This window comes from Phragmites australis, chromosome 12 (assembly GCF_958298935.1).
Source record: "Phragmites australis chromosome 12, lpPhrAust1.1, whole genome shotgun sequence".
NCBI classification, from domain to species: Eukaryota; Viridiplantae; Streptophyta; class Magnoliopsida; order Poales; family Poaceae; genus Phragmites; species Phragmites australis.
In genome coordinates, this window is record NC_084932.1 from 19,119,326 (window position 1) to 19,190,280 (window position 70,955).

Genomic DNA, 70,955 nt, shown 5'->3' on the forward strand with positions numbered 1-70,955 from the left:
ACCAATACCTGACAAGTTTTTGGAGAATATATAAAAACTTCTACACTTAATATTTGTGGAATTCGCACTATTTTCACCTAATATGTCCCCTAAGTATGCATAATTAAAATATTTGCCAGTTCCTCACAGAAAAAAAATCCTGATGGTCAAAATAATTAAGTCAGTGACAAAGTATTTACCAACAAAGTGATATCCTAAATCAGTTAAATAAAAGTTATGTCCAACAAGATTTTGGCGGTACTTGATAACATATTTGAAATCCTTCTATAATTCCATGAATTAATGCATTCCTCAATTGCAGGGGAAAACAACACGAAGATAAACATGATCATATCTTGTTCATCTCTTTACTTTTCTCTTCCCTTCGTCTGCACTCTTTCTAATTGGTCAAGTCTAACATTTTGTCTTTGGGATCTAGAGACTCTGATTGGTCAAGTCTTATATGTATGATTGGCTTCCAAAACCAACAATACGTTTACACGCATTTGGGCATGCAACTTGGACGTCGTCACACGGGCAACTTTTGTCCATGCCTTGCATCAGTTGATACTACCAAATTTTGGTTTTGTCACGTCTAATATATATCTTTCTGTCCAAGTTCATAACTACTGAAATAAGCAAGGTTAATTTGACTTTCAGTGTTTCTTCCTTAATTGAAGCGAGATAGCAACACAGCTTATTATAGTCTTCTTCCTCCTTTCTAGATGACAACAAAAGGGAAAATCAGATGGCATATATGCCCTCAAGACAACATTCATATTTTCGAACCAGTTATTCTGTCTTTAACACTTGAGAGTAACACTCATACCTTCTTCTACTCTAGTATTTGAAGCAACACCACATTTTGTAAAGCATGTTCTAAGTGGTGAGCACCCCCTCAATATTTCTGAAACCTATAAAAAATTGAAACTTGGTTCAGAATTTTTTGAAAATATGGAAACAATTTATAAACCTAGTACAACACTTTTTGAAACTGTCAACAATTCCTGAAAGTTTTTTGAAGATGTGGCAACAGTTTATGAACATAGTATAATAATTTCTGAAACTTGTCAACAATTTCCCAAGACATAGTGCAACAACTTTTGAAAACCTAGCAACAATTTATAAAACATGTCAACAATTCCTAAAACCTAGTTGGACGATCTTAAGAAACATGTCATGCTTTTTATTTCAGTTACCTCGTGAAGGAAGGTTAGCCTAGAAATAGAAAAGTGTTACTTTATATTCACCACATAAGGATGCACTGTTCATTACTTACCAATATTCCTTTCTTTAATCACAAGATAGACAGACGCACACCACCTTGCATGAATAAAACCACCTGCAACAGATGTTGTGAAGGCCAGAATGAGAACCCATGGTCTCAAATGGAGTGTGTGGGCATGTACTTAATTTTCCACTGAGGTGTACCCATATGTGTATCAAAATTAGCACAAGTGTTTGAAACTTGGCCAAATTCGTACGGTCATGGGTTACTTTCGCAGCACTAGACAAGTGTTTTACGGGGCACACTGGTATGCAGGCAATTTGATGTTGTGGTTGCTTAAATAATTTCCACCTTAAGTTCATCAAGCATGCTGATTTGGAGCCTCAAGGTAAAAATGCTGACCTAATTATCAGGCAAATTCTTGCTACTTTTCTTCTTACCATTCTTAATATATTTTACGGGAAACATCAGCTATGTCTAATTCTCTATTCATTTCCATTGGAAGTACGACGAAAACGTGGAATATCTTTGTATGCAATTTATCTTTCGGATGTCTTAGAATCTTTGCGCGGTCTTTACTTTACAGTTCTGACCAGGTAAATTAAATCTCTCTTTCAGTTTCTCCATGGCAACAATTTACCAGAGCTGACCTGATAAATTCAATAAACTATTTTACCAAAATCCCGGACTGATCTCTATCTAGCTTTGGAGCAGTTGGCTTCTTTACTTGTAAGTACGGTGCAGTAGCGATGATCACCGTCATCATACACACCTTACTCCATTAGCTAGTCGCCAGACCTTATCGTAAACACCATAGCTAGCTAGTTGCATTGCATCCACTTTAGTAAGTGCGATAATTGAAGTCCCTCGAGCCTGTCCTTTTCGCATGCACACGAAGTCAAAGATTTGTTCCTCTCACTCTGATTTGTTCCTCTCACGCTGATTTGGATAGCTAGCGTGGGGGAAAAAATTCTCTGCATACGTGCTGCAAACCTCTCCTACTGGGGCACCATGCCCGATTCGCGCCACGTTTCCACGTCAATCGCCAAGCAACCCGCTGCCCGCCAGGTCCAAGCGAACCCGCTGCCGTGGCCACCCCTGCTCTCCGCCGAAGCTTCCTGCCGCATCTCCCTTCCGTGGCTTGCCGAGCTCCCACCTCGTTGGCACCGGGGACCATGGCACCGCCGGAACAGCCACCCTACCACCTCGAGGCTCGAGATCCGGCGCTCCGGAACCCGGCCGACATGGTCAGGTTCTGCTTTGCGAAGTCCAGTGTCAGGCTCTGCGACTATCAGGTTAGCATTGGCTGCGCGACGGGTGCCATCGGGCGGCGGAAGCTGTGTTATTGGACACCTGTGTTTAAAATTTTTTGTCCAATCAGACACTCGTGTATCTGTGTCGAATTCTGACACCCGTATCGAATTCCAAGTGATATTTAACGTGTCCCAAATATTTTTACCAAATCGGATACTCAACACGAGTCGAATTCTGACACCTACACCTATGTCCATGTAACACAGGGCGGAAGCAGAGCAGGAGCAAACTGCAGAGGAGGCGAGGCCGATGGGTGCAAGCGAAACATCATGTACTTGTCTATGGAGACCTTATGTACCTGTCTATGGAGATATCCTGTACTAATCAATGGAGAACACATTCATCTGTTGTGTACTATACATAGCTAGAGCAGGAGGAGCACATCTCGTCAGTGCTATCCACGATGCCAAATCTGGATTTCATGAATGGGGTCGGAAGTCGCGACGAGCTGAAGCCCGGCGGTTCCCTGGCTGCTTGCGCGTGACGGCGTGAGCACCGGTGGCTGGTCAGCGCGACCGACGCAACACCGCCGTTCCTCCAGCTGCCATCCAATCCCACCAGCATCGAGGTCTCCCTTCCGCGACTCTCCACAATGGCTCCGCCACCTGCTGCAGGCCTGCAGCACGCAGCGTCTCGAGGCTCGAGATCCGGCGCTTCCGACCGGAACGAAAGAACTTCGTCAGACTCATGATCATATCTTTTCTTGTCTGATCTGACGGCTGACGTGTATCGCACGAAAAGGCTTTTTAAAAAAATCAGATCTTATAACGTGTATCGCACGAAAAAACGATTCTTTTAAAAGATCAGATATTATAAATATTTCTGCTCTCCCGACCCGGGTACCGCGAGATCCAACGCTCTTGGCCCCTCCCATCACGAGCCAGACTGGGTCATGGCGAGCCGACGATTTTGGACTTCCTTCGAGTGAGATAAGGGGAAAAAATTCTCTGCACGAGGAGGGGTCGATGCTTGGGTTCGCTTGGACCTGACGGGAGTGGGTTGCTTGAGATTGATGTGGACACGTGAGCGACTCGGGCATGGTGCCCCAGGTGGAGGGGTCTAGGGCGTTTTTGATCTTGACCCAACGTGACCAAGCTAATTTTTGGTTTGATCCGGCTATTTTGGCCCTGTTTGGTAAGAGCATTCTAAGGAATTTTTTTACACGGGATTTTCATTTTTCTTAGCGCTTCCCAGTTGCCTGTGTGACGTGGCAGCACGTGATAAGGTACACAGGTTTCAAATTTTCAGGATTAAAAAATTTCAAACCATTTTATTTTCTAAAAAATTTATGATATTTTTGCAGCATAATATTCCTTATAATTAGATCTATAAAATAAGATCTCATATGACTATATTTTGATGAAAAAAATATTAACAATGAGACCCACATGTCATATACGGAGTTTTGTCATGACTTTGGCATGGCTACAATCTAAACATCATTTTTCTCTCTAATTTTGGCACTTATTTTAATTTTAATTTCATTATAAACCTAATGTCATTTTAACGATCAAAATTTAATACTATCCTCATTTAGCTTGGCCTTTTTCCTTACTAAATTTTAGTTTAGTCTATTGAGACCAAGACCCGAACAGACCCTTAGACTTTAGAGCACGTATTCTTTTTTCTAGCGGGGGTAGCGGCAAAAATCCAAAATTAGACAACATATGCGATCGTATTTATCGAAATAGACAATATGTCAGCGTATTTATAATTTTAGCATTCGTATTCGACACACTGTGTGTCGAATATGATACTATAGACTATTTTCGGCACACGGTGTGCCGAAAATGGTACTGTAGCACCGTATTCGGCACACCATGTACCGAATACGGTGCTACGGTACCATTTTCGGCAAACCATACCCTGAAAATGAACAGTACAGCGTGTGAACAGTACAGCAGTGCGTTTGAATTTCGTTTTTCCTCTTTTTCAAAACGGTGGTCTTCTGTTACTCCAAAAATGTTAAAACTTTTTTTTACACTTGAAGCGAACCATTCCACTTTTTTTTACGGTGGTCTTCTGTTACTCCAAAAATGTAAATACGGTCGCGTATGTTGTCTAATTTTGAATTTTTGCCGGGGGTAGCTAGAGGCTGCTTCTCGGTTAACCATTCCACTTGAAGTAGTAAATTATATAAGCCATATGTAACTATCACAAGCATGGGCAGTTAAATTAATTAAAAGCAACATATGTGCATAGCATCCCCAAGTATGTGAGCTATGCAACTTCTAAGATTCTTGGACATGGGTAGATATATAGAATGTTGCATTACAACGGAAGCAAAAAATTATTATGAGATAATATTAATGACTAGGTAAAAACATGTTTGATGAATGAAATTGCAAATGCCACCAAATTGTTATTATCTAAATCGAAATACAATCGGCTGTATAAATTTGTAGTATACATAATCTATTATTATACAAAGCAATAGCAGTCTATAGGAACAAACTGGTAAGAAAACAAATGTAGCGTCACAGTATTGATCCCCAAAAAATAGACTGGACTATTGCCACAACAATATATAGTGCTCTATTCAGAACTTCAACAAGCACATGATTAGGTATACCTTTCACATCAGGACTGCACCAGAACTGAAAGCACCATGTATCACAAGAACAATAAAACCACCCATACAAAACCTCAAGGATGGATGTGTAATTCTCCACCATTCGAAATCAATTTATTGGTGCCAAGCAAAGGTCATAAAACCATAGAAAATACAGGGTCCCAAATGTCACCATAGGTAATGATAATAAGATATGCTACACCCAGCAATCACTGCACTTTTGTTCACCATGGCAAAACCCCAGCTCAAGCTAGGTGCATGTTTTGATAGCATTCCTTCTTGATACACATCGTTTTCAATTTTAGTTTTAAGATACAATGGCTTCCTCCATTTCATGGCATTCTATAGGGAAGTTACTTGGGGCCAATGTCCTTCAGGGCGCAGATCTGCTCCTCCCCCATGGCAAACTGGACAGTCACCACGAGATATTTCCCTTCTGCGAATCCAGTCTTAATCTGTATGACCAAGTAGATTTTGAGTAAAACAGTCTGAATAATCTTATAACAAAGAAAGGTCACTAAGGATAGTATATGTGAAATTGTGAAGGTAGATCAAGAATGCACAAATTATGATGCTTAACAACAGAATTGCAAGGAATCCCACGTCAATACTGCCAATCAAGAGAACATTTTATGTATCCACTTTCCAAATTGATAAGGCGGCCATGAGCGTCGTAGAACTTAAGATGGGCATTCAAGGACTTTGTAAATGACCAGACATATCAACTGAACTTAAGTTCGGCGACAATAGGTAAATGTTCATGTAGTGCATGTTTGTGTACTTGAATACAATAATATGTTGTTGGATCCCTATTACACGTTGGAGATCAATATATGCATCATTCATCTAGTATTCAAGATGGACAAACACAAAAGGAACTGGACATATCAGTTCAATACTAGAAATTTGAAATTGAGGAACTCAAGATACTAGAAATTTGAAATTGAGGAACTCAAGTGAAGTGGGTACCTCGACTACATATGGGAGATTGTTGAGTTAGGACCGCCTGAACATCAAGGGCGGATTGCCTAAAAGAGCTCTGATTGTATTATGTACCCACAGAATTCATGCCTAATAGAACTCCACATGGAGAGGAACATGATTGAATTGCGGAGCCCGAAGCAAACATCGATATGCCTTGAACCAAGAATTTGAAAAGGGGTTAATCTGACAAAAATTGTTTGTACAAACATCGTGATAAAAAACATCAACTCATCGTGTACCAATTGCCCCAAGTAATTGGAAATTGACCGCACAAATTGCATAGTACGCCTACGTCAAAATGCAACAGTATGATTTCATACCTCACTCAAGAAGGTCATTGATGCCCATCTTCCTTCCTCGCTCGACCACTACCACCTTGAACAATATAGGGGTAGCTAAATTATTTGTTCCTTTCTTAGCTGTATCATTCTTTAGGAGAAATTTTGTTTACCTATGCACCGAGAAGCATATTTGGTAGCTGGAAGAGCGGTGTACACAAAGCGATGCGTAGCACTATAGCCACCAAAAGAAAAAAAATGCACCCGCATAAAAGCACATCCTGACCTTAGCCAAAGCGAAATGCAGCGCCATGGACCATGAGCGCTATGCTGCACTCTGCTCTGCAGATTCAAGATATTGTCCAAGCACAACTGTGCAAGCAGCAAAGCACACTCACTTAGCTCCGCTCACTCAGAGGTCCCATAGGACCTACCACTACATCTCCACCTCGCAATTCGTCTTCGCCGTCGTCGATGTCAACCCTAAGCTCACCCATAAACCCAAGACCACCAAACAAATCCCCATCATATCCCCTTCGGAGAAGACTCAGGGGATATCGACAGACACGATGGCGGCCAGCAAAATCCAGGCAGCCTTCCATGGGCACCTGGTCTGTAGGCATGTCGACGCCGTCCGCGCCGCGAACGCTGAGGCGTCACGACTCGAGCGGATGCTCTAGTGGCAGGAGACCATGGACGCCATCCTCGACAACAAGCGCGAGCGCGCGTGGTTCTCGGAGAGGTCGGCAATGTGGAGACCGGGGTGGGCGGTGCAGAGGCTGGCAGTGACGGGGGTGGGGTGCAGCGGCGTGGAGGAGAGGCTGGAGGATGGCATGGAGACGAGGCGTGAGTAGGGCATGAAGGATGGGGTGGGTGGCGTGCAGGCTACTCCTGAGGACTCCATTAACGATGGGCAAGGCAGGTGGTGGTGAAAGGGATTGGGAGGCGCCAGAGGGGAGGTCCAGGTGGGGGTGAGATGGGCACGGGGCGGGTGAGGAAGGGAAGCAGGAAGAACGAGCAATCTGGTTTTTTTGTTTTTAGTTTTGCATGGGTTTTCTTGATTTATCTGGTTTTTTATTAGACTAGGTTTCACTATCAGGCTTTACGCAAGCTAAGCTCCTACCCAGAAGCCCCTTTTGTGCTGACCCGACACACACTGGATAGACTCTAATCAGTATGTCACACCTTATCCATATCAACCTCGTGGTTGAAACGTTACTTCTTGGGTTGTCGCTCCATGAACCGGTCCTTACTTAGGTTACTTGAGCAAATACTAAACCAACATCATAACCATGACAACCATCAAAACCACTTTGCTCAAGGCCTAAGGTTCCATGTTGCTAGATCATGAACATATTAACCATCATTGTTGCATATGTTCATTAGTCAAGATTATGACACTTCTTAATATCCCAAAAGTATGGCTAAGCATTCTACCCATAAAAGACACCTAACCATAAACCATCTAGGTTCCAAGGGATGATAGGGGAAAATCTAGGGAAAACCCTAACATAGGTGACTACCCATCATATTGACAGACATTGCATGTAATTTTGTAAAACAAAATATTTAAAAACATAGGTTCAATATGGTCAAGGACACTTGCCTTCTCCTTGCTGCTGCTCAATGTATTCTTGCTCCTGGTCTTGATGTTCCTCAAATTGATCCGGGATGTTGTCAGCTAATCGCATAATAACCGGCAAACAAACAAACAAGATACACTAAGAACATAGCACAAAACAAAAGAACAACGAGATAAAAGCTGATTAGAAAGAAAGAGCACTAAAAAACGAATCTATCGGAGCAAGAATTGCTTAAAACGGAGCTACGATGAAAAAGTTAGGGCTAAAACAAATCTAGGGTTAAATCAGGAAAGAAAAGGTCTTATTTTGAATTAAACAGAAAGTTTAGGGACCTTTTTGTAAAAATAGGGTACCTAATTGTAATTATGGAAAAGTATAGGGACTTAACTGTAAAAAGATAGGGCTCTTTTGTTATTACAGAAAAGTTTGAGGGTCTTTCTACAAAATTACCAATTTCCAGGAATTATCAAATTTATTTTTATACTAAAAAAGCTTGAAATATTGACTGGGTTGCTTTGGCTAACGTGGCATGGTGACAGGGATGACACATCAGCAGAGAGGGCTAGGTGGTAGCTGAGGTGGCTGGATGACATGGCATGGCTGCTGACTTGTTTAAGTAGCGACACGTGGCATCTTCTGGTTGGTTAGTCGAAGGGGTACGAATAGATCTAATCTGGGCCGTTGAGGATAGATTCGACGGCTGAGCTCAAAGGGGACGGTCGGTGGAGGAGTTCTCGGTGGAGCCGAGCTCGGCACGGCGGTGACACGCCAGAGTAGAGGGAAAAGGGTCGTCGCCAGCCTCAAACTTCGACGACGAGCGGTGGATTAGCTTCAGGAGGGAGAGAGCATCCCGTTTGAGGGCTTACCGAGAGCGATTCGGCACTGGAGAAGCTTGGCGGCGACGAGGGGCGATGGAAGGCTCGGGTCTTCGTCGGAGAGGGCGCTCCGGCAACCAAACGGCGAAGATGACGGCGGCTAGAGCTCCTACGGGCGGCTGTGAAGCTCGGAGGTGGCTAGACCGAGGCTAAGCGGTGCAGCGGCGAGGGCAGCCAAGCGGCAGCGCTAATGGCATCGGGGAGCTCGAATTCGTCGATTTGGCTCGGGTTTCGGCGGTTTTGGCGATGGGAGACCTAAGGGGGACGGCCGGTAGTTATATAGGCGGCAAAAGGGAGGTCGGGCGGGCTGGGACTCTCAAAAGCGGTGGCGATTCGACTCGGATACGGCGGCGGAGTCCGGGTGGAAGACGAGTCCGACACGCGGGCCCCACGTGGCGGCGAATCGGGTGAAGGCGGCTCGGCGCGGGGCGTCTTCGGCGCGGTGGCTGATGGGCCCGCGCTGAATGGGCCGAGGCGACGGCGGGTGCGGCCTAGGCGGGAGGGAGGCGAGGCTGAGAGGCCGGTTGGGCGCACTGGACCAGGGCGAAAGGTGGTTTGGGCCGGGGGAAAAAGAAAAAGGCAGTCCGAGAAGATTATTCTTTTCTTTTCTTTTTTCTAAAATTAAAATCAAATTCAAATTCAAATCAAATTTCAAATCACTTCAAATAAAATCCATCAAAAGCCAAATAAAAATCCTATTTGCCTAATTCATCATGAATGCACAATAATCAATTATATCCTATGGCAAATATATTTTTCTTTTATATAAAATAGGATTTTCCTCTTTTTAATTATTTAAACTCATATTAAATTCTAGCAAATTTTAAGAAATTTCTAAAGGTGGAAAAATTAGGGTGTTACACTAAGGCTGCTCGGGGGTGGTTGGGAGCTCAGACTCAGCACCTTGTCCCGAGCACTCGTCACGCTCCACCACCAGTATCATGCTCACGACCTGAGGAGTAGCTGAGACGTAGAGCAATAAAGGCTCGCCCTCGGAGGGGGCCACCAGTACGTGTGGTGAGGTGAGATACTTCTTCAAGTCCTGGCCTGCTCGGCCTCCGATGTCCAGTTAAAATGACCGGTCTTCTTCATCAGTTTAAAGAGTGGGAGCCCTCGCTCCCCGAGCTTAGAGATGAAGCACCACAGGGCCGTCATGCAGCCAGCAAAATGATGGACCTTCTTGAGCCGGGCTGGGGGACACATTTGCTCGATGGCCCGTATCTTCTCCGGATTGGCCTCGATTCCTCTGCTGGAAACCAAGAAACTGAGGAGCTTGCCCGAGGGTACCCCGAAGACGCACTTCTCGGAGTTGAGCTTCAGGCGGGTGGTGCGGAGACTATTGAAAGTCTTGGCTAAGTCTTCCAGCAGGGTGGCCCGATCTCAGGACTTGACCACGAGTTCGTCGACGTAAGCTTCGACATTGCGGCCAACCTGCGTATCAAGGGTAATGTGCATGGCCCGCTAGAATGACGATCCAGCGTTGCGCAAACCAAAAGGCATTGACGCATAGCAATAGGTCCCCACCGGGGTAGTAAAAGATGTTTTTTCTTCGTCCTGTTTGGCCATGCGGATTTGGTGATAACCCGAATTTGCATCTAAAAACCACAAAAGATCGCATCCTGCAGTGGAATCTACTATCTGGTTTATGCGGGGTAAAGAAAAAGGTTCTTTTGGACAAGCCTTGTTTAAGTCGGTGTAGTCGACACATATCCGCATCTTGCCGTTGGCCTTCGAGACGACGACTGGGTTTGCCAGCCACTCTAGGTGGAGGACCTCTCGGATGAAGCTGGCGTCGAGGAGCTTGCTGACTTGCTCCCTGATGAACTCCTGGCGCTCGGGCGCCTACCGCCGGACCTTCTGCCTCACCGGCCGTGCATCGGGACGCACAACAAGGTGGTACTCGATCACCTCCCTAGGGATCCCGGGCATATCGGACGGCTGCCATGCAAACACGTCGACGTTAGCCCGGAGGAAGGCGACGAGCGTGTTTTCCTATTTGTCACCCAGGTCACCGCTGATCCGGATGACCTAGGACGAGTCTTTGCCCACCACGACCTCTTTCCTGGGGATGGAGGCGTCGGCGACGAGTCGGGGTTTGGATGAAGAGGGTCCCGGGCCCCCTGGGTTTCCTTTAACCTCAGCCCGAGCAGAGACCAAGGCCGAGTATAGCTGCTCGACGCAGCAGACGGTGCTGCCGGTCTCGACGGGCATAGAGATGGGGCCTGCGAGGCCCGACATCTTAACCGTGAGGTAGGCATAGTGTGTCACCACCATGAACCAGGTGAGCGCCGGGCGCCCGAGGATGGCGTTGTAGGGGAGAGGGACTTCCGCGATATCGAAGACGACGTTCTCTGTCCGGAAGTTGTCCCAGCTTTCGAATGTGACGGGCAGCTCAACCTGCCCGAGGGGCAATGTATGCCCCGGTGTCACCCCGTAGAAGGGGAGCGACGACTTTAGGCGCCTTGAAGGCACCTGCAGCTTCTTAAAGGCCTCCTGGGACAGGAGGTTTAGGCCTGCACCCCCATCGATCAGCACTCTACTGACCTTCACATTGCAGATGGTGGGAGACACTACCAGAGGTAGTCGCCCCACGCCTGCAGTACTCACGGGGTGGTCCGCCAGACTGAAGGTGATCGGGGTCTCCGACCACGTCAGAGGCCTTGCGGCCGCAGCGCTCGGGGTAGCCGAGCACACCTCGCGCCGCATTGTCTTGATGCAGCGATGAGAGGAAGGCGTGTAAGCGCCTCCGTCGATGAAAGCGACGGTGTGCTCGGGCTCTTGGAACCCGAGCTCTTGGTTCTCGGGGGCGACTTTGTCATCGCCACCCCTGCGGTGCTCTCGTGCTCCTTCTGGCGCCGCTCGACAAGCCCTTTGACCGACCAGCACTCAGTGAGGTCGTGCCAGTCAGTTTGGTGGATCTCACACCACTTTCTTGGTTTGGGCCTCACGAGAGCGGGAGCCCTCGCGGGAGCGGGCTTCTTGTCGACAGTCGCCCGGCGTGCCGGCCTGTGGGCAGGGCCCTCCGCCAGCACGACGGGGGCAGCGCCGCGCTTCTTTCTCCTTTTCTTTTCCCACCTGTCAGAGCGGGAAGGACCTGCCTTGTCGGCAGTGGGTTGCTCAGGGCGCGGGACATGCCACGCCCGAGTCTCTACCGCCTTGGCGCACTTGTCGGCCAACGCGAAGAGCTCCACGGTGGTTTTGACCTCATGCGTACCTAGCTTTTCAAGCATTCGCTCGTCGTGGATGCCCTACTGGAATGCCACAATGATGGCATGGGGGGTAATCCGCGGGATGGTGTTGTGGACCTGGCTGAAGCGTTGTATGAAGCACCTCAGCGTCTCCCCCTCTTGTTGCTTCATGGCATGGAGGTCGCACTCCAAGCCAGGGCGCGTGAAAGTGCCCTAAAAATTGGCCACAAATTGGTGGCATAGATCATCCCAGGAGCTAATAGATCCTGGGGGTAAGTTCATAAGCCAGAAGCGGTCAGAGCCCTCAAGGCTACATGAAAGTAATTGGCCATAACCTTTTCACTACCGCCCGCCGCCTAGACGGTGGTGGTGTAGATCTGGAGGAACTTCGTGGGCCAGTTGACCCGATGGAGCTCGCTGGTGAATGCGCGGCAGCCTGTGCCACATCCCACGGTGCCAGCAACGCCCTTAGGGGGCGAACGCCAACACGCCGGGAAAATCTGGCGGTCGCGGGCCGGCATAGAGGAAGCCTAGTCCTCTACCTCGACCTCGCGCCAGGACTCCTGGTGGCGCTCAAGGGTGACGCGCGCATCCTCGACAGCCCTCCACTCGTTGAGGTGTAAGCGAAGGTCCTGAGCTCCTGTTGTGGCTAGGGGGGTGGCACTCCGCCTGGAGCCCCCCCGGCCGGTTCTGCTACCACCCAAAGATGGACTGGCTTTGGTTGCGCCGCGGTGGGAGGTGGCACGGGAGCTTTTGGCTAGCACCTGCCGGTGAGCCATGCCCACCAAGGCGGCCATCTCCTGCAGCCAACGGCCTTCTGGGGTTTCCCCCGCTGCCTGGACAGACGGGTTCCTGAGGAGTGCTTGCGCCGCAAGCAAAGCGCTCCCAGGGCTAGCGTCACCGAAGGTGAGCCTGCGCCGTAACGGTTCCCGACGCTGTCCGGACGTGGATCTTGCGGTAGGGGCGTCTGCCATTTGCTGAGGGTTAGGTGGCCGCTTGCGACGGTGGCGGCAGCCCTGCTGGGCCCAGTGCCATTGTCCCCAAGGGAGGGGGGCACCGTACGGGCCAACCGCTGCTGCTGCTGAGGAATAGCAGAAACTGGGGCCTCCTGAGCGATGGGCTCCACCTCTTCTCTTGAGTTGGAGCCGGTGCGTTGGAGACGATGTCCGCCTGCCATTTTTCCTGTAGAAAACAAGGTGGATTCAGGGATGCAACCCCCCTACCTGGCGCGCCAGCTGTCGGAGGATGAACTCCTCAAGCGGGGATCCTGAGGGACCCCCTTTGAGATTCGGTCGGGGGGATGATTCTGAATCTACCTCGTACATGAAATTAATGCGAGTGTATGGGAGATGTAGGTGGGACGAATGATTGGATGCTAGTGAGAGTAAATGCTCGAGGGATTTTTAGACAGGTTCGGGTCGTACGGAGCGTAATACCCTACTCATGTGTGTATGCTATAAATGTTCTGGGAATACCTTTCTCTGGATCTCCCGTGTTACAAGGGTTTTTGTCTAAGTCTAGGGCTTCGGTCTTCAAGTGCCGATCTCTCTGAGCTTTTTCTTGGCTTCGTGCTTCGTATGTCGAGACTTGTTAAATGTCGAACTTCTCTAAGTCTGGGTCCTTCTTCTTCTCCGGGGTGCGCTCCCCCTTTTATATCCCGTCGGGGATGCTTGGCGTGCCTAGAAAGGAGGGTATGAGTCCCCATGAGCCATAAACGGCAAGCAACCATCATGGGGCTGCAGTTTGTTGTTATGAGGGGTTGAAAATGCGTCCCTAACCGGTCCTGTCGTCATCATGCCACCTTTTAGCGGGTGCAGCAAAGGGGGGCCCACTGGGCAGCCACCGAGCAACCCCGCGTGCCCGCTCGGTCAGAGCAGGCCTGACACAGCAGGGCGGTAGGTGATATGCCTCGAGCCCAGCGACGATATCTCCAAGCCGTGCCAGATGATGTGCGACGGGACCCGTCGCATTAAATATCCCCACGCCTCCCTACCAGGCGGTGGCAGGGACTGACAGTAGGCGTGGGGGGAGTGGTTGGAAATGACATGCCATGCTCCCTCTTAAATGCAACATCGGGTCTCTCACCAATTGACACCTCACCGCTGAGCCCTTGTAGGGTCCATCGGTAAGGGGCTTCTCAGGTCCTCGGGGAACTTGGGTACTCAGGGGACCACTGTTCATGGCCTCGAGCGCCCTCTCCTGGAACTGCCTTCTCGGGTCCTCGGGGAACTCGGGTACTCGGGGATCATTGTTCATGGCCCCGAGCACCCCTCCCGGAACTGGGTCTTCTCTGACCTCGGGGAGATAGTCCCCAAGGGAAAGCGCCATGTGGTATTCTGCTGTCCTGGCCTCGAGACTCGGGGACCCCTGGTTCCCATGTCACCGACAGATCTGCTCCTCACTTAGGGTGTTGCGTCGCAATACCTCGGAGACTTTTCGACGATCACGTATCGCTTGCTTTTGTTCATGTGTCTGATTTGCATATCGTGCACATTCTCTCACTCATTTAGCTTCAATTTTCTCGATTGTTAACTCTCCCATCAAATTATTAGGTGGTGGAGTGTGAGTGGCACAATCATCAATGGTTACAATCTTGATGCTATCAGGGTTACATCGTAGCTATATTGGCTCTTCTGGCATGCTAATACGATGCGATGCATTGCGAGCATGCTTATTTCCTAAAATAGGATCACATGCCATCATCAGGAATCTAATATTGTGTGTCGCATTTGTAAGATGCTTCCACATGCAAGAACATGGCATCATCAAGAATGTAATAATGCTCTTCCTAGTAGGTTCAATGTACATGTGATAGGGCAGTTTGGAGTCATTGTGACGTCAATGATGCTTTCGTTTCCATCTACTACTCCAGGTGTACGTATGCATTTTACCTGCAACGAGTTCAACTTTTAATAGCCAATTCAGTTAATATTGAACCAGATATATCATGTTGAAATTTAAATAAAATGAGAAGATAAATATTCACTGTACCTGGCAATTGACCAGAGGTGGTCACAATGTTTTCTTGACCTTGATATGATATAGAAACTTGTTTCCTTTGGTATGCTTCATTTACGTGCAACCAATCAGTACTTTCGACATTTGATGTATATTCCTTGTTGCTAATGCTGGCACCATCTAAAAATATAGAATATGTTTTTAGCTTCTTAAAATTACCCAACATGTACTTAGCTCGCTAAACAATAATGTCAGTTTGCTACTATTCAAAGTACATGAAAATTGAATAGAGTTTTTTGTTGTCTGAGTTTCATGTTGTTCGGCATCTTTCAAATGGGTTTGCGATTTCTTATGATGATATGCTTCACGTTGCTTCTTTAGAATTTCATCCCTTTTCAGCGCATACCGTTCCCTTTCACGTTGCCTCTTGCGTTCTTTAGGATCTTCAGGGTGTGTCAGTAAACTGGATGTCTTTGGTGGATCAACATTGCTATTGGTAACCCTATCTGAAAAGGTTCAACATGTATTTAGTCACGGAGCATCCATTGTTACATTTATAGATAATGAACTCGAAGTAGGCAGAAGTAGTTTTGCAATACTTATGCCGGTAGTGTTGGTTATGTTTCTGAGTGGTGTGCGGCCCCCGGACTTGTTCGAAGACAACATCTGGGAGACAGACTACCAGTGATTATACACTCAGTCAACAAAGTTTCTGAAACCAAGATGCGCTTGCTTTGTTAAGGATAATAGACCAATATCATAAAACTAACATTGACTCAATAATTCGGAAATAAAGCAATAAACAAAAGAACATTCTACTCATATGTAGTGTGGTCAAGCATTGAAGCAGTTTTGAGGTATCTGACGGATTACTTTTCTTCTCGTAAGGCTTTGACTGACAAGTTACTTGATAGAATTAGTACTAAAACTCAACATGTTCCATTTGTTCAGATGCACAAAAACTGAAGAGTGATGACATATTATGTACATACTACTGTTCTCTCAATACATTTTCAAATTTGAAATCATGAGGTCAGAGCATTACGGAACTCAATATTAAAAGATGTGGACTTTTGAAATGATGGAATAACATGGCATCCCAGTAAGTTAGGCCAGCCTGGAACCGCTAAAATCCCATGAACTAAGGTAATGAGCACTTCTTCTTTTTTCAAAGCACAAATTGCTATGACAAGGACTCTTGTAACATTGCATCCCTATTAGGCTTAGATTCGCTTTTGCTGCAAGTGGAGCTGTGCTGGTTATCACTCATCTGAATGAGCATCCTAGGCACAGAACCACCAACAAGGAATGATTGCATAGGCTCCAAGAGAGAAGGATCATGCCAAATTTGAAACCCACAGTTGCCTCAATTGCTCAAAGGCATGCCCTTCAGAAAATTTAGTCATGTCCTAACACAAGCACACCTCCATTTGAGATTGATAAAGTTTACCCAACCATGTCTTTAGTTAATCAACCAGAGAGCGATCTATTGCAAGAAAATGCAACATGCATCAATTCGGCAAGAGGAATTAATGCCAATGGACTATAATGACTGGACAAGATTTAATGAAAAACTATAAACAAAAGACTGGTCAATAAATAGATCTTCGGACTGCAATACAGCTAGTTTCTTATGTATATAGTCTTATGTAGGTTTAGAGAAACTGAATTGCATATCAACATTTGACGCACTGACTCGAATTGCATATCAACATTTCATCAGAGTAAAGGAGAGTGAGATCACCTCAAGGAGAATCAGAAGATAGAGCACCTAAGCAGGAATCATTCTATTGGATGCTATTCTATTTGCGTTTGGCGGTCCTGGATTAATTCTTTGTACTGGAGGGATACATATGGCCAATTGATTTCCACAAAATTGACAGCATGTAGTGCTAAAGCTATTTTAGTTTCAAAAAAAATGCTAAAGCTACATCCAAAGAAGAGAATCGTATGTTGCCTATTTCCTTGATTGATATTGCAGTATATGGTCTTATGTAGGTTTAGAGAAACCGAATTGCATATCAACATTTGACGCACTGACTCGAATTGCATATCAACATTTCACCAGAGTAAAGGAGAGTGAGATCATCTCAAGGAGAATCAGAAGATAGAGCACCTAAGCAAGAATCATTCTCATCGGTATTCAGATGTTAGAAGGAAGAACGAGAGAGGGAAAGTCAGAATCGCATTAAAAAAATGCACGGGAATGAACCAAAAAACTTTGTAGCTCCAAAGTAGATATTGCTTGAATCAAAGTACCAGAAATGGAACGACCTTATCGGCCTGACAACTCGCCGATTCCCCAGACCCATGGCAGCACCGACATGCACACGAACTGCGGGAACGCGGAGGGGACAAGAGAATGAGGGTAGGGCTGCTTACTCTTTAAAGACGGCATTGACGTTGCCGATGAACTCCTTCAGCATTACCGCGGTGACCCGCAGATTAGGCCGCGCGGAGGGTTGGAGGTGGAGGCGTCGCGGTGGAGCCAGACCAGCGGGCGGCGGACCGGCGGTCGGCGTCACGGAGGGGAGGATGTGCAGGCGACGCCGCGGAGGGGACATGAGAATGAGGGCGGGGCTGCTTACTCCTTAATGACGGCTTTGACGTTGCCGACGAACTCCTTCAGTATTACCACGGCGACCCGCAGATTAGGCCGCGCAGAGGGGAGGAGGTGTAGGCGGCGCGGTGGCGGCGGACTGGCGGGTGGCTGCCGACGTCACAGAGGGGAGGAGGTGGAGGCGACGCGTTGGAAGGTTGGTGATTGCGGCAGGGATTGGGGGAGGAGATGGCAAAGGACGACCAGCAGATTAGGCCGTGCGGAGGGGAGGGAGTGGAGGCGGCGCGGTGGCGGCGGACCGGCGGGCGGAGGACCAGCGGCCGGCATCACGGAGGGGAGGAGGTGGAGGCGACACGTTGGAACGTTGGAGATGGCTGTGGGGATTGGGGGAGGAGAGATGTGGGGAAGACGGAAACGCGTAATGCTTAGACGGGGAGGGGAGGGAGACAGAGGAATCTTTCACATGGCAGAGGAATATTTTTGGCAGACCATACATGTACTACTCTTTTTTAAGTAGGGGAGATAGAGGAGGGAACGATACTAGCAGACTAACTCGTGCTTTATATTATAGAAAATATTTCCTATGTTGCTTTTTATTTGACATCAGTCTTCAAGATGTAACTTGCAATTATTTTTTATAGTTTATTATTATCCCTTTAGCCACAGATAAATATCTGTTGAACTTTTGAATCATTAACTGTCAACATACTTTTGAATGTTTATAGTATAAATATGAAAATCATGTGTAAATTAACTGTCTTGAAATCTAATGCCACAAATTTATAATTTTGTTCATTTTTTTAGTATGTTGAAATGAAAAGGTGATCAATTTTATTTTTTCGACCGAAACAATGTCATTGCAAAAAAATTGTGACCGGGAGCGAGAGAGAGTACGAGAAGAAATTAATAAAATTGTAATAGTGACAGATTTTGATGCCTTTTCTGGGCCTCTCCCTAGAAATGTCATCAAAATTAAGCCCAGACATACAATCTAAACGGGCTTTTTATGGCACAGTCCACACGGCGACGGACAGTCCAGATTTCTTTCTATCCAAAAGAAAAGAAAACACACCACGAGCCTCACAGAGTGGGTTGTGGGAGGCGGCGGCAGGGGCGGAGAAGAAGCGGCCATGGCGACGGCGGCCGGCGGCGAGAGCATGATGACGAGGGAGCAGCTGCTCCACCTGTTCGCTCGCTTCTCGTTCCTCACCTCCCTCCCAGGTATCCATGTCGTCGCATTGCTGGTTGTCTGGTTCGCGCCCCTTCCCTCCCCTTTTCCTTAATCTTGGTCTCTCTGCTTCCGCTCCAGAGGTCAAGCAGCGGATCGCCGACGCCGTCAGGGACAAACAGGTGTGATCTTCGGTCGACTTAGCGTCATCTGTAGCTCCCGCGGTGTGTCTTGGGATGGAGTACCGCGGGGGCGGTTCTTGAAATGTTGGGGTTTTGTGCTTGGCTTGATCTTTATCTGGAATCAGTGTTAGTAACACATGGATTAGCTCAGTATTGATAGTTAGGTTAAGGTCATCTCCCATCTCAGTATGGACCTTAAATGTGTGTTTTGCTCTGCCTGTAGGAGGCTGTGGCAGTGACCACTGAGATACAGGAGGAGGTCCTTCGCGAGTTGGGCATAGGTATGCCAATTGCATTCTACCTGAACACCATGTTGCGCTCTATTGTTATCGGTAACCTTTAGGCATGTAGCCTGTAATGATTATGATGCAGATGAGATGAGTAGTAGTGATCAAATTGAGAACAATGAAGCATTCCATTTTGTAAAGCGAAAATAACAGCTTGGAGTCCCTTGACCCTGTTAGCATGTCTACAAACTGTTGATATCATGTCCATATAACATACACCGATGTATGAGCATTTGGTAGGTTGACGGGTAATAGAATTAGCAGTGGTCGTGCATGCCAGTTTGGTTTGCCCGTTGATCTGTCAATTCACGGGGTGGTTTATTTGTTTATCGTGAATTGTAGTTCTTTGGTCGATTATGTCTTTTATTGGTAGTCTGTGGTCGATTATGTCTTTTATTGGTAGTCTGTTTCAAGTAGTATTGCAATAAGTCGATTTATGATGGATTATAGATCTATGGTACACTAGCATTGAAGAAATCTTCAGCTACGTATAATAAAAGAGACAGAAAAATTGGTGCTGGATAAAATAGGGGATTGTTTTTTCATGTCATTTTAAAACCAATTGATTTTTTTTTGGTTTTCTAAACAGAGTTTACTGGTTTGGTCCTGAGTGAAAGCAGTGCAATTATAACAATAGAACTATAAAAGGCAGATAGTGTTAGTGAAAAGCAGAAATCTGAATTATCTATAATTTTTTGCTTCAAGCTGACAAATGTGAAGGCAAAATCATATATGTTTATTGTTGCTACATTATTGTATCAGAAATCATTTGGCATCAGGATGGAACTTTTTAGATATTACCATTTTCTTTCATTTTTAACGAAGCTTCTTTCTTCATGCTTGTTAAATTGATATTTTGGATACCTACGGCACATTAAGGTATGACATTTGAGCTTATGTCTATTCATGTTTAGCTAAGATCCAAATGTTGCAGAATGTAAATACTATTTGTTCTGCCTGGTATCAATTATCCATTTGTTCACTTATAAAACACAATGTTTTAGCTAAGTACTTGGTTTACATCAAGATTCAAGAATGTAGCACTTTCTGAATTTAAATAATCTAGTTTTCTAGTCTTGTACTTTTGCAACAAATATTGCTTATTTTCTACTCAATTTAGAGTTGTTTTGAGTGGGATCGAACTCTTGTTTGCCTTGATATGGATATCAATAATTAGTTTCTGACATGATGCATTTTGACATGTTATTTCTGAACATCAGATCCAAGTTTTGGTATTGGTTGCCTAGGAAAGGTGAACGTTGTCTATGAAAATGACATGGACTTGATGATTGCATTCTATCAATTTGTTGCCAAGTAAGTGCCTTGCTCCAACATGTTGGTCCCAATTCAGTCTAAACTAGTACAATATGAAAGCAAAGGCCAGTATTGACTGTTACAGTCAATAAAGCTTAACATTTTCATTTATTAGCTTACATAATGCTGATGAGCATCTTTCAGTATTCTAGATTGACCAGTGTTGCAGTTACAATCATATATGTTACATTCCGTGGTTGCAGTTAACACCTACTCTATTGCAATAATGACATGTTAGAGTAAATTGGGGCCCAAGACTCATGTTTAGACTTTTTTTTTCCATATAATTTGATAGAGAAGAGATGGCTATTGATGAGGCCGAGCTTGAACCTAGAGAATTCGCTGAAAAGCTACATTCTCAAAAAATATTACAAGAACAGGTGAAGCAAAAACTTTGTTTTTGTCCCTTTTGAAACATTTGTGTTATTTGTAAACAAGCTGCTAATTACATGGTTTGAGTTGTTGCTGCAGCAACTCAACATGCTAGTTGAAATGAGAAACTATAGTCCAGAGAACCAATCTGTCATACTTGGGACTGTATGTGCATCTTACCCCATCCCCTTTTTCCTTCCTTCGGATTTCAGATTGACAAAAGAAACACATGTTTACTTGGCTGTAATCCTTATGCAGTTGCGCAAACAATTGGAGGAAGCTAATTTTGATGTCAATATGTCGATCTTGAGTCCAGAGCAAATTCAAGAGATTGTTCAGAAGTAGATATCGTTTTCCAACATATATGAGATCAGTACCAACCTTGTGTGTTTGAGCTGCTTGTGCGTCTACCTTTCTAATAGCTGGAAATAGTGACCGGTCTTTTCATTTCATATTTGGAACCTTGTAGAACATCCTGATTGATTTTGCAAAGATAGTTTCTCTGGGATGCTTTTTTCTAAGTACCATAAAAGTGTTTATTCTAATTATTTGAGTTATTTAAAATATGAATCTTTTGAATCCATAAGAAGAAAATAATAAATAGCTCGCTTTGTTTTTATTGTATGTGCTTCCTCGTAAGAAGCTTCGTTTTATTGTACGTGCTGCATCGGAAGAAACCTTCAATCGAGAAGATCGATTTGGGATGACACTTAGTTAACGGAAAACGAGTGAAGTATTAATCCTCTAGATTTGATCAATATTACACAATCCATAAGCTTCGATGCCATCATAGCAATCATGTGGTTTGCCTTCTCACAGCTTGGCCAAAATTGGACCGATTAAATCATTTGATCTTAATCCATCTAATGATACAGAGCAATGATTACATCTGACCATTGAGGTTCTGTGCGTACACTCAACATACAGACATTGGCAAATGAATTCTGAGAAAGCCTCAGATTCCTCCCTCAAGATGCGAGAAACAACAAGCAAATAAGTCCAAACTGATTTACGAACATTTTGCATTATCAGCAAAATTATGGAGGATTGAAACATCAGAAAACAGGATGATACGAAATCAGCAATCGATGGCTAATCCAATACAATGGAATTAGTAATCCTGCTCAAGGTCTATGACGTCGTCACCGGGGTACCAAATTATATAAAAAAAATTTCCAATGGCTGCTACTCTTATGGTTAGTTACTTGGTTTGAAGACCAATTTGATGCATTCCAACCCTTCTGATCCTCCATTCCTACTCCAGATGCCACTTATCAAACCATTGCGCCCTGTGAATGGGCCTGAGGGGGCAGTAAAAAAGGAGAATTTTGAAACAATCATCCATGAAGTCAGTAACCAATCTAAACTTCAGTAGACCTGTCTGATGTTGATATTTATCCTGGAATTCTTGATGTAGTCCAAGATAAACTGGTCATCTTTACCAGATAAATGTGAAACCAATGCAGAGATTTCTTGCTCGTCACTTTCAGTGAAGATCCGTGGTACACCTGTGAAATGGAAGCCAAAGGTTAAAATATAAACGAAACCTGATGATCTGGTGTTTCAACATTCATATATAGGAATAACATTCATTTTACAGAATAAATTAGGTAAAATTGGTTTCATGTTCCGGTTCACTTTAATAGCACCGAAAGATTGCTCAGTTCAGTTTTTTAGCACTGTCACGTTCTGTTAGACATCTCCGCATTTTTCCATTCTTTTTGCCCAAATCCAATGTAGAATACCACTCCCCCCCGTCTTCCTCATACCTGCACATCCCCTCCCCCACCTCATCTGTGCCAATACGTGTCCATCTTCATTAGTTCAGCATGACATGTGTGCGGGGCATGTGCAAACCTTGCCAGCAGAGTCCTGCAGCGGCCATCATGGAAGACGGGGATGCATGTACTGTCGAAGATGGCAAGGTTGTGAGAAACTTGCTGTGCCGCCCAGTTCTGCACTGCTGTCCAAGCTTTCACTTGCGCATCAATAGTGGTGCATCTCCCTCTGCCTCTACTCCGCGCCTCTGCCTTGCCCGGATCCATGCCCTTACCTCAACCGGCAGCTTGTGGGCGCGCTCCCGACAGCGGCCGGCACCATGACATGCTGCGCAGCTTTGCAACACCATTCAGATGGCGAGGAGGACTCACCGGTCAGAGGGAAAGGGGCACTCACCAGACAACGAAGGGAGAGGAGTGGCGGATCTGGGATTCTAGGAGGCTGTGGAGAGAAAGAAGGGTGGCAGATCTGGGTATTTTGGTCCAACTGCAATGGATGGAAAATTCCACAAAGTGCAAAAAACTGAACATCACAATCTTTTGGTGCAATTAAAGTGAACCGAAACACTTTGGTGCTATTTTCCGGAAGTTGGGTTCTTTGTGTGCTATGAAACCAATTTTGCCAATAAATTACCATGGAAGTGTTCTCGTGCTTCCCCAGCCATCAATACAATATCACCGCTTCGCAGGAACATTGCTGTTGGAACTTCATCTCTTGTCTTTCCTCCAAGAAGAAAGATGCACTTGCTTCCCAAACTAAAAGAACAAAAGTACAGCAATATGTTAAGAAAAAGTTAAGATCGCGAAATAAGTAAGAAGCTGGACCACAATACCTTATGCTTACAATAGGTTTTGTCCAATCTGCTTCCATGTCGTCAACATGGCCACCAAGCATGTCACCTACATCAGTCAAAGCTTAATATTTTCAGTACAGAAATGGAAAGGAACATGAACTTCAAATCTTCAAGACAATTTCCAAGAAAATGGATCAATCTATATGAGAATTCACTATCTGAAGAGATAAGCTACATACTTGGACCATAATAGTTCACTATGGCAGCTTCTGGCTTGAATTCTTCTCCAGAAGGCATAGCTGGAATAGCCATCTTTTTGGCAAGACTAGCTAGCGGATCTGGAATGTTGTTGTGTGGAAGTGATACATCATAGTTGCGCTGTTAAAATAGAAGGATTACAAAAAGAAAGACATAATACGCTGTTTAACAACTGCCTATCCTATTGTGCAATCAAGTATAAGACCTTACATCGCTGCAAGTAATGTACAAACCGCCAATATGCATCAAGTCATGCCAGAATTGAATACAACTTCTAAAGATAACATGGTTACATTAAAATACATTATATACGCACAATGTGAGATATTTCCCATGTTATTTTCATAAAGAGTTGTGTTTAAAGATAGCTTGCTGGAACAATAATGAACTAACATAGCTCTTTGAGTCATTTGCTACTTGAATGCTCTTAGGGTTGTAATATTTTGGCATGTGCTCCAATAGAATTCCAAATTCATAATAATAATACGATTGAATTCAATTGAACATGTTTGTAATAATAGAGGACAAATTTCTTTATTATAACGTATCAGAACATATCAATACCACCACTAGCCAGTATTCAAGCAATAAGAGAAATGAAACTAAACAAATAATGCTCATTGTTAGGGTTGCCATGGAAGCAAAAGGCTACATACTTTTGACCAATCAAACTGCAGACCAAGGGTGCTCCACCGGAGCTTGCGTACAAGAGTACTTGCTGTGGTCGAACTACACACTTCCCCCTTTTGGATCTCTAACTCCTCCACAAATTTGAAGTTTTTGGATTGTGTTTTTCCTCCACTATTATTCTGTTCATTTCTTTCTTGGTCATCAGGATTTTTCACTTCAACCAAGATCTTTTGATTTTTTGCAGCAATGAGTAAGTCAGAAATCGAACCGTACATAGCAGTCAAGTTAGTCCTATTAGGTGGCTGTGGAAATGTTTTCAAGCTTTCCCTAATCCAATAGCATTGTTCCTCAGTAGATAGAGCACCGGGAATGAAATAAAATCCTACAAAGTTAAAACAAGATGAATATCAGTATATCACTACATATTTAGTATAATGATATTATGATTTAAGGGCAATATGAATAATAAAAAATGTGTTGCATGTTTTTCGATGTTCATACCTAAATCTTGGAAAGAATGTAGTTTAATTGTAATCATAGTGTTCAGCAAATATGATTTGTCATTCGCATGAACTTTATTCCTGATTTGTCATCACTGATACAAACATATCTAAAATTTTTCAGGGATTCCATCACGATAAAATTTTAGAGGGAGAGAAAAAGAGGAAACAGTGACTTGAACACCAAATATCTGAATAGGACATCCCTAGTTCAGGTAAGAGAATACTACCCCACCACTCATGTTCCAATAGCAATTAATGGAAAAAACACTTAAAGTCTTAAACAATTGGTTTTATCACCCAAACTAAATCAGGAAAAATGATCTGCTATATCCAAGAAACAACCAAGGGCACCATATCTAGAGATCTCGCTGACCATTCAACTCCTAGATGAAAAGCTCCTTCACATGAATCTGCACCCTCACACTAGCACTGGCCAAAAGCAATTACAATTTACAGGACGAAAACATAATTTATTTCGCACGGAGGGTCAATTTTTACAAGCCTCCGCTGTTCCAAATGCAATGTTCAGACTCGCAAGTACCAAAACTAAGATTGAACCATATAAAAAACAAAACTTTAACTCGAACAGAAAAGGAAAGGGAGAGAGAGAGCTCTGTATTTACCCGACCGGTCCAAGAAGCAGAACACGGGGCGGTCGAACCCGGCGCAGTCGCGCCGCCCGATCCCGGCTGGCAGCTCCCCGTCAGCGGCAAGCAAAGCGTGAAAGTCGACCACCGCGGACAGGTCGCCACCCCCGCCACCATCGCCGCCGGTCGGCTTTCTCCTGCGGCGGTGGGGGACATCAGGGTTTGGGAGCAGAGACGAAGACGGCAACTACGGAAGGAGAAGGGGCAGCGAGACCCTGACCTTGACCTGGACCTGCCCTTTGGATTGGGAGGCTTGTAGAGCTTGTACTGCTTCTCCGCCCGCCGGAACGCCGTGCGCTCCGCGGCGGCGGTGTCGGGGGCGCCGTACATCGCCGGCGGCGCGCGAGCGTGTCCTCGCCGCTTTGCTCGGAAGCTACCCGATCGAGTACTCGGGTTTTCGGAGGTTGCGGCCGCCACCCCATCCTGGCCCATCGGCCAAAACCTGGCTCGTCGCTGACTGGTAGGCCCCACCAGTACCACAATATTGTGTTTTTAAAATCGATAATGCTGTGTCCAAACGTCCGGAGAAAAAAAAAAAAAACGCCGTCGACTGACGCAGAGTGCAATGTTAAAAAAATAAGTGACAATAAATTTTTATTACATCTGAAACATTAAATTTGAATATAAAAAATATTAGAGATATCAAAATATAAAAATTAACTCAAATGGATAATTTTTTGTCCGAGTCAATCAGACGCCGGACTGACCGATGCCGGGTGCAACATATAAAAATAACTATGATAATAAATTAATGTCTGAAATATTAAATTGGAACATCTGAAACATTAGAGGTACGAAAAATATAGGAATTAACTTAAATAGATAATTTTCAGATCCGAATTTGTGCGCTATTTTGATACATATCTTTCAATATTACCAATATTATTTTTCAATGTTACAGATATTATTTTCAATATTATAACGGACCGTTGGATGTTCGATCCGGTTAGCATCTCCTTTTTAAAATTCCTTTTGTCCACAAATTCATTTATTAGCAAAACTGAGATGTTCTAAAGAAAGCTCCGTATACAGTTGTGAGAAAAGCCATAATTTCCCGGAACTTAGAATTACACTTTGAAATACCAGTTATCACTATATCACTCTTTAGAAATGTGGCCACGTGTATCACTATACCAATGATTATCCGGTGTTAATAGCTTTTCAGCCGTTGGGTTAACGGCTAGTGCGCATGTTTGAGATTATAAATACCCCTCCACTTGGCCATTTGAAGGTGCTGGAGTCCAAAGAAATTCTTGTACACCTAAGAAGACATTCAAGCTACCAAAGTGCTCAAAGTGATCATTCAAGGTGATTAAGCATACCATTAGAGAGTGATTAGTGCTTATAGTCCTAGAGAGAGTATTGCTAGGTGATTGCTGTCTAGAGAGTGAATTAAGGAGTGATCTAACCATGTACCAAGTGGTATGCCAGCACCTTGGAGTCTTGGTGACTCACTAGCAAGCTTGTTGACCCTCCGACGTGGTGTGGAGAGACAACAAGGCAATTGTGCGAAGACACGGAGACCCTTTCCTTGGTGGCTCAAGCTCCGAAGTGATCACATCGGTAAGGTGAAAGTGCATCTAGCCCTTATGTGTGGTTTTGGTAATTAATGATAATACTTATGGACTAACAATGTTATTGGGAATTGTTAGTAGTTGTTCCATAGGTGATGTATGGAGGAGAGATATGCATGAGTTCTAAGTGAATGGGAAGATTGAAAATGCATCAAGATGAATAAGCTCTAGGTGATGCTCGGGTAAGTGATGATAATACTTATGGACTAACAATTGTATTAAGAATCATAGATTATGTTATTCCATAGGAGATGCATAAGTGATGAATCATGGATTTAAAATGCCATGAGAATAAAAAAAATGCATCGTTGTCGTTAAGCTCTTAGTGATACTCATAAGGAGAAGGAGAAGCTTGATAAGATTGGCAATAAACTTGAAGACTAAGTTACTTATGGAGATCAAGTAACTAAAGGTATGATATTGTCAATTAGGTTTTATGGACTAACACATATGCTTTGTGCTTAAGAGTGAGTTAGGGTTATGATCCATAAGAAGACATGAGTTGAGTTGAGATATTCTATTTGCCAAGAGTGAAGAACAAGATTAGACTCCATATATGATAAAGTAAATTTATTGAAGATATCGGATACAAAGTGGTTTACTATGGCAAGACGACGAAGGGTAAGCAATACTCGGCTGCTGTCGGTGATATGGGATTCGAGGGTTCCTGAGTCCCGAGGACAGGACAGCGTAGTGCCACATGACGCCTTCCCTCGGGGACCACCTCCCCGAGGGCCTGAGGGAAGCCAGGTCCGGGAGGGGGTGCTCGGGGCCAAGTGCAATTGGTCCCTGAGTACCCAGAGTGCCCCGAGGACCCGAGAAGAGCCAGGTCCAGGAGTGGGCACTCGGGGCCAAGAGCAGTTGGTCCCCGAGTACCCAGAGTGCCCCGAGGACCCGAGAAGAGCCAGGTCCGGGAGTGGGCGCTCGGGGCCAAGTGCAGTTGGTCCCCGAGTACCCAGAGTGCCCTGAGGACCCGAGAAGAGCCAGGTCCGGGAGTGGGCGCTCGGGGCCAAGAGAAGTTGGTCCCCGAGCACCCGGCAAGCCCCATGCCGTTGGACCCCACAGGGACTCCACGATGAGGTGTCGGTCGGTGGGAGGCCTGATGCTGCATTTAATGGGGAGCGTGGACGATCACATCCAACCACTTTCTCCCACGCCTGTCGTACTGAATACGTCAGTCCCTGCCACCGCCTGACAGGAACGCGTAGGCACAATTAATATGGCAGGTCCCATCGCATGTCCCCTCACGGGGCCCATAAAGAAAGATGACTTGAAGATATCTTCGATGGGCTTGAAGCTTATCGCCTATCGCCCTGTTGCATCAGACCATGTCAGACCTACTCTGACCAGACGGGCATGAGAGAGTACTCAGAGGCTGGCCGGTGGGCGCCCCTGCGCCTGCTAAAGTTGGGACGTGAAGACCGATGGGACCGTCCGAGGGATGTATTTTCAACCCTCTGTAATATCAACTGTAGACCCATGATGGTCGCTTTCTATTTATTATTTACGGGAACTTGTACCCTCGTTCTGGGTACTCCCTGGAGGGCCTCCCCTCGGTAGATAAAAGGGGGGGAGCACTTCGTAGAGAGGGGACCGGGGAAGAGGGCCGATAGAACAGCATAAGCTAGAGATAGAAAAGAAGAGCCAAAGACCTTGTAACACAGAGAAAAATGAGAGAGAGAGAGAGAGAGAGAGAGAGAGAGAGAGAGAGAGATTCAGAGAAAGGCATTCGAAGAGCATTGATAACATACAGAACACACAGGAGTAGGGTATTACGCCTCCATGTGGCCTAAACCTGTCTAAACCCTTGGTGCATCCATTACTACTAGCCGACAACGATTCATCCCGCCTAAGTCCCACACGTATTAACCCCACGCACGAGGTAGATACAGGACCAGCCCCTCGGACGAATCTCAAAGGGGTCCCTCAGGATCCCTGCTTGCGGTGTTCATCCACCGACAGCTGGCGCGCCAGGTAGGGGGTTGTATCCCTGAATCCACCTCATTTTTTAGGGAAAAAAATGGCGAGCGGATATCATCTTCAGCGCACTGACTCAGACTCGAACGAGGAGATGAAAAACATGGCCCAGGGGGCCCTGGCTCCTACTTGTCCTCAGTGGCATCGACAGCCAGCTCACACGGCACCTCCTTGCGTCAGGGACAACCACGTAAGTTATCACTTGCTATTTAAATTCATCACAACAATATGAATCATTAATATACGCCTATATTGCTCTTGTTCCGAGTTTTCCTCTGGAACCCATATGTTAATCTGCTTGGTGAGATGCTCGACTCGTGCGCGAAAAACACGCTCTCTCTCATTTTCCCCACTGACAAAAACGGATGCCGGTCGGTATGCGGTATAGGCGGCGATCGCTGACCTAAGTCCGTTGTGGTAGGCTGTGGTACCCGGCTGCTGTGGCAATACCCTGAGCACTACTGAGCCTCTGGGGTTCTCAGATAATCCTACCACTCGAGAATGAGTGGTCGGGACCGCCTAGTCTCCAGGGGCGGGCTGTCGGTGCTCGGTCTGGTTAGTCCCAGCCCGAGCACCACTGAACCATGGGACCTCTTGGTCGTATCTCTGTATGTACACTTTGCTGGTCCGGGCATTCGAGAGGTCGCGGGCCAGAAACAAGAGCAAGCTATAATGAGTACCGCACCGACAAAGCGCACCAAGCAAACAAACCTTGTCTATTTTAGGCTTACAGAGAAATGCTTGAGAACCAAGCAACCCGAGCACAAGGGCATCAGTGCCCAGGGCGCTGCCGAGCCACTGGGGTCCTCGGGTAATCCTACTGCTCGGGCATGAGTGGTCGGGACCACCTAGCTCCTGGTTCCATTGCTGGGTTTGCATTGCTCGGGTGCTAAAAGGACGACCTGGGGGCTAAAGCGCTCTGCATAAGGGAATCCACATTCCCGGGCGCCCTGAGCACCGGGGCATCTACCCTTTCCTGGCCTAATCAGCCGAGAGGCTGACACCGACTCGGTAAGTCACTAAAGTCATATGAATTTCCGTTCATACATGCATAATAAACTATTGTTCCTGAGTTAATCTCGGAATCCTCGTATGCTAATCTGTTCGGCGAGGTAATCTCCTCGCGCGCAAAACCCTGCCCTTGTGTTCGCTTTTCCGGAACAAAAAAAAAATGGTAGTCAGTGTACCGCACTAGTGGCGATCGCTGACCTAAGTCCTTTATGGTGGGTTGTGGTGCCCGACTGGCATGGTAGTACCTCAAGCACTACCGAGGCTCTGGGGTTCTCGGGTAGTCCTACCACTCGAGCATGAGTGGTCGGGACCACCTAGTCCCCGGAGTCAGACTGTCGGTGCTCGGCCTGGTCAGTCCTACCCCGAGCACCACCGAACCGTGGGGACTCTTGGTTGCATTTCCGCCTACGTGCGTCTTCGGTCTATTTGTTTGAGAGGTCGCGAGACGAAAGGCGTTCATGAGTTGTGGTGGGTATCGTGCTAGGTGGACTCGCTTCCCGAGCAAAAGAGTTTTGTGTCTATTTGTGTCTGTTTGACTCAGCAGCCGCGTACTAGCAAGCGCCCGGGGGCTGCGCGCCCCGAGCACGAGATCCTACGCGCGAGCTCGGGGGCTGGATGCTCGGGAGCTGAGTACCCTGAGCACTACCGGAACACGAGGGTCTCGGGTGGTCCTGCTGCTCGAGCGCGAGTGGCCGGAACACGAGGGTCTCGGGTGGTCTCGGCTACGATAGCAGGCAAGAACGTGCTCGGCCACACCCTGGGCCAGCGCACGCCCCTCCTGGGTCACCAGTTCCTGGATAGTGGAGGGGAATGCCTCAAGGCGCCGGGCGATCTTCGAGAACCCAAGGGCAAGATAGCCTAGCGTATCCAGCCCTTGGGAACCCACAGACACGAACCCGAGCCAGGCCGCCTCCACGAAGCCCCGCGCCTGCCGAAGGACATCCTACATCATCGCCTTCCACAAAATTCGAAAGGGCACGCGCCCTTTCGGCTCCTCCTTGGGTTATACTAAAAGCTTGGGCCTAAAAATTGCAAGGCCCACAAAGATTTCAGCACCGGGTGACAGAAAGCCACGTAGCACCACCCGAAGAAATAGGGCCCCACCCGCAGTCTCTGGACCATCGCCTACCGATGGGCCCGGGGCTGCTATCGGTGATATGGGATCTGGGGGTTCCCGAGTCCCAAGGCCAGGACAGCGCAGTGCCACAAGGCGCCTTCCCTCAGGGACCACCTCCCCGAGGGCCCGAGGGAAGCCAGGTCTGGGAGGGGGTGCTCGGGGCCAAGTGCAGTTGGTCCCCGAGTACCCAGAGTGCTCCGAGGACCCGAGAAGAGCCAGGTCCGGGAGTGGGCACTTGGGGCCAGGAGCAGTTGGTCCCTGAGTACCCAGAGTAGCCTGAGGACCCGAGAAGAGCCAGGTCCAGGAGTGGGCGCTCGGGGTCAAGAACAAATGGTCCCCGAGTACCCAGAGTGCCCCGAGGACCCGAGAAGAGCCAGGTCTGGGAGTGGGCGCTCAGGGCCAAGTGCAGTTGGTCCCCGAGTACCCAGAGTGCCCCGAGGACCCGAGAAGAGCCAGGTCCGGGAGTGAGCGCTCGAGGCCAAGAGCAGTTGGTCCCCGAGCACCTAGAGAGCCCCAAGCACCTAGCAAGCTCCATGCCGGTGGACCCCATAGGGACTCCACGATGAGGTGTCGCACTATTAAGAGGGATGCAACATAGAGATAATTGTCGTTTCTCAGTGCTCAAGAGTTTCTAACCAAACCCAAGTGAGAGTTTTTTTAGAAATCCGGTGCGGAAAGTGTGGAAGTATCTGAATTGGGTTTTAGAGTGTTACTAGTTTGATCAAATGTGATTGGGATCATGAATTCAATTGTGATATGTAGCCCTCTGAATAAGCTTTTCATAGAGTGCAAAATCGTCAAAATCGGACTTCGGGATCAAAAGTTATCGCCGTTTTTCAGGGGTCAATTCTGTTGAACTCGGATACTCCAGGTTGTCCGGAGTCTCCGGGTGAGGTACCGAGCCGAGTGGTCTGTTAGGGCCTTTTTTGTTACCCGCATACTTCGGGTGGACTCGGATACTCCGGGTTTAGCTCCGAGCTTGGTGGTCTGTTAGGGTCTAAATGTTTCACCCAGATACTCCGGGTTGACCGGAGTCTCTAGGATGAGCTCTGGCCATGGCTCTCGGATATGCGTTCTAGTGCTAACCTAGATACTTCGGGTTAACCCGGATACACCGGGTCAGTACAAAAAGCTGTGTAACGGCTAGTTTTGGGGGGTTGGGTATAAATACGCCCTCAACCCCATTCTTTGTTGCTGCTGCAAGAGGACAAAAGAGAACATATTTAGAGCCAAAAGAACTCCTTCCCACTCCATTTTAGTGTGATATTTGAGAAGAAAAGTGAGTTGGGTTGAGAGATTGGAAGATTGAGTGCAAGTGAGCTAAAATCCATTCTTGAGCACTCGAATTCATTGACAAAAAGTTCATCATCGTGTTTGTTACTCTTGTAGCTTTGAGCTCCTAGGCGGCTAGGCGTCGCTGGCGAGTACCCAAGGTTGTGGTGTGCCACGAAAAGTTTATGAAGGTTTTGATTTCGCCTCGTAAGGGAAGAAATCAAGAGTGGAAGCTAAGCTCAAGTGTGATCGAGCTTGGAGAGGAAAAGAGTTGAGAGCTCAATTGTGATCGAGCCCCTCAACGGAGACGTAGGAACCTCTATTGGAGGTGTCCCAACTTTGGGAAATAAACCTTGTGTCTCCTCTCTTGTTTCCTTATTCTTGTGTTCTTGCTTAATATTTGTGCATTTGCTCGATCTACTTGTTCGTGTGTATTCAATTGTAGGTTCTCTGTGGATCTACTTGGAATCATCACTTGGAGCACATGACTTCATTTGGTTTGAGATAGAACTCTTTAATCGTTATTTAATATCAGTTTCGAGCTCATTCTGTACAGCACCCAGATATTCCAGATCAATTCGAAGGTTTCGGATGCTGTATAACCCGGAGTGTCTGGATTGACCTAGATACTCCAGATGAACAGTGTTTTCATGATTTTCAGTTAGAGTTTTTCTTGCATATATTTTGCTAGAATTGAATAATTATTGTCACCTTAGGATTGTAACTTTCACACTTATTTAGGATGATTGTGTACTAGTTGAGCCTAACATATTTAGGTTTTCACTTGTAAAAAATTCGTTAGTTTATTTTTCGCTGCAAGTTTAGGCCAACAGTAAAAGGGAATAAATTTTTGTAAAATCACCTATTAACTTCGCTCTAGACGGCATCATTGTCCTTTCAATTGATATCAGAGCTAAGTCTCTCTTTTAGGGTTTTACCTGCTAGAGAGTAAAGATATCGACTAGCAGATTAGTGCACATAGAGCCACTCTTATTGGATGGCTCAAATTATTTTGAGTGGAGTACTCGCATGCTTGATAGTTTTAGGAACATGGGTCCTCATATAGAACAAGTTGTAGATGTGAGCATTTCTTCTCCTAGTGATAAACTCTTATCATTTGAAGAGGAAGAAATACATACATCTCAATGCTCAAGCTACTAATGTCTTATTTGATGGTATGAGCATAGATGTCATTGAATTGATCATGCCGCGTGAGGACGCTCATCTCATTTGGACTACTCTCAAAGAAAGATATGACAAGTCCAAATGTGATGAATAAAAACTTCTTTTGGAGGCATCATTTGAGGATTGCTCAACTCCATCAACACATCATGAAGAGCCTTAAATGATTTCCTCCATCGACCAAAGTGGTCTTGCCGCGCAAACCGCCTCACCAACATACTACTCCGAGCAAGGTAATAAAATGGTGAGTAGGGTTAGCAATTGTCCAATTCCTCCTTTGGACTTTAACAACACTTGCGATAAAATTTCTATGTCTACTAGTGTAAAAATGGATATTCATCATGATGATATGGTTACTTGTTCTCATAGCGATGCATCTATTTCCACTAGTACTTGTGAGACTAACTTTTCGAACAAAATAGAAGTCTATGAGATACAAAGCCTAGGTGGAGAAGCATCCACCTCTGCAAGATGTTCATCTCCTCATTCCGACACCTACATGAGCCTTATGGATAAAGGTAAAAGGAAACCGGTAAGTGAGGATGATAGCGATAGTACTATTAACAGACTTGAGTTTGATCATTTGAACAAAAAGAATATGTGTAAAATGATCAAGCTCATGACCGCCATGGAAGGCTTAGAAGAAAGTATTGAGAGGCAAGAGGAATTCCTCATTGAGAAAATTGAGGAACTTAAAACCTTAAATGTGAAATATGACAAACTTCAAGAATCTCATAGTTCTTTATCTAAACTTTATGGGGATCTTAAAGTTAAGCATATTTCTTTGATTGATAAATTAGATGCTATGCCTCTAGTGGATTTAGAAATACCATATCCTAAGTGCAATATTTTATCTAAGGACAAATTCACTATTTCTCCTATAGATGATGTTTGTGCTTCTAAATCTATTTCTCGTGTAGCATCTTTAGGGAAAGAAAATGTTGAGCTAAAGGCTCAACTTGAATACCTCACTAGCAAACATGTGGCTTTGTAAGAAAATCATGAGGAGCTTGTGTGCTCCCATGAGAATCTTGTGAACTCACATGCCGAGCTAGAAATAGCTCATGAGATAATCGTCACAATGGTAAAATTCTATAAACCTCATGTGGACATTAGCACACATTCTTTTCATAATGTAGATTTAACATGTCCTAGTCCTAACAATTCATTTAATATCAATTCTATATCCCATGATGAATTGTCTATTATTCCTTATTGCTCGAACATTAATGTATCCTCTAGTTCCACTTGTGAGTTTAATTTTGTAGAGGAAATAAAGGAGCTCAAGGATCAAGTCACTTGTTTGAAGAAAGATGTGACTATGTGTTTCAAAGAGAAGACCACTTTTGATGAGATGCTAGTTGACTGAAGACACTCAAAGGATAAGAGTGTTGAATATTAGTTCCCGACAATATGTACGTAAATTGACTGGGTAACTTCAAGTGTAGGGATTAATCACGAAGCAAGACAAACGATGTATACAGGTTTGGACCTCTAATTGGAGTACTACCCTACATCCTGTGGGGGTGTTGCTACCGTGTATTGATGATCTCGAGTACAAGCAAGGTGGCTAAGACTATTACAAGGAGTTGATTGAATCTAATCTATCCTAAGGCTAAAGTTGTCGAGTAACTCCTCTGTTGATGCTTGCCTCTCTCTCTTGTTCTCTCGTGTGTTTCATCATTTCTTTCGTGTTGTTCGTTCTTCCCCCCAGCCTTTCCGCCTTATATAGGGGTGAGGTATCGACTCCTATCCAGCTGTAGTCGATAAGGAGTTGTCTTCCTTGACGTCCAAGTAGATAGATCTGTTTTGAATATAGGTCGTATTGGGTTAGGTAACCAATCTAAATCTTCTTGGTATGTACTTCCTTAATTCTGGGTGCATCAGGTACCACTGATTCAGTTTCGTGATATTTGGAGTTGCTGAATATGTGTCATATATACCCTATCTGCATATGATGTAGTCCTTATGCGCATATACCCTATAGTTAGATATTCGACAGTAGCCCCTAACTCTACTATGGAGGAGAGGTTTCCATAAGCACCCACTCGAGTACTGCCAAGCTTAAGCTTAATCGAGTAAAGTGGATCAGGCTCATAGTCAAAATAATTGAGTATGAATGAATCCTTTCTCGAGTATCAAGTAGAAGCTCAGTCAGGTCGAGCCCTGTAGCTAACCGCACTCGAGACTTGAAGAAAAAAAATTAAAGAATTCAACTACTCGACATCCGACTTCGAGTAGAGTTAAAAAAAACTTACAAAATTTGAAACGGCGGGTATAAACACATTTAATACAGGCAGAAGGGCGTGCAAAGATTCCTTCCTACAAGATCGAACACGACTTTGTAGTTTTCGATTCTTTCTTCCGTTGTGGTTCTAACATCCCTCCTTCCATGTTTCTTCTCAATGTGCTCGGTCGATACCAGATTGAACTCCACCACCTAAACCCCAATTCGGTCACCATGTTGAGTGTTTTTGTTCATCTTTGTGAGGCTTTCCTTGGCATCGAGTCAAATTTAAATCTTTTTTAGTATTTTTATAAACTGAAACAGATTACCGAAAATAAATGTGTCAAAGGATGTGGTTTCCAGTTGAGGAGTGTGATGAAAAACTCCTATATCTTGGTTCCCCTAACTTCCTCTTGGTCGAAGGATTGGAAGACACTTCGGTTTTACGTCTCCAATCCCGACCCGATCAGTTTTCCTTTAATGTATAGAGGTCCTTTTTCCCGTCCAAAATCTTTCTTGGATGCAAGTGCATTGAGAGCCTGGCCACACCACCTACTTCACCAACAGGATTGGCATGCTGAGGCAATTTGGCCTTACTGGGTGGCATGTGGCAAGAGACTTTATTAATAAGAGATTGAATCCCTTGAAGGCGCGAACGTGCCTGGCTTGGGAGTACAGTGGGGATGAGGATGCTTCCAGGGGATGTGGCCGAAGGCTTAGTTAGCACTTTGCCATTTTCATTTAGCTATGATCTTCGAGCTTCGTTGAGTAAACCTTTCAGCCCTGCCTGCACAGGATGTCACCACCCGGTTGAACAAGCTTTTTTCTTCGGGTGCACTGGAGTGTGACATTCCGCCTTACTCCTTAGCGAATCCTCGACTAGACGTAAGGATTTTCTTAATGGAACAGTAAGATTGGTTATTGTCTATTTTATCTAACTTGTTTGTGAGACTGAAGGCTCCAGTTTTTTGTCAAGAACATATCCTTTTGAACGAGGTCTTTGATCTTGATGGCGCTTCCTCCATTGACGTCGTCGACAAGGGGAAAGGATCGACCAATGAGGAGGCCGAGGGGTCTCTTCGACCGAAGAGATCATCCCCGTCTTCTCACCTGCTGCCGGATCCAAGCCCTCTCAAGCGCAAGCGAATGAGCCCTCGGGTATGCTAATTGAAGTTCTTAGTATCTTCTTATTTGCTTTCAAATTATCAAGTGGATACTTGAATGCATTCGGTTTGGATGAGTGGCCTTTCGTTAGGGAATGGCGATCGTACCAACCTAATCGCCTCCTCAAGTAACCGCCACTCTCGATGACCCGACCAAAAAGGTAACTCCTCTCGAGTTATCGATTTTATTTTGGTCATTCTAATAATGACGAGTTTGTTGGATGGCCTTTTTTAGGGATGCCTGGTGCGTCCTCGCAATCGCCAACTCGAGGGACCGTCATGCCTGATGACTCGACTAGAGCGGTAATTTCAGTTGAGTTATCGCTCTTTAGTTGGTCATACTTTCACTTGATAATGAATTCTTATTATCTGGTTCTTTGCAGTCTACTGATGCCTTGACTTTGCTTGGTCTATGTGTAACTCCTCCACAGGCTCCGCTTGCAGGACCAAGAACAAAGAAGGTGACTACAAAAAGGCTAAAGTCAAGCATCATTTCGAACTTTCCGATTTCAAAGAGGTTTGTCCTAGATCCTAATCTCGACTAGTCGATTGATAGTCCTTTCTTTTCCTCTTCTCTTATTCTGTTGATTGCAGACTATCGACTGAGGTGCAAAAAGACTGCCAGCATCTCGACTAGTCATCTGGGGCTAACTTCCCCAGTCGACCTGGCCTCGGCTCCAATTAGAGATCCCGCTTCGAGCACGCCCAAAGAAGACTCGCAGCTAAGGGGAAATGAAACTTCAACATCAATCTCGAGCGATGATCCGTTGGCGGTGATAAAAACTCTTCTCCAGGTTACAAGCGCTTAGGTAGCTGCTACTGAGGCCAACCACCACAAGAAGCTCGAAGCCAAAAGGGAGAAAATTGAACATAAGTCCATCCTTGATCACAAGTGTGTGATTCGATTATTGGGTGACTAACAAAGAATTAATATTCGGTTTACCTTTTTCAGGCCTTGAGTTTACCTATAGTAACAAGGAAAAACTTCTTGCTGATGCAATGAAGAAGGTTGACGATGATGTCAAGTATCGAGAGAGACTCAAGAATCAAGTGAACACCGCTCGAGCTGAAAAGAAGGAGATGATGTTTGAAAGGGATGCTGCCATTGCTCAAAGGGATGTTGTTGTCCTGTCTCTTCAAGAGCTGAAGGAGCAGACCCTCGACCTTTTGTCCCAAGTAGCCTCTGCAAGCATCGCCACATTACTAGGTATTCTTAAGAGCTATAACCCCACGCTCGATACCTCATTGGTGACAGTCGGGTTTAATTGCACTAGCGAGGAGGCCGCAAAAATTGTAGAAAGCGTCCAACCAGTAGTTCTAGCTTTTGTCGAGTCATTGAGGTTTAGTTTGCCTAGTGACGATAGTGGGGGAAGTCCCTCGGACTAATGGTCTATCTTGTTTTCGCACTTGTAAAATACATTTTATGATTTGAGATTGCACGCAGCAAGGCTATACGTTGCCAATCTATTATGCTTTTGTCAACTATTTCCTTGTCGATGAAATAGGATTGGCATAAGTAGATGCAATAACTGGTATATTGTCATCGTTCTCAAGACCATACGATTATGCATCTATCAACACCTGAAATCTTAACTAAATAAGGCATTAGAAGCGTGACCCTCGAGTACTCGAGAAGACCGTAATAGTGAGAAAAAGACTAATACAGAGCTAGAAAAAGAAAAAGCATTCAATTTTTTTGCGAACTTTTATCAGTCTGCACATTCGATCAGCATACAAACATGAACTCGATAGAGAGCACAACAAGGCAGACTAGGACTTCAGAACCCTTTTGGTCGTTAGGCGTGAGATGTCTAATAATCTTTGCGCCGTTATGCCTCCTGAGGTATGTTGTCCGTCATCGACCCAACACATGCCTCTGTTGGTTCTATTTAACATGATCAACGCAGAGCCAGATAAAATTTTGCAAAAAATGTATAAAAGAAATATGGTATTACGATGTAGCCCCCAACTCTATAGTCGAGGAAAAAATTACTCGATTGGAGAATAGAAAAGGACATACCTGTACCATTGATCAAAGAGCAGTGCTATAGCTCTCAACTCTATACTCGATAACAGAGTCGGACGAAAAGTAAAACTCATTCTCAATCATGTACTTGATGAATGAATCGGTTGAAGAGTAAAGCTCGTTCTCGACCATGTACTTGATAACGGAGTCCATCGAAAATTAAAGCTCGTTCTCGACTGAATACTCGAGAATGCAAGTCCCCAATGTTATGGTTTTAACTACATTATGATTATCGAGTGAACCCGGACCACCGAGCAGGTAGGCATTAAAAGACCCCACTCCATTTGTACTCGTTTTCATTGCAATATTGATCTGATGCGTCATAATGGCCGCCCATCCCTCTTTACAGAGACGAGACAAGCCATAACACCATCATGACTTTCACCAAACGCGCTACATGCCTGAGGCGATGTCATCATTTCGGATCTTGACGGCTACGTTTACACAATATGACATGTTTCCCCTGCTATAAATAGAGGGGACTTGAAGCCATGTGTTCGTTGTCTCCTTTGTTTCTTTTACCCATTGCCTCCTAGGACTCGTAGAGCTTGAAGCCATATCCTCCACTTCATCTCCACCTCTTGAGCTAATCCAAGAAATCCTCTCCCCTAGGACTCTTGCCATGGTACTTCTTGAGGTCATCATCATCACATCCTTCGATGACGAGGACTCGAGCAGCGGGCCTCAGAAGGAGAGGGAAGAAACATCCACCGTAGATCATCACTGTCCCCTCACTTAGCGCGTTTGCTGTTACATCAAGACCTATGCTTCAGCACAGTGCTCTGCACTGGAGAGGAATGAGGATGGTGGTGATCTCGATCGGATTATCAACTAAGCTGCCATTGAGGTCTTCAATGGTGGAGCCCTCGAGTCATCGCCGACGAAGGAGGCATGGTTGCCTTCTCCATCGACAACCTCCAGATCACCTTCACACTAGGCAGAAGACCACTCGGTATCACCGGCGTCAGTCAGCAGCTCCAGCAGGGCCTTCACCTCAGCCACTTTTCCTAGCCCTTATGCTGGTCGGTGGCCGATTCCTGGAATGATCAGCTGCCACCCGAGGTAGGAGTATAAAAGGTTCCTTGACTCGTTCAAGAGCGAATGAGGATCCATACACTTCCAAACTTTCAGAGATGGTGGATCTTCACTATTTGCCAGAGCTAGGCGGATCCTTTTTGCTAATTTTGCACTAGCCACATGGATTAGAGGAAAAGGGAAAGATTATGTAATCAAGTAGCTAACTGAATTGAATGTAATCGACTTACTTGTAACCTACTTTTTCTATGAATAAAACTTTCAGAGTTGGTCGATGTTCCACGAGTGCTCGAGTATCTCGCCATTCAGAGTAGATAGCTGTAATGATCTAGGTTGAGTGACTTCGACTACTATGTAGGGTCCTTCCCACTTAGACGATAACTTGTGGCACCGAGCCTATTTCTGCACCTTTCGTAGGACGAGGTTCCTAGCAGCGAGTTTTCTGGGCTGAATTCTTTGGCTTTGATATCTACGCAACGCCTGCTGATACTTAGCCACTCGAATAGATGCTCGATCTCGGTACTCCTTGAGTAAATTTATGTCCTCCTCTTGTAATTGCTCATGCCCTTCTTTGGAGTAACTTTCCACTCGAGGTGATCCAAATTGCAACTCAGTCGGGAGCATCGCTTCCGCTCCATAAATCAAGAAGAACGGAGTTTCACCAGTGGCTCTATTGGTCAAAGTACGAACGCCCCATAGGACTGAGGGAAGTTCTTTTACCTAGCATTTTGAGTAGGCTTTTAGCCTATCGAAGGCTCGAGTTTTGATGCCCTGTAAGACTATTCCATTAGCACGCTCAACTTGACCGTTACTGTAGGCGGGTGAGCTACTGAGGCAAAACAAGTTTTGATACCGAATTCTTCGCAGAACGCAATAAAGGTCCCGCTTCTGAACTGGCTACCATTATCTATAATTATCCGATGCGGAATGCCGAATCGAGTAATTATGCTCCTCATGAACCTCTTGGCCGCTTCTGCGGTTATTTTTCCTACAGGTTTGGCCTCTATCCACTTGGTGAACGTGTTGATAGCCACAAATAGAACTTGTAACCGCCTTGAGCCCTTGGGAACAGTCGTAGGATATCCAAACCCCAGATGGATAAAGGCTAAGAAAGAGGAATTGTTTGGAGAGCTTAAGCTGGTCGAGTGGTCTGCCTTATGAAAAATTAGCAGCTCTCACACTTTTTGACAAGCTTGGAAGCATCCTGGAGGGCAGTCGGCCAATAAAATCCATGGCAAAAAACTCTTTCGACCAAGATGCGAGAAGACGCATGATTACCACATATGCCTCCATGGATACCGAGCAGTATTTTATTGCCCTCTTTTTGAGTGATGCACTTCATCAAGATTCCGTTACTCCCCTTTTGATAGAACTTGCCGTTTACCATAATGTAGAGCTTGAATTTATGATTAATTTTCTTTGTAGATGCATCATCATCAGGGATGTCTTGACCCTCGAGATAGGTTTGGTACGGAGTCATCTAAGTAGGGTGGCATTCGAGTAGTCCAGCATCTGTGTCTGCGGGTTTTGCCTCGCTGACCTGCCAGACTGCTGGTTGGGTTGGGTAACATCCGTTTGCCGAACTGTCGGGATAGATGATTTAAGGGGTTTCTCAACGAAGACCCCTACTAGTACCAATGCTCGAGAAGAAGCGAGTCTAGCAAGTTCATTCGCACCAGAGTTATCACTCCTTCTGATGTGTGTCACTTCTAGCCCTTTGAACTTTTGCTCGAGCTTACGTACCTCGAGTAAATAAGCCGCCATGTTGTCGTCTAAGCACTGGTACTCCTTTTGAACTTGGTTCACGACTAGCTATGAGTCCCCTTTCACAAGAAGTCATTTAATTCCAAGTGACACAGCTATGAGCCCGTTTACCAGTCCTTCATATTCTGCAACATTGTTAGAGGCTTTAAAATCTAATTGAACAACGTATCTGAGTTCATCGCCCGTTGGAGATTTGAGTGTAATGCCAGCCCTCGCGCCTTGGAGCGTTAGCGATCCATCAAAGAAGAGCGTCCAGTGATCTTCAACCATGTTTGGCCTTGTTTCTTCAACGCTTGTCCATTCGGCGATGAAGTCCGCTAACACTTCGAATTTCATGCTTGTGCGTGGTGTGTAGCTTACGTCAAACTCATTTAGTTCTACCGCCCATTATGAGATTCATCCAGTAGCTTCCCGATTGCGTATTACATCCTTCAGCGGGTACACCGTCATGACGATGATCCTGTGTGCTTGAAAGTAGTACCGTAATTTTCAGGAAGACATCAAGACCACGTATATCAGCTTCTGTACTTGCGGGCACCATAGCTTAGCATCATGCAGAACCTCGCTCATGTAATAAATAGGTTCCTGGACCTTGGCCTTTTTCTCAGGACATTCCCGTTCGACCACCAGTACCATGGTTACAACTTGTGGGGTAGCTGTAATATACAAAAAGAGCTCCTCTTTTTAGTTAGGCGGTGTAAGGATTCATGGAGACGACAAGTACCTTTTTATGTCCTAGAAGGCATGCTCCACTTCTTTCGTCCACTCGAACCAATCTTGTTTCTTCAACAGCTTGAAGAAAGGCATCCCTCGCTCGCCCATCTTGGAAATAAATCGACTAAGAGCAGCAATGCAACCTGTCAGTTTTTGGACCTCTTTTAGTGTTCGAGGTGACTGCATCTAGTTGAGAGCCTCAATTTTGCGCTGGTTGGCCTCAATGCCTTGACTCAACACCAGGAAGCCGCGAAGCTTCCCAGACGGCACACCAAACATGCACTTTTCGGGGTTGAGCATCATGCGATACTTCTTGAGGTTGTTGAATGTTTCTTTGAGATCGTCAAATAATGCGTTTCCAGTTTTTGATTTGACTACAACATCATCGACGTATGCTTCTACATTGCGCCCGATTTGGGGTTGCAGACAATTTTGAATACACCTTTGATACATAGCACCAGCGTTTTTAAACCGAAAGACATCTTTACATAATAAAATACACCAAAATGAGTAGTAAAAGCTATTTTCTCCTCATCCTCTAATCCCATGCTCATTTGGTGATACCCCGAATAAGCATCTAGAAAACATAACAACTCGTAGCCTGCTGTAGAGTCGACGATCTGGTCGATGCGCGGGAGAGGAAAAGGATCCTTAGGGCAAGCCTTATTTAGGTCGGTGAAGTCGATGCACATTCTGCATCTGCCATTGGCCTTCTTGACGAGGACGGGATTTGCGAGCCATGTAGGATGACACACTTCTCGAATGAAGCTTGCCTTTAGGAGCTTATCGACCTCCTCTTGGATGATCGGCTTCCTGTCTTCCGCAAATATTCGTTGCTTCTGCACCACAGGTTTGGCATCGGGTTTAACAACTAGTCTATGCTTGATCACCTCCCTAGGGACCCTAGGCATATCGGACATTTGCCATGCGAACACGTCTTGGTTTGCCTGGAGGAAGGTGATGAGCTTGAGTTCCTATTTAGGGTTGAGGTTGGCCCCAACCTTAATCGTCTTGGATGGTTCAGACGGGTCGAGGGGCACTACCTTGATGCAACCATCGGTTTTTTTGTTGCTAGCGCCATCGTGTGCCTTGCCTTTAGTGTCGTCGGATTTAGTAGCGCCATCAAGACTTGCGATTCTAGAATCTTTGGTCTCGACAACACCTTGGTGCCTTTAACGCTTAGAATTTGCATCCTAAGGAGTGATGGCCACTCGACTGAAGTGTTCAATCATATCCAGGCTTTGCTTGTCACTTCTGACCGCTGCGTGCTGATCTCCTTTAACTGTAATGGCCCCATTGGGACCCAGGATCTTGAGTGCTTGGTAGGCATAGTGAACCACCGCCATGAACTTGTCCAGCATTGGGCGGCCTAAGATCACATTGTATCCTGTCTCGAAGTCTGTGACATCAAAGGTCAGCTTTTCTGTGCAAAAGTTGTCGAGCGTGCCGAACGTGACCGGCAACTCGATCTGTCTGAGAGGCATGGTTGATGAGTTGGGAGTTATGCCGTGGAAAGGCACAACTCGTGTCTTAAGCTCCGATCTCTGAATTCCCAACTTGTCCAAGGTTTTGGAGAAAATGAGGTCGACTGAACTACCTCCATCAACCAGAGTTCTGGAAACCTTGATGTTGAGTATGGTAGGCTGAACCACGATCAGGTATCGACCAGAATGTGGTACGGCAACCGGATGGTCAGTTTGATCAAAGGTGATCGTCTGTTCTGACCACTTGAGATACAGAGTGGGCCCAGTTAGGGCCGGGTTGAGTTCTCACTCGACCGTCTTGTACTATTTTTGGACTCATACGTAGTGGATCCTCCGAAGATGTGCGTCAAGCTGTGGTCAGCTTCGTGGAACTGGGGCTTGTCACCCTCAACATTAGGCTTAACCTGCTTACTATCACGCTCAGCGTTTGCCTTGATCTTTTCATCAAGTTTCTTCTTGAACACAAAGCACTTGTCAAAGTCATGCTGGTTGCTCCAATGGATGGGGCACCCCTTTCCACCACTTCGACTGGGGCCTTTGTTGTCACCAGTATTGCACGATTTGCTCCTATTGACCGTGACTATAGTCGTATCGGGACCCTTGTGCTTGTCACCAGGTTTGTTCTTCTTTCCTCCGCTCTTTGAGGACTCAGGTTTGTCCTTGCCAGATTGGAGGTTTTTAGCGCACACCTGCACTTCCGCTCGTTTTGCGCTCTTGTCGGCCAACTCGAAAAGCTCTTTAACCGTGTGTATCTTCGGAGTAGCCATCTTTCCATGCAAATCCGTGTTCGGAACACCTCGTTTGAATGCAATAATTACCGATTCATCGGAGATGTCTAGGATCGTGTTACACTTGTTGCTGAACCTGCGGATGAAATCTCGAAGAGATTCGTTATCGCCTTGGTGCAGCTAGTGGAGGTCGTTCTCTGTTCCTGGGTGCTCGAATGTGCTTAAAATTGGCTATGAATTGAGCCTTAAGTTCTGCCCACGAATGAATCGTGTTGGGTAGCAAGTTTAGCAAGCAGGACTTTGCGGGTCCGTCAAGGGTGGTTAACAGGTAATTGATCATTACTTGATTGTCACCACCGGGGGCTCAAATTACAGTGGTGTAGATCTGCAACCACTCGTCGGGATTGATCTTCCCGTTGTATTGCTGGATCGAGCCCGCTTTGAAATTCTCAGGCCACCGAATGAACTAGAGTTCGCATACAAAAGCCTCGCAGCCCCCGTCGAACTCTTTAGGAGGAGGTGGTGGAGGACTGCCACGCCTGTCTCTTCGAGTAGGGGAATCATATCGACCATTTCATCCTATAGATATGTGGTCATAGTAGTGGCGATCATCTTCACAGAGTTGCTCATGGCAGTTTTAGATCGCCATACGTAGATCACGTCGGTTGTGAGGAATACAGTTCCTCAGATCTTCCAGATGCCCGCGCCTATGGATAGGGTAGCTATAGTTTGGCCAACAATATCATTTTTGGGCTTGACCACCTAATCTTCCCGTCTGGGATTCCTCTACTCGAGAGCGTTCTCGCCCATGGCTCCTCGAGCCTGGACAGTTCCGACTAGGGGGCCTGGAGTTGCGGGGATTGTTTACTCGATGAGCTTCTTGCACGTTAGCATCTTACTGAATATGTCGCAACCGAGGTTCGGTTGCGATCGAGCCAATGAAGCCTCACGATGACTGTTCAAGGGGAACTTGTCCCTTAAGCTGTGGACTGTCGTGGGTGTAGGTACACCCACCGAAAGTCATTGGGAAAGGCCAGGAGGCATCTGCCTTCCTGTGGTCCAACAGTGGAGGGCTGTGTCGGGTGCACGTACGACTCCAGATGCGGAAATTTCTAGTGGTAGCTTGGTGCTAGTACCATCGGTAGCGACTGCTGTCACTGGATCTCCAAGAATTTCCCACCATTATTGGACATGATGTTTGGATCTATCACCATTGGGTCAGCCGGTGGGAGGTCGTGGCCTCTAGCCATAAACACGAATTGATCTATTCGGCTGCTATGGCTAGCGTTAGAGTCACCATCGCCACCCTCATTGCTGTCTGTGTCCATGCAGTGGAGAACATTAGGCTCCACGGGATCCCACTTGAGATGTCCCACCTCGCGGTACACATCCAATGGTCTGGACTCGAGGGTACAATTGTGGATTAGTCCACCTTGATAGTCCCAACGAAAAACCATAGTTCTGAAGATGATTTTTGAGTCGACAGAAGGGGACTCAAAGACGTCCGCTGTCGACTTGAAGTAGTCATAGAAGCCGGTGTTAGGAAATCGGATGCAAGAGTGAGTTTGAGGCATGATTAGTCCTGCAAAATAGAAGAGGGCTCCTACCTGGCGTGTCAACTATCGAAGATTAGTTCCCGATAATATGTTCGTAAATTGACTAGGTACCTTCGAGTGGAGGGATTAATCATGAAGCGAGACAAACAATGTATACAGGTTCAGGCCTCCGATTGGAGTATACCCTACGTCCTATGGGGGTGTTGCTGCCGTGTATTGATGATCTCGAGTACAAGTAAGGTAGCTATGACTATTACAAGGAGTTGATTGGATCTAATCTATCCTAGGGCTAAAGTTGTCGTGTAACTCCTCTGTTGATGCTTGCCTCTCTCTCTTGTTCTCTCGCTTGTTTTGTCGCGTCTTTCGTGTTGTTCATTCTTCCCCCCCCCCCCAACCCTTCCGCCTTATATAGGGGTGAGGTACCGACTCCTACCCAGCCGTAGTCGATAGGGAGTTGTCTTCCTTGACATCTAAGTAGATAGATCTGTTTTGAATACAGGTCATATAGGGTTGGGTAACCAATCTAAACCTTCTTAGTATGTACTTCCTTAATTCTGGGTGTATCAGGTACCGCTGATTTGGTTCTGTGATATCTAGAGTTGCCAAATATGTGTTGTATATACCCTATCTGTATATGATGAACTCTTTGGATTCAATCCCAACAAGACAAACAAATCCAACAATACCAAGAAGAAGGGTCAAGTTCAAGCGAATACCACCGCGCTCATCACTTGCTTCAAGTGCAAGAAAGAGAATCATCATGTTTGGGATTGCCCTTTAAAGAAGAAGAAGAAAGCCTTGATCAACGAACAACAAGACAAGAGGTCTATAAAGAAAGAAACTGCTTCATCATCAAGAGATCAAGAAAGTTCTCATCATAATGACAAACACCAAAAGAAGAGGCCCCAAGCTAAGTCAAGATCACACATGACAAAAGGGTAAAGTGGAAGGTCATCAAGGTGAGAAGCGTCAAGTGAAGAGGCTTGGCGGCAAAATTTGCTACACTTGCCGTGAAAAGGGTCATATTGGTAAAAATTATCACAAGGGCAACATTCTAAGCCTAACTCTTCTCATAATGATCAATATTTACTTAAGAAGGCTAAGAGTGGTACTTTTGTTGCTAAGGTGATTAGTTCACCTTATGCTAATGCAAAAGTCATTTGGATGCCTAAGTCTTGCGTGACTAACATTAAAGGACCTAACATAGTTTGGGTATCACAAAGTGCTTAATGTGATGTATTTTGAGATGCGTTGAAGACTTGGCTTACTTGATAAGAATTTTATTGCAAATATCATATCAAGTCTCCTTTCAAACTATATTTCTCATCTTTTGTGAAAAGGGCGCCAAGTATGAAAATTTTTGATCCAAAATCAAGAACCAATGACATCTCGGTAGCAAGTACCCACTTTGAATTATATAGCTTCATTGACCTTATGTAGGTGTAAGTCGTTCACAATCTTTTGTAATTGTGAACACTTGAAATTGGCTAGTTAGTTATTACTTAAATCTCTACATTGTTATAAGATGATGCGTTTAATGGCACTCTTGTAGAGCAAAGTCTTATGAGTGATGAAAAAATAAATGCTTGGTTGTGGTTATCAAGAAAGATCAAGAGCTCATCAAGTGTAAGAGACTATTTCAACAATGGTGTTCAAAGAGACATTTGAAAGATGGACGGTAATTGCTAAAATCTCTAGTTACATTTTCTTTTGAATTTATCATTTTGTGTCTTTGTGAGCTATATAAGGTAAAAGAAACACTAGAAGATTTGGACTTGATGATGGCTATGGAAGATGAACTTAATCTACATGATCTCATGTTTGTAAGTTTATTATTGGTACAAGTATTTCCATTATAAATTCTTTTGTGCCTTAACTCAAAATATAGAGTAAACTTCTCTAGATTTTTGAATGAACTAAGTGCATGTGACAAGTAATTCAAGTACTTGGATGTACATATATATAGGGAGCTCATCCTATGTTTTGTATTTTGAGACTAATATTTCTTCAGGTGAAATTTGTATTTAGTCTTTTGGTGAAATAGAGGGCATTGGAGACTTGGCTAAATTATTTGAGGATTTATCTAATTGTTTATATAGTCGAGTTATATGGAAATATATTTACTATCTATCTAATATAATTCTATGAAGGTAACATTCTATCACAATGCCTTAAATTCATATTCTTGTTTATTATGTTAGATTTTTGTTCTACACAATTTTCTAGAAAGTTCCAGAACATGAAAGTTTTGGGTCAGGACATAGTATCCGAGTGCTCCAGAACTTGAAGGTTCCGGGTCAGGCTGGAATATCTGAGTGTTCCATAACCCAGAAGGTCCGGATCAAGTCGAAACATCCGGGTTTGATAGAAACCGGAAACTCTGAATTTTGAAAGTTTCTAACTCTTTGTATGTGTAGGTTGTGTATCTATGCTTGTTTAGAGCTTGTGCTTATCCTAACATGTGTGACTTTATTGCAATCTTGTCATGCCTATATTTCATATCCTAGCATGCCTTGGTTGCTTGCTAAGTGTGCTTTGAATTTGTTTTAGTGCATCTAGTTTTTTTTGTCAACTAGTATGTATAAGTCATATAACTAATATATGTAGGATGCATTGCACATTCATTTGTTGATTGTGTGGTTTTTGAGCCTCATTCGATATTAATTGTCTTTGTTGAATTTTATTGAGCTCTCTTTTGGAGAAATTAATATAATATCATATTATGGGGGAGTATTATACTTTGTGCATCTTAAAACCCATAAATTGTGAAAATTTGAACAATACCATTTAGAATTAATATTATTGCTTATCTAGTATCTATGTGGTATGTCAAGCTCATATAAAGCTCAATTTTGCAAGAATCCATTAATTTATCCGCATTTGGTTCTAAATTGAAAATTGAGATTCTTGATAATTCTTTAGGGATATTTTAATCTTAAGATTTTAATTTGAATCATTTCTCATTCGGATCAAATCAACTATGGTTTTTTATGTGTTTATTTGTAATAATTGACTTTGTAAAGAATGTGTTTGAAGCATGATGATTAATTTCTAAAATCTTTCTTCTCATACTTCTTGAAAGAAAGTTGACCTATGCCTTATTGCAATTACCGACTTGTGAAATCTCCATATACCATTGTTGTCTTACCGAAGGTTCCGGATACTGTACAAACCGGAGTATCCGGATTGACCCTTCTACTCTAGATGAACAGTATTTTCAAGATTTTCAGTTAGAGTTTTTCTTGCATATCTTTTACTAGAATTGAATAATTCTTGTCACCCTAGAATTATAACTTTCACACTTATTTAGGTGATTGTGCACTAGTTGAGCCTAACATATTTAGGTTTTTCACTTGTGAAAAATCCGTTAGTTTATTTTCCGCAGCAAGTTTAGGTCAACGGTAAAAGGGGATGAATTTTTGTAAAATCGCCTATTCACCCCCTCTAGGCAACATCATTATCCTTTCGCAATGAACCGAAAGAGAGGCTAGTGGTGAGACCTTACCTTGGTACCTTGATGGCTCATCCGGGTGGAGGCCTTATCTTTGTGACTTCATGCCTCAAAAGCCGTGACCGAGTGCCGAACAGGAGCATATCCTTTGTGGAGCTCTAATGTGGACTAGGGGTGGAATTCATACTATCGATACCACGGAAAAAATCCCTTGTGCTGAGTTTGCTCTCTCTACTTTATTTATGTTTTCACATTTACATTCTTGCAATTTACCTTCTTAGATAGGTTGTAAGTGTTTTGATCGGTAGAGTAGATACACTGGATAAACCTAGAGCACATTTAAATAGAAATTGATATAGAATTATCTTGTGTTCGGAGCCGAAATAATTCTAAGTGTCCTAATTCACCCCCCTCTTAGGATGTCACCAATCTCTTAAGGGGCGAAACTAAAAATAGGACCCCATTGAATTGAAAAATAAAAAATAATTAATATATAATTTATAAAGATAATATTCGACGCATAAAAAAATTATTTCCAATAAACACTTAAAGTATATAAAAAAATAACACTCACCTCAAACACTTTATAGAGATCATCTTAAATAATTTCTCCTAACATTTGTTAAGCGAAGTCGTTGATGATGGTATCGATATCAATTTGATCCACCAATTTCTTCTCAATGCATAAAGTTGCCAGATCATTTAATCTTTCTTGAGAAATTATGGACCTTAAATAGTTGTTCAATAATTTCAACTTTAAAAAACTTTTTTCAGCTGAGGCCATAGTCACAGGCACAATAAATAAGATTTGATAAGCAATAGAAATATTAGGATAACAATATGCTACTCTGACATACTAAAATATCTCCATAGAAGACATTGACCTCTCTGTCAAAGTCTGTTGTATAATCCTTAACTCAGACATTGGATTATTTAACTCAGCATCATATGAACCATCTATAGAAAAAGTATTTGCAAATAAAAATATTTAAGTTCAATATCATTCAATGACTTCAATGTTATCGAGCTCAATAAAAACCTAAATATACTTTTGAAGCCTTAGAGTTCTTCTAATCTATTTTTCAATGAAGTGTTTGCCATATTAACCATACCCAAAAAGTAATTAATTTTAAAAGCATTCTCAGCCTGTAAAACGTGCTAGAAATTAGAAAAAAAATATATTAGCAGATAAAATACTAAAAGGATAAGCAATTAGATGACTAAGATAAGGCACTGTCTTACCAAATGCAAGTGTTTCAGCAAGTGTGCGCTACAGGGCCACTTCACCATGAATGCCGATTGCCGAATTGCCTATCATGAATCACGGAGGCCTCAACCATAATATTTTTTTTTGAAAGGACGGCATGAGCATTGCCGATTTTATTACAGAAGAGAATTAACTCAGTTTATGAGAGAAACCGGGTCCAAAAACTATATAACTGCACGGTTAATTAGAGAAAAAAGTGGTAAAAACCCCGAAACGACAGGACGATACCGGATCAACTACAATTGAACAACCACAAAACGGCTCACACACCACTCTGCATAGCTCTACAATGACGGGGTCTAGCGCTGGTCATCATTGTCCAGCTCGTCGTAAATGACACAACAGCTCCAACTTCCCATAGAAAATCACGACCTCCAACCCATCATCATCATGCTCGCATCCATAGGCACCACTGGCACCTCAAGACAGACCCTTGTTTCATGTCATCGTTGCCCAGCTTCGTCGCACCCCATCAACGCAGTAGCTCTGACTCCACATCCATAAGCTCCTCTCAAAGCGTACCAGCTATCCCTCGGAACGCAAAATGCAACTCCTTTCGAGCCTCCATGAGGCAAGGTGTGATCAAAGCCATCGTCGAACTGACCAAAAAGTTGCACCAAGAGGCTGGTGGTCACCAAATTGTAGTGACAGATTTCCAAAGCGATGCCTTCGAAGAGGACATGACGTTTTTGCGCCGCCATTGCACGTTTGGAAGCTTGGACATGGTTTTCATCCGGAGAATCCCCCATGGGTGGGATGAGTTAGAACATCACGACAACGCCTCTATGGAGGACAGCGGTGCCCGAGGACGTTACTGTCGTCAGCATCGGTAAAATTCTAGGCAAGGCTTTAGCTCGAGTCTCCCTCATCCAACCCTACTTCTGGAAACAACCGCACTTCATCGCCTCGTACCTGCCCCATCCCCAAACCACCGTGCCACTAGGCTCCCCGCGTGCCAGATCTGAGAGAGAAGAGAGATCAAGTAAGGGGAGGAGCCTGACAGCGACATGAGTCGGGATGGAGCACAGATGACAACAAATGGGGCTTGGCTTCCACGAACTGCACACATAACACTGAGAATGGCGCTGTCGTGCACGGACTGCTCCATTCCATGCTTGCATAAAGCCGCATGGAGCCCTGATGCCCAGCTCAGAGCAGGCTCCGAAGCACCGAAGCCGCTTGGTAGTGAACCCTGCACAGCTAGTGCCCAGGCCTCTAGCAGGTAGACGAATCCCATTCTGGAAACCGTGACATTGACGACGCGAGTCATATGCCCAACTACCTTCATCGGCCGAGATGGCCGTAACCAGGCACCCTTGCTGGCCTTCGCGTGGATTATCCTACACCCTCACAGATCCAGCAACCGTTGTGTGGATCCGACCACCGCAAGCATGATCCGGTGTCCTACAACAGAAAAAGAGGAGAAGATGGTCATGCGGCGAGCACCAAGGCCGCACGGCGCCATCGCGTCATCACCCACCGACCCACCCCGGATTCGACCGCAGGCCACCCGGATCTGCCCGCTGCTATGAGCCACGCCGGAGATCTAGCCGGCGACCTTAAGCCCTACCAGCACGAGTCGTCGTTGCGGAAGGAGCAACCCCATCAGGGGAAGCCCCACTACCGCTGTCCTCACCATTGCGCGGGCTTCCGGCAGCTGGCTCAGGCGGCGGTGAGGTAGGAGAGAGGGGGTAGCGACGTCGGGGACATGGAGCTGCTCGAGTCATCGTAAGTTGCCTCAACCCTAATAATCAAGTGACATTGGTAATACTAGCCATCACACCTAATCTCAGGATGATTATATGGAAATCCTGTTGCAAAAAGTTATAATAAGAAATTAATACAACACTAACGATTTTATCGAATGCTAAATGGAAACACAGAAGCCAAAAAACCAAGATATGGAACTTACATGAACTAACCAAAGGGCATACCTATGACAATATAGGAATAGCAGCCCAGGCAGCATAATTGCAAGTTTCAGAAACACAACAATTAACGCGATTAAATTTTAACTAATAACCACATGATTAAATTAGAACCTATAACACTAATTACCAGCTTATTGCGTTTAAATTAGAACCTATAAGCTACCTGCGGAAGACATGTTGGAAGCGACTCTGAGAGCCTCCAGCAGGTCGATGGTGGTGATTTAGGCTTGACGGGGACTGTCGTCTGCCAATTAGTCACAACCCAAGAGCCCAGGATGGATCACGTTCACGAGGAGCAGTGAGCAGTCCTGATGGGGAATCGAGGAGACGCATAGGTGCAAAGAACGACTAGATGAGAGATCAGCGGCAGGGTCGGCGCCGCCTGTCGAAATGCCGCTAGACCTTCCTTTTGCCTTTTGGGCTGGGCGAGATCACCAGTAGGGTCGGCTTCCTTAATTCTTTTGGGCCGTGCCAAAATATGTATACTGCTGATACATATGGTGGGGGGGGGGGGGTGGCTGGGATTTAGGGGCCTGGGGGCTGGGGCGGCCGCCCTTCTCGCCCCCAGGGCTGACCCTGATATGGTCGCACCTCTGACCTCTGAATATTACTGGTTTGTGCTGTTGGCATTGCATGGCTGTTAGAAAATTCCGGCCAATGCAAACGGAAGTACGAAACATGCATGATTTTTCTCATGATAGCTACAAAAGTTGGATATGATGATCTATGCTTTGCTCGTGCTCATGTTTTTCATTCCATGAAATGTAATTTTCCTAACGTGGATTGTTCGTCATTGTATATACAGGAATAGCAGGAATAGATAGGTATGTAAACTTGTTGAATGAGGGAATTGATGTTTCAACTTGAGAGGACAATTATTTTAGCCCAATTGATGGAGTTGCATATATAGACCATTGAAATATAACCGTTAAAGATATAGTCATTACAAATATAGCTATTATAAATATATAGTTAGTTAACTAGAAATTACTAAAATACAGAAGAGTAAAACACGGAAGGTAGAATATAGATAGTCTATTGAAGTGCAAAGAGATATAAAATGTGAATCTTTTTAAAGGACACTATATAGAGATATAGAGAACGCAATTTGACTGCTCACCAGGAGATGCTCTTTTAAGTTGGAACAAACATATCACTCTTCTTGGTAAAGTTAACTGAAGGTCTTGAAGCCTCTGAATTTGTACGAACCTCTGAAAGCAAACGTAATCAATTAGAACATCCACACGATCGATGAACAAAAACCGAAACGGTCTCCAACTTGTCAGCAACATATTAGCATTCTGCTTCTGCAAGAATTGAACCTCAGAAAATCTCAAATCAAAAGTTCAAGCAAGCACTAAGCTAGTGGGGTATTATTTGATTGTTGCAAACAAAGAACAACAGTTCAGTATACTAGTTTACAAAAACAAAAAAAAACACTCTTCTTGCATGGAAGCAAAGAATTCTGCTAGAAAATTACATCTCTCTACAGGGTGGGCTGCTCACCGATTCTTAACATTTGGGCAGGTTTATCTATAATTCTATCAACAACGCAATTATCCTTCGCATTAGCACTGCTGCCACAATCTCCGAGCTCCGGCCTTGAACAAGAATAGCTCGCCACCTCCGGTGATGCCACGACAAAGATCTCGGCGATGCCGTGGCCCCAATTCACCAGCATTGCCCTATTGGGAATAAGGAATGGCAATGTTTCCTCCGGAGATCTTGGATTCTTGGTCCTGTTCGTCCGGCGGTTCTACAAGATCCGGATAGGGTGGGTGGAGCAGAACGCGTCCGGCGGCCCGCCGGCGGCGATGCGGAAGTGCCAGAGACGGCCCTTGGCGGCCACGAGGTTGTCCTCGCAGAGGTACTCCCACGTGTACCACTGCTCCACCGTGCGGTCCACGTCGTGCACCGCCACGTCCACCTCACCGCCGCCATCCCGCGCTGCCGCAGCCGCCGCCGCGCGCGCCAGTGCCGCGGCCGTGTATATGGTCCCCATCCGGCCGGGCTCCCCGGGCGCCGCCCCGCTGGGCCCATCGACGACGATCACGTCCCACCGCGCGTCGAGCACCTCCCGCGGAAGAGACGTCAGCGCCAGCGGGCACCCGGACTTGCGCACCGTCCCCGTCGGCCGCCGGCACGCCGGGCTCCCTCGCGCGCGCCGCAGTAGCGGCCACGCCTCCCGCGCCGCGTCGCGGTACCTCGCCCGGTGGACGGCCACCGCAGGGGCGGCCCCGGCGCCGCTGCCGGAGAGGAGCACGCGGCTCGCGCCGTCGGCGTCCTCGGCGCTGTCGGTGACGAAGGTGGTGGCCGCGCCGGCGCCGGGGCCGGAGTTGAGCGCGGCGAGCGCGAGGAGCTGCGGGGAGAGGCCGAACACGAGGAGCCTGCACGGCGCCCGCGCGGCGACGAGGGAGCGGAGCAGCACGAGCTCCTTGGCCGCGAGCACGCTCCTGCCGGTCCCGTTCCCTCCCCCGCCGCCGTCCCACGCCGAGCCGTGCGAGTGCGCGGATGACGAGGAGGCGGCGGACGAGGAGGAGCTGGTGAGCAGCAGCAGCTTGATGAAGGAGAGCGTGGAGAAGACAATGAGGATGATGGTCAGCAGCTGCTTCGGCGGCATCATCCTGCTCCCTCCACCGCCGCCGCCGCTGCTCGAGTGAATCTGGTGACTTCTTGCTCTGCTCTTCTCCTCCTCCTCCCTCTCTGGTGCTCTACTGACTTCTTGATCTCGTCATCTTCCCCATTGCCCACCGATTCCTGCTCTCAGATGTCAGATCTCCTCCTCCTCTGCGCTGCCGGGATCTTGTCCTCGGTTCTTCGATGGGGTTGCTTGTGACGTGGCCTTGGTCCTGCAGCTTGACGCTCTTGCCCTTTTGCTCCCTCTGCCCTGTGCTCCGTTGCTTGCCTTGTCCTCTGCTGGACGGTGGGTGTTGACTTCCTTCCCTCTTGTGCTGCGGGTGTTTGCTGATGTTTCAGTGTCACCTTCCCGATCGAGGCTGGTAAGGTGTCGGTCGTTGAGATCATGGGATGGAGGGCAAGTTCAGCTGCTGCAATCACTTTCTGATTCTCCACTGATTTTTCTTTCTCTTGAATTTTTGCTTGGCTTTGAAGAGATATTTTGTGTTTTCGGATGGATGGATCTGTCAAGTTGCTGTAGAGGAGGTAGTGTGCTTTGCCAAACTGCAGCGACTTGTCATCGCCCATCACTCAATCAGCTTCCCGTCTCGACAATTGTCATGGGCTTGGCTTTTGCAGAAATGACGCGCCGAACATTTGCATCTCTTTTTATTAAAAAATACAAATTTTCAGTGTTGAAGGTTCGTTGAAGTGAAATTGTCGACAACTATCCGACGGAAATACCTAATTTTGCTGGATGATTTTTTTGGGGGGGGGGGGGGGGTGTTATATAATGAAAAAAAAATAAGTGTTGGAGCTTATGTAGTGTCATGGTAGGATAAAAAAGAGTTTCCATCGAAGGCCACTTTCATCCCTCACTAAACAAATTGCAAATTGTTTACCCAAGTCCTGACCATGTGTATTTTGGTTTAGAAGTATCCAAGTGCATCCCGGGATCCAGAACTTTTCGGAATAGCACCCGCTCCCACCTCGGTGAGGTATAAATTAAGGATTCTAAAACTAATAGGTTCAAAATCAATCAGATAAATATGTTTAGATGATACACTATGATATTATTATAGCTATCCCAGTATTATAACTACCACGTGGTATATAAATAGGTGAAATAGCCAAAATAACTCTCTATGTATATGATTGTAACACAATATCTAAAGGGCAGACTGATAATTTTCTCTGTCCTTTCTATCTATAAATAAGCTCTCAAAGAGTAGGGGAGGCAGGCCCCAAAGGTTTTTCCCATTACACTGACTTTGTTTTTCTCTCGTTATCTCCTTTTAGCTCACTGCTCATCTTCAAGCTTGAGCCTCCTCTTATAAGCGAGACTTTTGCCGTATCTGTTCGAGGCACGTTCTCGTGTGCCAACAGTGTATCGTCTGTGGGGTTTTCGACGCAAGAAGCCATCATAGGAGAGAAATTGAGAGCATGCTAAGCAACCACAATTGAAAAATCTAACACCCTTGCAATACTTGAGCTCAGAATTGAATACTACGCAGCTTAGCGCACCGGACTGCTCACGTGGAGGGCAGTGGTCGTGCAGTTCTGCGTGAGTGAGCCCGTCACCCTTCGCGGCCTCGACAACAAGTATAGGGAGGCCGCAACAGTGCGGCTCCGCGCGTGCGAGCGCGCCGTCTCCCGTCGAACTCTCCACTATGCGCGGTAGACCCGGGGAGGCCCTCGCTGGGCGTCCCTTGTAATCTTCCGTACGTTATGCGGAGGGCAGCTTTGGTCGCACGGCTCGTTGAACGGTAGCGCGCAAGCCTGCAGACCGAGGAGGCTGACCATCGCCTCGTATATATGCGCACGTATGCCTCTGGACACTACTCCATGCGAACGTGAGTGTGCATGAACCTCGAGAGCAATAAATGGACAAATAGAGTAGTGCTAGTTGCTTTTCCCCGAATGAGTGTAAATCACTAGCATGTTAGGGGCAGACCCTATCCACTTGGCATAGGCTCCTAACACACGCACCATCCACATCAGGGCATTGCATTGCGTTTGTTAACTAAAGCCCTCGTGTGGTCAGAACATTTCTAGGATATTTGTTCTCTTGGTGTAGGAAGCAGTAGCATATTTATTTACTTGCGCACGCCTACAACCCTTGCTAGCTGCGGCAGTCAGTACAGGGGTTAATTCACCTGTAGACACATTAAATAGGAGGTGATAAAGAAACCAAACAGTGGCACTTTGGCAAGCATTTAGTAGGAAGCAGCAGGTAGCTAGTAAAAATTAGATTACCTCACAGAAAAAGGAGTGATAGCATAGAGAGTAGGTGACACACGGGTCAGAACGTGTCGTGTGGGTATGGGCACGTCGACTAGAGGATAAGAAAAGATAAATCCTTTTTAGTACAACATAGGCCTCTTATCCTTCCACCTAGAAATTCGTGCACCACGACATACCATGCTCCTTTTTACTCTTGACCTATAAGTAGTCCTTTGCTTTTTTACACCCCACGTGCACCCGTGCGTGGTTAAAGCCATATGGCCAGCCGACCTACACACATGATTGTCTATCGAGCCGAGGGTGCCATGCACATGTTTGCCTCTATCCTTTTTCCATGCTTGTAGGTCGACAGAAAAAGCAAAGGACCGCTTCGCTCATCGGACACTGATCCCTGCAGCCACCGAGGACCCTTCGTTCCGCAGCCGTCAGAGGCCCTCCACCCTCCTTGCTGGAGGCCCTGCTCCTCCTGCTCATAGCTTCCGTGGCGTGCTCTGAGCTCCAGAGGCTGGCTTTGAGCTCCGGAGGCCTACTCCGAGCTTCAGATGCTTGCTCCGAGCTTTGGGGGCTTTGCTTTGAGCTTCGGAGGCCTACTTCGAGCTCGGCTTCAAGCTCAAAGGCTAGGCTCTGAGCTTCGGAGGCTGTGCTCAGGCCAGAGGCCTCGTCGAGGACCGCACTCCATGGTCCCATCCTCACTGAAGCCCTACTCCGCCTTCCATTGTCACACCTCAAAATTTTGATCTTGGGTTGTAAGCATGTTAAAACAATAAAATAATATTTTTCCTAAAATTTGAAAGCTTTTCCAAAAAAATCTAGAGTTTAAATAGAATTTGTTTTGTGTTTAAAAACATATATTTATAAAATATTAGAATAGGTTAAGGAATTTTGAGGTTGGATAAATCCTTGTTCCATTTTCCCAATATTATCCAAAATCCTTATATCAATTTCTTCCATTTTATATCGTGTCACCCTTTCTTGAAAGCTCTGAAGTTCCTATCTTTATTTCTCCCTAATTTCTTCCCTTACCAAAACCTCCCATCAGTAGATTTTTCTCTCTATTTTCCTAGAATCTGTAATCTTTCTAAAATCTGTTGACGAATTCTCAAGCTTAGCTGTTGCTTTCTTTTGCTCCATCCATATGGGTCAAACCAAAGATGGCCCAAGGTGCCCTATCCCTTCCTTGTAACAACCCAGATGGCTTAAGCATGTCATTAAGCATCACAAACATCATTGGCATCATGTTTAATTGTTTTGGTGAATTATGAACATGCTTTTTCAATTAAACATAAATTGTGAAAATCGATGTTAATTGGTGCATTGTTAAGTAACTCACAATATTGCTATACAACATAGTATTGGAAACAATTTTAGAAAGTCCATGCAATGTGAAGAATATAAATGAATTTTCCCAAATTTTTGGAGATGGTTTTGAAGGCATAAAAATTACTACAAGTTAGAAAATGTTGCATGTTTGGAGAATTTTAGTTTGAATTTGGCTCAGGAATTATGGGTCAAACTAGTTAAAATGGGTTGCATATGAATTGTAGTTTCACACAAAGTTTTGTTCCATAATTGTTGGACCATGGGAAGATATTCTTTTGGATAGAAGAAGTGGAATGGATATTTTTATCGGTCGGCTACTGTTCATCACCCATCCCTCCCACTCTCTTTGTGCTCTCTGCCATTGCCGTCGATTTTGCTGACTTTGGAGGCCAGCCACGTAACCATCAAATTGAGCATGGCACCGTGCTTGTCGGTGTATCAAGAACCGGGGGTCCCTGAGTCCCGAGGCCAGGCCAGCCATCCGCCACATGGCGCCATCCCGCGAGGTCCCTCCTGCGGGGTGAGGAAAGTTCAAGTCCCGGGAGAAGGTGCTCGGGGCCACAGTCCGTGGTTCCCAAGCACCCCCGTTCCCCGATGATCCGCGGAGTTTAAGTACTGGGAAGAAAGTGCTCGGGGAGGTGCCCAGTCACCCCCAAGCGCCCTAGTCCCCCGACGATCAGAAGAGCCAAGTTCCGGGAGGGAGTGCTCGGGACTGTGTGTGGCAGCTTCCGAGCGCTCGGTTCCCCCAGGATCTGTGCAAGAGTGCTCGGGAGAGAGTGCTCAGGATTGCACGTGGCAGCCCCCGAGCACTCGGTTCCCCGAAGGTTCGTGCAAGAGTGCTCGGGAGAGAGTGCTCGGGTAGGTGAACAGTACCCCCCGAGCACCCGGTACCCCGAGGACAAGGATAGGTGTCGGAGAGTGAACTCCTGTCGCAGGGATCCCGAGAGACCCCTTTTTAGAGATTCGGCCGGGGGATGATCCTGGAAAAGCTTGTGTGGGAAATAATCGGGAACGGAAATAAATGCGATGGCTGGTGGGAGACGATCACCCTAATGCAAGGAAAAGTGGGTACGCCGGGTTTTAGACAGGTTCGGGCCGCACGGAGGCGTAACACCCTACTCCTGTATGAGCGCTATATTTATCCTTGAAGGGGATTCTTCAAGGAGATATCTGGTTCTAAGGGGAGAACTGTTTACAAAGAGCTTGAGGCTCTTCTGTTCTAGCTTAACTTGAGCTGGTTCGAGTGTCTGTCGATCTATCTTTGGCCTGGTTCGCCGGAGATTGTTGGTTGTCTGGTCTCTTGGTCGTCTTGTGGTCGGGGGCTCTTGCTCCTTCCTTTTAGTGTTCTCCATCCTTTCCTTTTATAGGCGCGCCGACCTCAACATATCCTGAATGGGAAAGAGGGGACGCGAATGCCAAGGTGCCACGGAGAAAGGCGTAATCATTTCATCTTGGCGAAGTGACAGGGGCGGTGGAGAAATGCGGCGCGCATTCGACCACCAGCCGCTGCGGAAGCCTCGGGGCACCATAAAAGGGGCCCACCGGGCAGCCTCAGAGGTGCCCAGTGCGCCCACCCTGTCTTGTTCTTCTGCCAGGGCAGGGTGGCAGGCGGAGCGCTTCGATTCTGGCAACGTTATCCCGAGGCACCTGGATGAAACGGGACGGGACCCGTGCATTTAATGGACCCACGGCCCCCTGCCAGTGCATGGCAGGGTCTGACACAGGGGCGTGGGCAGCTGAGAATGTCAGGATGTCAGGATGTCAGACCGCGCGTGCCTATTAAATGCGGCATTGGGCCTTTGACTGGATGACACCCTGACGACGGGACCCTTCGGGTCGTTGAATGATCTTGCGCGAACCTTCGGGGAACCGAGTCCTCGGGGGCTGCCACGTGCAGCCCCGAGCACTCTCTCCCGAGCACTTCGGTGGGACCTTCGGGGCACCGAGTCCTCGGGGGCTGCCACGTGCAGCCCCGAGCACTCTCTCCCGAGCACTTCGGTGGGACCTTCGGGGCACCGAGTCCTCGGGGGCTTCCACGTGCAGCCCCGAGCACTCTCTCCCGAGCACTTCGGTGGGACCTTCGGGGCACCGAGTCCTCGGGGGCTGCCACGTGCAGCCCCGAGCACTCTCTCCCGAGCACTTCGGTGGGACCTTCGGGGCACCGAGTCCTCGGGGGCTGCCACGTGCAGCCCCGAGCACTCTCTCCCGAGCACTTTGATGGGACCTTCGGGGCACCGAGTCCTCGGGGGCTGCCACGTGCAGCCCCGAGCACTCTCTCCCGAGCACTTCGGTGGGACCTTCGGGGCACCGAGTCCTCGGGGGCTGCCACGTGCAGCCCCGAGCACTCTCTCCCGAGCACTTTGATGGGACCTTCGGGGCACCGAGTCTTCGGGGGCTGCCACGTGCAGCCCCGAGCACTCTCTCCCGAGCACTTTGATGGGACCTTCGGGGCACCGAGTCTTCGGGAGCTGCCACGTACAGCCCCGAGCACTCTCTCCCGAGCACTTCGGTGGGACCTTCGGGGCACCGAGTCCTCGGGGGCTGCCATGTGCAGCCCCGAGCACTCTCTCCCGAGCACTTTGATGGGACCTTCGGGGCACCGAGTCTTCGGGAGCTGCCACGTGCAGCCCCGAGCACTCTCTCCCGAGCACTTCGGTGGGACCTTCGGGGCACCGAGTCCTCGGGGGCTGCCACGTGCAGCCCCGAGCACTCTCTCCCGAGCACTTTGATGGGACCTTCGGGGCACCGAGTCTTCGGGAGCTGCCACGTGCAGCCCCGAGCACTCTCTCCCGAGCACTTCGGTGGGACCTTCGGGGCACCGAGTCCTCGGGGGTTGCCACGTGCAGCCCCGAGCACTCTCTCCCGAGCACTTTGATGGGACCTTCGGGGCACCGAGTCCTCGGGGGCTGCCACGTGCAACCCCGAGCACTCTCTCCCGAGCACTTTGATGGGACCTTCGGGGCACCGAGTCTTCGGGAGCTGCCACGTGCAGCCCCGAGCACTCTCTCCCGAGCACTTCGGTGGGACCTTCGGGGCACCGAGTCCTCGGGGGCTGCCACGTGCAGCCCCGAGCACTCTCTCCCGAGCACTTTGATGGGACCTTCGGGGCACCGAGTCTTCGGGAGCTGCCACGTGCAGCCCCGAGCACTCTCTCCCGAGCACTTCGGTGGGACCTTCGGGGCACCGAGTCCTCGGGGGTTGCCACGTGCAGCCCCGAGCACTCTCTCCCGTGCACTTTGATGGGACCTTCGGGGCACCGAGTCTTCGGGAGCTGCCACGTGCAGCCCCGAGCACTCTCTCCCGAGCACTTTGATGGGACCTTCGGGGCACTGAGTCTTCGGGAGCTGCCACGTGCAGCCCCGAGCACTCTCTCCCGAGCACTTCCTTCTTGGTATTTGGGCTCTGCGGATCATCGGGGAACTAGGGTGCTCGGGAACCAGAAGCGGCGGCCCCGAGCACCTTCTCCCGGGACTTAGCTTCTACCTACCTTGCAGGGTGGTGACATGTGGTGGATGGCCGGCCTGGCCTCGGGACTTAGGGACCCCTGGTTCTAAATACACCGACAGTAGCCCCCGGGCCCGTTGGTAGCCGATGGGACGGAGACTGCGAATGGGCCCTTCGTCGCGACCGAGGCCAAGGCTGGCGCGGACGCCATGTGGCAAGCTTTCGAGGGGTGGCCCTTGCGGACCTAGACCTCAAGTATGTTCCAACGGGAAAATGAGTGGACGCGTGTCTACACAACTTCCGAAGGGTATGATAACCATACGGGCGGCACGCGCGGTTTGCCTCGCAGATCGAGGAAAATACGCCTGGCAACCGCTGACATCGCATGATCGGCGGGAGATTCGCCTGACAGTTGCGCCGATCGAGGCGACGCTTCGCCGAGCGAACCGTTCGGGCGGCAGTTTTCAAATTTTGAGATATAAAAGGGGGAACGGATCGGTCCGTTCCCCTTTTTACGCTCTCTTGCACTTGTGCTCTTGCCTTCTTCGTGCTCTGAAGCCCTCAGGAAACTCCCAGGCGACCGGAGCATTCTCCCTTCTCTCTCTTTTCACCACCAAAAAACATCCCCCATCTTGCCGAGATGACGAGGGTTGGAGGAGGACGACGGGACAAAACTTCGGACAGCATCTTGCCGGAGTCTCGTCTGAGGAACGAGGAGGCGGCGGATAAGATTAGGAAGCTGCTGGTGCCGGAGGGTCAGGAGGGTGCTGTGGCGGTGAGGCCGGCGACTCTGACGCCGGCGATGACCGTCCCTGGGCGGACCGTCCTCTTCACCTCCTTCGTGGCAGCGGGGTTGGTGCCGCCGTTCTCCGCCTTCTTTCTGCAAGTGCTGGAGACGTACGGCATTCAACTGGTGCATCTAAGCCCCAATTCCGTCGTGGCGTTGGCGGTCTTCGCGCATCTCTGTGAAATGTTCGTGGGGGTGATGCCGTCGGCGACGCTGCTTCGCCACTTCTTCGTCCTTCGGCCGGTGGGGAAGAAGAGGGGGCACTCCACGGCGGGCGTCGCGGGGTGCTGCAACCTTCGGCTCCGGGAAGGCCTGGGGGACCATTACATTCCCCAGGTGATGCGCAGCAAGTGGGAGGAATGGCGACGGGACTGGTTCTTCGTCGACATCGACCCCCACGAGCGCCTCGAATTGCCAGAGAAGGCGGCGGAACCTCGGCGATCAACGTGGGAGGCGCCGCCACCAGAAGATGCGAGACTGAAGCCGGTGCTGGAGCGCATTCTGGAACTGCGCGAGGGCGGGCTGACCTCAGTCATGGTGGTGGCGGATTTTCTGCGTCGTCGGTTGGCGCCTCTGCGAGAACGGGCCCGGCCGAGCTGGTTCTACACCGGGCCGGAGGACATCACCAAGACCCAGATTGGCGCGAGCTGGGATCTGGGGGCGGCGGAACTGTGGGGGATGACAAGGGTGATCACCGGAACGGAGGATATGAGCCGGGCAGAACTCCCGTGGCCGGAGATGGCGCTCTGTGCCAACCCCAGCCGGGTGGCCATTATGGCGGGGCTGCCGGAGTTCGATGCCTAGGGGCCCGTGGACCGGCCAAGAAGCCGGAGTCCTGAGGCCTCCGAACTCCCCGGGCTGGAGGAACTACTTGGCGATGAGGTCGCTGGTAGCTCGGCGCAGGCTGGTGAAGGGGTCGCCGCAAGCGGCAGCCGCCGTACCAGAGAGGAGGGCGCCACTGAAGTTGTTGCGGAGTTGGCGCCGGGAGATCGGGGAAAGCGTCCCCGGGCCTTGATCCTAGTGCCGGATTCTCCGCCGTCGCCGACGGCAGCGGTGGCATTTCCGGTGCTGGAGCCGCGCCTGGTGCGGATGGGGCCCGTATCGGCGCCCGCGACCCGCACGGCGGAGACCGAGACCCGTGCGGCGGCACCCGTGGCCCGCACGACGGCGCCCGTACCCCGCGCAGCGGCTCAGCCGAGCCCCCAACGGAAGAGGCGGCGGGAGGAGTCAGGACCGACAGCGCCGGACCCGGACATCAGGCTCCCAGCGGCCAAATGGCGGTATCGGTGAGTCTTCTTGCTTGCTTTTCCATGGGCATTTCCGGCCCGAACTGAGTTTTGACAACTTTCACTTGTCTCCCGTAGGCCGGTTGCAGGCGCTGCTGTGACGGAGAGAGAGCAGGCGCCGGGGCCAGAGCCGAGCCTGCCCGCTGCAACGGCGGAGGCCGGCATAGGAACGGCGGAGATGCCAATTGACGTGGTGGCCCCTGGGAGAGAGGCGGAGGCGGCGGCTGAGAGAAGGGCGCCGGCAGAACCTACCCCGGGCGCGGAGAGCCCGGGGCAGATAATGGTGGAGGTGGATGTTCTGCCGGGGCCGGCGGACAGGGCGGCCGATGCGGGAATGCGGCCGCTGTCCGAAACCTTGGCTCCGGCGGAGCCTACCCCGGTCAGGCAGAGCCCGGGGCGGATGGCGGTGCAAGGCCCGGCGGAGAGCTCGGCCCCCCTGGAGGCATCCTGCGGAGAAGCCTGGGCCCCCCCAGTGCCCGGCCGGCCTGCCGATCCCTTCCTGGCCGCCATTAAAGGCGTCCAAGTAGCAGTCGGGTAGCTGGGGGCAGTGGTGAAGGCCAAGGAGGGGGAGCTCGAAGCCGAGTGCGCCCGCCTGGCACTGGAGAAGGCGCAGCTGGCGGGCGCCCAGGAGGAGGCCCGTGCGGCAGCCGCGCGGGAGCAGAAACTCCTAGAAGACATCCGCGCGGAAGCCGTGCGGGAACGAGAAACTCTGAAGACCGCGCGGGCAGAGGCCGCGCGGGAACAAGAAGACGCCGCCCGCTTGGCCGAGGCGTCGAGGCAGCAAGCTACCGAGGCCCTTGCCAGGATGGGGCAGGCGCAGGAGAGGGAGGTGGCTGTCGCAGCCCGGGAGCAGGCCGCGGAGGAGCGGCAAGCCGAGCTGGCCCGCCGGGAGGATGCGGCCGAGAAGACGCGTGCCGACCTCCAGCGTTGGGAAGACGATCTCCAGAAGATCAGAGAAGAAATCAAGCGCTGGGAGGAGGACGTCTCCGTTCGGGAAGTGGACAACGAGCTATCGGCGTCGGATCTTGGTGCCCGGGAGGATTCGGTGGCCCAGCAGGAGGATGTGTTGGCCCGGCGGGAGAATGAGTTGAGTCGCCGAGAAGGCGAACTGAGTCGCCGAGAGGGCGAAGCTGCTGCTGCGACGGCCGCCGCGGCTACCAGGGCGGAGGAGAATGCGAAGCACGAGGCGGAACTGGCCGAGCGCGAACGCGCCTTGTCCGAGATGGTGGCCAAGACGAAGCAGGCTGCCGTCCCCACCGTGGCTGGCGGTGCTCCCGGTCCGGCCGGGGACCAGGGACTCGAGGCACAGCTGCGGGCCGCCAAGGAGAAAATCGAGACTGCCTTTGTCTCGCGGGTCAACCTCGAGCATATGCTGGAGGACATACTCCGGCGGATGCGACGGGCCGTGGAGAAGGGTGGTCTTGGACGGCTTGTCGACGACAAGAAGGGCGACGGCCCCGCACGACAAGTGTTGGGGCTGCAGCAGGTCTGCGAGCGCCTCGAGACCCTGCCCTGGGCAGTCCAGGAACTTGCTGCCCGGGAGGGACGTGGCTTGGCACGTGCCGTGGCCGAGCACGTCCTGGCCTGCTACCGAAGCAGGGACCCGAACTTCCCACTGGAGCCGGCGCGGGAGGGAGTGGTCGAGGCTGAGGGGGAGGTCGCCCGGGCAGCGGTCCGGAGCACCGCCGCTGAGGTGGCGGCCAGCTTCAGGCGAGAGGTGCCACCGCCGCCAGCCCCCGGGGATGACTCAGAGGATTCAGCCGACGCTTCTGCCGCCGACTAGATCTTTTGTAGCCTCTTTCCTTTTGTTTGTAGATGTAGGAGTGAACCCTTAGAAAATGCCTTGGGAGTATCCTGTGAATATTAGATGGCTGTTTTTCCCTGGGCTCGCAACTCTAGTTTCTCTATGTGTTCGATGCTTCTTCCGATGTTTTACTTTGAAGTCCCGGGGAGTACTCAGTCGGGCCGTTCCCGACCTTCCCGTCCCCGAGGATGAAGTTGTCTTTGATCGCTGCTACTGGCACAGTCGGCCTTCAAGCTCTCACGAATCCGTATTGCCTAAGTTAAGAACAAAGACAGAGACTTCCTTGTCCGGGAGATGGATTGATCCCGCGCGGAACACGCCGTGCCTGATGAACACTTTTTCACTTTGCGACCACTCAGTTAGTAGAAGGGAGACGTGTGCGGGCGAGAATGTGACCAAGAGTCCTCGCGGTCCGGTGGTGCCCGGGCTTTAAACGGGCCAGGCCGAGCACTGACAGCCCGCCCCCGAGACCTGAGCTCCGGACTACCCGAGTAGCTCGAGCGATAGGATTACCCAGGGCACCCGAGGACTCGGTAGTGCTCGGGGTCCTTAAAAGCGGACCGAACACCACGACCACCACGAAGGGCTTCGGTCAGACGTTATCGCGAGCACGCTACTCTTTTCTGCAAACCGTTCTGTCGTTCTGGGAAAAAATAGTCACGCGGCAGGGTTTTGCGTGCGAGGAGGCCACCTCGCCGAACAGATTAAACTGCGAGAGCCCCCGAGAGTGACTCGAGGACATAAATTTACTTAAAGCAGACTTGTCTGAATATAACCACTCACCGGACAGCTGTCGGCCTTCCAGCTCATCGATCCAGGAGGGATGTGCTTCTGAGCTCGGGTGCCTGGGGACTCGATTCTTTCAACGGAGTGCCCGAGTGCCCAGAGGCATACGAGGCTCCTAGGGTCGGGTGATCTCGACCACCCGAGCCTAAGTGGTAGGACCACCCGAGGACCCTTGGGGCCGACCAAAGGCCGGGGCATTAAAGCCCTCGCGGCCGAGCTGCTTGCGATCGCCAGCCTGTGACTTAAGAGAAAAAATAGGATTTCTTTGTCTGGTGCGCTCTGCCAGTGCGGTACTTGTTATAGACTGCTCTCGTTTTCGACCCGAGACCTCTCGAACACCCAAACCGGCGGACAAGAGCGGGCAGAGGCATAACCCAGAGGTCCTATGGTTTGGTGGCGCCCGGGTATGACAGACCAGACCGAGCACCGACAGCTCGCTCCGGGGGCCCGAGCTCCGGACTACTCGAGCAGCTCGAGCGATGGGATTACCCGGAGCACCCCGAAACTCGGTAGTGCCCGGGAGCCTGTCATGACACCGAACACCACAGCCTACCATGGCGGACGTAAGTCAGCGGCGACTGCTCGCATGCATACCGATCGGGATTCTTTTGTCAGCTGGGAAAAAAAAAGAGAGAGCGAACTTTTTCTCGCACAACCGAGCTCCTCACCAGACAGATTAAACATACGGAATCCAGAAAAAGTATTTTGACATAGCGATTGCTTATTGAAAAACTTAATGTGCAATATTTACAAGGTTGGGCGACAGCGACTTACCCCACGGGGCGAAGCCTTCATACTGCTCGGGCAGGGAGAAGCCCCCGGCCTTACTAACCTGAACCGTGAACACGACAATCTACGGGTAGAAGCGTCGAAGATGCTCGATGTTCCACGGATTCGGGAGTGGCTGTCCTTCCTCCGTCGCCAACCTGAAAGAACCTGCCCGGGGGACCGCGATCACGGTGAAGGGACCTTCCCACACAGGGGACAACTTATTCATTCCTTCGCGTGACTGGATGCGTCGGAGAACTAGGTCCCCCACCTCGAGAGACCGGGCCCGGACATGGCGCAGATGATAACGCCGCAGACTCTGCTGGTACCGAGCCGCTCGGACAGCAGCAAGCCGTCGGCGCTCTTCCAGGTAGTCCACGTCGTCGCGCCTTTGATGCTCCTGCTCACCCTCAGAGTATGCATGCACTCGAGGGGAGCCCAGAGTGAGCTCGGAGGGGAGGACTGCTTCGGCGCCGTAGACGAGGAAGAACGGAGTCTCCCCGGTGGCGCGGCTTGGCGTAGTCCGATTGGCCCATAGCACGGCTGGCAGCTCGTCTACCCATCCCTTTCCGTGCTTAGCGAGTACGGTATAGGTCCGGGTTTTGAGGCCCTTCAGTATCTCCGCATTGGCGCGCTCGACCTGCCCGTTACTCCGGGGATGAGCGACGGAAGCGAAGCAAAGCTTGATGCCGAGATCTTCGCAATAGTCCCCGAACAAGGCACTAGTGAACTGGGTGCCGTTGTCGGTGATGATTCGATTGGGGACACCGAAGCGGCTGGTGATGCCGCGGATAAACTGGAGCGCCGTGTTTTTGGTCACCTTGACGACTGGGACCGCCTCCGGCCACTTAGTGAATTTGTCGATAGCGACATATAGGTATGCATAGCCCCCGACTGCTCGGGGGAACAGACCCAGAATGTCCAAACCCCAGACCGCGAAAGGCCATGACAGGGGAATGGTATGGAGAGCCTGAGCTGGCTGGTGAATCTGCTTTGCATGGAACTGGCATGCCCTGCAGCGCCGAACCAGCTCGGAAGCATCCTGGAGAGCTGTAGGCCAGTAGAAACCTTGCCGGAAGGCTTTCCCGACCAGCGTGCGGAACGATGAATGGCCACCGCACTCGCCCTCGTGGACCTCAGCGAGAAGATCGCCGCCTTCTGCCCGAGAGATGCATTTCAGGAGGACACCTCCTGCGCTACGTCGGTAGAGATCCCCATCCACTATGGCATAGCGTTTGGACTGCCGAGCAACCCTTTCGGCAGACGCCTCATCCCCAGGTAGGAACTTTTCTTTCAAGTACCCTCGGATGTCAGACATCCACAAGGCATCTTGAGGACATTCGGCGAGCACAGCGCACTCGCCGGACGGCGGCGCCCTGACGGGGCTTCCCACTGAGGGTACCGCCGGGGTCCCCTGAATTGAGTTCGAGGTTTCCCCTTCATCCTGTTCGGCAGGCAGGATGGAAGGCCGTGCGAGTCTTTCTTCAAAGACTCCGGCAGGGGCGCGCGCACGTGAGGAGGCCAGGCGAGAGAGCTCGTCGGCCGGAGCATTGTCGCGGCGAGGGATATGCCGCAATTCGAGGCCGTCGAAGCGTCTCTCGAGCTTTCTGACTGCATCCACGTACGCCGCCATTTGAGGATCCGTGCACTGGTACTCCTTGGAAACCTGGTTAACGACCAGCTGGGAGTCCCCTTTGACCAGGAGGCGACGAATCCCGAGCCCCACCGCAGCCCGGAGGCCGGCGATGAGACCTTCATACTCCGCCATGTTGTTGGATGCGCGGAACTGCAACTGTACGACGTACCGGAGCTCTTCACCTGTTGGGGAGGTGAGAACCACTCTGGCCCCTGCGCCTTTCAGCGAGAGGGAGCCATCGAAGTGCATAACCCAGTATCCGGGCGCGTCGTGCCCAGGATAGGCAGAGATCTCTTCTGGGATGACGCAGGGGACGGGCGTCCATTCTGCCAAGAAGTCGGAGAGTGCCTGGCTTTTGATTGCCTGGCGACAGACGAAGTGTAGGTCGAACTCCGCCAACTCAACCGCACATTTGACAATGCGCCCGGTGCCCTCCCGGTTCCGGAGAATGGGTCCCAGTGGATAAGTGGTAACCACCGAGATCTTGTGCGCCTGGAAGTAGTGGCGCAGCTTCCGGGAGGCGACGAGCACGGCATAGAGTAGCTTCTGCGCCTGGGGATACCTTGTCTTGGCCTCCCGGAGGACCTCGCTGACGAAGTACACCGGTCGCTGTACCCGGCGGGCCCGGATGGTGGCCCCACCCGGGGGGCTGCCACAGCCCCCAGGGTCGGTGGTATGGTCGGGGCTAGCCGGGCACTCGGGCTCGATTCCTTGGCTAGGAAGAGCAGTGTGTTCGGGCTCGACCCCTTGCCCAGGGGGAGCCGCGAGGATAAGTGAACGGTCGGGGGCCTCTGGGAGCTGGGACCCAGCACCCGGCCCTGAACATTCGTCGCGCTCCACCACCAGCACTATGCTCACGACCTGAGGAGTGGCCGAAACATAAAGTAGTAGGGGCTCACCTTGGGAGGGAGCCACCAAAACGGGTGGCGAGGTAAGGTACTTTTTTAAGTCGTGGAAGGCCTGCTCGGCTTCCGACGTCCAGTCAAAACGACCGGATTTCTTCAAAAGCTTGAAGAGGGGGAGCCCTCGCTCCCCGAGCTTGGAGATGAAGCGCCCGAGGGCGGCCATGCAGCCGGCGAGGCGCTGGACCTCCTTGAGTCGAACCGGGGGTCGCATCTGCTCGATGGCCTGGATCTTCTCCGGATTGACCTCGATTCCTCGGCCAGAGACCAAGAAACCAAGGAGCTTGCCCGCCGGCACCCCGAAGACACATTTCTCCGGGTTGAGCTTGAGACGGGTAGAGCGGAGACTATTGAAAGTCTCGGCAAGGTCCTTGAGCAGGGTGGCGCGATCTCGGGTTTTGACCACGAGATCGTCGATGTAAGCCTCGACG

At 48.2% G+C, this 70,955-nt stretch overlaps 3 protein-coding genes across 6 annotated transcripts; 1 reads left to right on the top strand and 2 right to left on the bottom strand.

Moving 5' to 3' along the window:
- Positions 1 to 18,546: 18,546 nt before the first annotated feature.
- On the top strand, positions 18,547 to 21,363 carry LOC133886688 (uncharacterized). The gene is made up of 7 exons (XM_062326467.1): positions 18,547 to 18,740; positions 18,829 to 18,869; positions 19,093 to 19,150; positions 20,377 to 20,470; positions 20,766 to 20,850; positions 20,942 to 21,007; positions 21,101 to 21,363. The coding sequence occupies exons 1-7, from the start codon at positions 18,650 to 18,652 to the stop codon at positions 21,185 to 21,187; spliced, it is 522 nt and encodes a 173-aa protein (XP_062182451.1). The 5' UTR covers positions 18,547 to 18,649; the 3' UTR covers positions 21,188 to 21,363.
- A 473-nt stretch (positions 21,364 to 21,836) lies between these two features.
- LOC133886687 (alpha-ketoglutarate-dependent dioxygenase alkB) lies at positions 21,837 to 25,881 on the bottom strand. Of its 3 annotated transcripts, XR_009903411.1 has the most exons (9): positions 25,673 to 25,881; positions 25,429 to 25,589; positions 24,329 to 24,684; positions 23,654 to 23,792; positions 23,454 to 23,520; positions 23,255 to 23,376; positions 23,018 to 23,107; positions 22,700 to 22,948; positions 22,211 to 22,350 (listed from the first exon to the last, which is right to left on the bottom strand). XR_009903411.1 is itself a non-coding variant. In XM_062326466.1 (7 exons), exons 1-7 carry the CDS (start codon positions 25,780 to 25,782, stop codon positions 22,211 to 22,213), a joined length of 1,095 nt encoding a protein of 364 aa, XP_062182450.1. In that variant the 5' UTR covers positions 25,783 to 25,880; the 3' UTR covers positions 21,837 to 22,210. The 3 variants fall into 3 exon arrangements, 1 of the variants encoding a protein (XP_062182450.1); XR_009903410.1 differs by having other exon boundaries at positions 22,700 to 23,107; XM_062326466.1 differs by lacking the exons at positions 22,700 to 22,948; positions 23,018 to 23,107 and having other exon boundaries at positions 21,837 to 22,350; positions 25,673 to 25,880.
- A 27,985-nt stretch (positions 25,882 to 53,866) lies between these two features.
- On the bottom strand, positions 53,867 to 56,138 carry LOC133887523 (arabinogalactan O-methyltransferase 2-like). Of its 2 annotated transcripts, XR_009903590.1 has the most exons (2): positions 54,438 to 56,138; positions 53,867 to 54,142 (listed from the first exon to the last, which is right to left on the bottom strand). XR_009903590.1 is itself a non-coding variant. In XM_062327507.1 (1 exon), the coding sequence occupies exon 1, from the start codon at positions 55,552 to 55,554 to the stop codon at positions 54,688 to 54,690; it is 867 nt and encodes a 288-aa protein (XP_062183491.1). In that variant the 5' UTR covers positions 55,555 to 56,138; the 3' UTR covers positions 54,273 to 54,687. The 2 variants fall into 2 exon arrangements, 1 of the variants encoding a protein (XP_062183491.1); XM_062327507.1 differs by lacking the exon at positions 53,867 to 54,142 and having other exon boundaries at positions 54,273 to 56,138.
- Between the last annotated feature and the right edge of the window lie 14,817 nt (positions 56,139 to 70,955).

Coding starts and splice junctions, on each gene's coding strand:
- LOC133886688 (XM_062326467.1), top strand. CDS start 18,650: ATGGCGACGGCGGCCGGCGGCGAGAGCATGATGACGAGGGAGCAGCTG. Junction 20,471..20,765: donor TTCTATCAATTTGTTGCCAA/GTAAGTGCCTTG, acceptor ATAATTTGATAG/AGAAGAGATGGCTATTGATG. Junction 21,008..21,100: donor AATCTGTCATACTTGGGACT/GTATGTGCATCT, acceptor ATCCTTATGCAG/TTGCGCAAACAATTGGAGGA.
- LOC133886687 (XM_062326466.1), bottom strand. CDS start 25,782: ATGTACGGCGCCCCCGACACCGCCGCCGCGGAGCGCACGGCGTTCCGG. Junction 23,793..24,328: donor TGCAGTTTGATTGGTCAAAA/GTATGTAGCCTT, acceptor CTATTTTAACAG/CGCAACTATGATGTATCACT. Junction 23,377..23,453: donor AAACCTATTGTAAGCATAAG/GTATTGTGGTCC, acceptor TTGTTCTTTTAG/TTTGGGAAGCAAGTGCATCT.
- LOC133887523 (XM_062327507.1), bottom strand. CDS start 55,554: ATGATGCCGCCGAAGCAGCTGCTGACCATCATCCTCATTGTCTTCTCC.